We start from the raw sequence: 66,124 nt of genomic DNA, 5'->3' as shown, positions 1-66,124 counted from the left end.
CAGTCCTTCACGGCGTAGTGTGTTACCAATTGTTTTCTTGGTGACTATGGTCCCAGCTGCCTTGAGATCATTGACAAGATCCTCCCGTGTAGTTCTGGGCTGATTCCTCACCATTCTCATGATCATTGCAACTCCACGAGGTGAGATCTTGCATGGAGCCCCAGGCTGAGGGAGATTGACAGTTATTTTGTGTTTCTTCCATTTGCGAATAATCGCTTCAACTGTTGTCACCTTCTCACCAAGCTGCTTGGCGATGGTCTTGTAGCCCATTCCAGCCTTGTGTAGGTCTACAATCTTGTCCCTGACATCCTTGGAGAGCTCTTTGGTCTTGGCCATGGTGGAGAGTTTGGAATCTGATTGATTGATTGCTTCTGTGGACAGGTGTCTTTTATACAGGTAACAAACTGAGATTAGGAGCACTCCCTTTAAGAGTGTGCTCCTAATCTCAGCTCGTTACTTGTATAAAAGACACCTGGGAGCCAGAAATCGTTCTGATTGAGAGGGGGTCAAATACTTATTTCCCTCATTAAAATGCAAATCAATTTATAACATTTTTGACATGCGTTTTTCTGGATTTTTTTGTTGTTATTCTGTCTCTCACTGTTCAAATAAACCTACCATTAAAAGTATAGACTGATCATTTCTTTGTCAGTGGGCAAACGTACAAAATCAGCAGGGGATCAAATACTTTTTTCCCTCACTGTAAGTATTCACACCCCTTTGCTATGACACTCCAAATTGAACTCAGGTGCATCCAATTTCCTTGAATCATCCTTGAGATGTCACTACAACTTGATTGGAGTCCACCTGTAGCCAATTAAATTGCTTGGACATGATTTAGAAAGAAACACACCGCAGTTGACAGTGCAAGTCAGAGCAGAAACTATACCATGAAGTCCAAGGAACTGTCCGTAGATCTCCGAGATAGAATTATGATGAGGCATACAGTAACCCTTGACTTATTCCACATTTTGTTGTGTTACAGCCTGAATTCTAAATTGAATAAATAATTGTTTTTTTTCTCACCCATCTACACATAATACCGCATAATGACAAAGTGAAAACATGTTTTTAGACATTTTAGCAAGTTTATAGAAAATTAAATACAGACATATCTCATTTACATAAGTATTCACACCCCAGAGTCAATACTTTGTAGAAGCACCTTTGGCAGTGATTACAGCAGTGAGCCTTTCTGGGTAAGTCTCTAAGAGCTTTCCATACCTGGATTGCACAATATTTGCCCATTATTATTTTCAAAATTCTTCACGCTCTGTCAAATTGGTTGTTGATCATTGCTAGACAACCATTTTTAGGTCTTACCATAGATTTTCAAGTAGATTTAAATCAAAACTGTAACTCGGCCACTCAGGAACATTCACTGTCCTCTTGGTAAGCAACTCCAGTGTAGATTTGGCCATGTGTTTTAGATTATTGTCCTGCTGAAAGGTGAATTTATCTCCCAGTGTCTTGTGGAAAACAGACTGAACCAGGTTTTCCTCTAGGATTTTGCCTGTGCTTAGCTCCATTCCGTTGATTTTTTATCCTGAAAAACTCCCCAGTCCTTAACTATTACAAGCATACCCATAACATGATGCAGCCTCCACTATGCTTGAAAATCTGGAGAGTGGTGTTCAGTAATGTGTTGTATTGGATTTGCCCCAAACATAACACTTTGTATTCAGTACAAAAAGTTAATTGCTTTGCCATATTTTTTGCCGTATTACTTTAATGTCTTGTTGCAAACAGGATGCATGTCGTGGAATATTATTATTCTGTACAGGCTTCCTTTTTTTACTCTGTCAATTAGGTTTCAGATTGATCCAGTGAAACATTGCAATACTGGACTATTTTGTATCAAGTCTGCCCAAATGTGCCAAATTGGTCAATTGATACATTTTCAAGTACATAACTATAGAGAACATACAAAAATGATATGGTAATACAAAATGTAAGTTTACACACTTCCAGGAATGTCATACATGATGGATCATTAGCTTATACACTAACTGTCACACATCTAGATGGCCGGGCGGGGTGGGTGTGGAGCCAGAGACAGCAGGCGTTCAAACTGTAGAACCCAGTTCCTACATTTGAATATAAAAATTGATTTTATCAAACAAAGGTATGCTACATTTTATCTCTGGGTCCCTTAGGATGACAAATCAGAGCAAGATTACTGAATGTAAGTACATTATTTACCTTCAGAGGTGAATGTATCAAACCAGTTGCCATGATACGTTTTTTGTTGTTGTGCACGCTCCTAAAACAATACCATGGTATTGTTTCACTGTAATAGCTACTGTAAATTGGACAGTGCAGTTAGATTAACAAGAATTTAAGCTTTCTGCCCATATAAGACATGCCTATGTCCTTGAAAGTTTGCTGTTACTTACAACAGTCATGCTAATCACATTAGCGCACATTAGCTCAACCGTCCCGTACACGGGACACCGATCTCGTAGAGGTTAAACACTATTATTGCACACAGAGTGAATCCATGCAACTTATTATGTGACTTAAGCACATTTTTACTCCTGAATGTATTTAGGCTATCATACTTATTGACTCAAGACATTTCAGATTTTACTTTTGTATTAATTTGTAATAATTTCGATAAACATGAATCCATTTTGATATTATGGGGTATTGTGTGTAGGCCTAAAAAATCTACATTTAATCCATTTTAAATTCAGGCCGTAACACAACAAAATGTGGAAAAAGTAAAGGGGTGTGAATACTTCCTGACAGCACTATATATCTGGGGAAGGGTATACAATTATTTCTAGAGTGTTGAAAGTTTCCAAGAGCACAGTGGTCTCCATCATTGGGGAATTGAAAAAAAATATGGAACTACCCAGACTCTGCTTAGAGCTGGCCGTCCGACCAAACTGAGCAACCAGGCAAGAAGGACCTTGGCAGTGGCATGTATTCATGGATGCCAAGGGAAGCCAGGCTTCCCCAAAAACAAATCCTAGAAAAAAAAGAACATATACAATTATTTATCCTCTTTCGTCTCTCTGTGTTTCATAATTGTCCTTCAATTCACAAGAGACTGAATGTATCTCACCGGAGAAAGTATCAGAGCGAGCGAAACACCACCCCTCTGTCTCTGTATGTGTTGGCCATTTATCTGATGCTGTCTGGTCAAAAAGAGTATGACATTGTTGCCGCTTGTAGCATTGAATGCAAGGGAAGAAACCCAGCGAGCATTTGGCCTCCCTTGATAAAAAAGTATAAAATAATAGCCAATCAGCATTGAGCTAAATTGAGTGAGCTCAACTGTGAATGGTCCTGGGGCACCAAAAAAAAGTGTCAAGGGACGCCAGTTTGGATTTGGCTTCTCTCCATAGAAAAAGTGTCTGCTAGGCTGGCAGTTAAGCCTGACCTCTCGACTCGGGGGAAGTGGCAATCTTACTGGCTTTTTTCTCCTCTACAAGAATATGAAACTGTCACCTGGGCCAAGATAGTTCCTTTTCCAAAGATCCCTCTAAAGCTTTGTGGACTGAAATAATGGTGGTGAGATGATGGGAGATAACTTAAATTAAGATCCTTTAGTGAGATCTATATCATCTCTGTTCTGTTGGTGATGGGGTCAGTCCCATCAAGTACTTAGATGAGTTTCAGATAGGCCTAATAGAGGGTGGCTCTGGTATTTGTGGGAACAATAACTGTGGAGAGAAAAACCCATCCAAGTGAAGCATGTTCTGAGCTCTAGACAACACTGAGTGCAATTTCTACGTTATTGTGTTTTATATCATGAAAAGCCACTCCTTGCTTGAGGGATATCCCACACCTTATTATAAAATACAACAAGTGGATGAAAATATGCATTCATGGGACTACTCACCGTAATTTAGCACCATGTAGCCTAAGTAGCTTCAGAAAAACTATTAATTTGAAAGGAAAGGGAACATGCATTTTCTTCCCGTTAGTTATTATTATAGGTTTACAGTGTTATATAAGTACAAACATCATGATGGAAGCAGACACATTTGCATTGCTTGAGGTTTTGAAAGTGCTATGATTTTCAGAGGAAATAATCTCTAGAAGTGCTTTATTTAAACAGAATACAAATGTAAATGAGGTTTCAGTGCGGGTATTTGGGAAGGTTATATTCCCAATAAATGATTTCTCTTCACACACATGCCTTGAGTCAACAGTCAGGAGCTACACATAAGCTGGCAAACTAACCCATAACAATCAGATGCTTCTGATAGGCTATCAAACTAATTAAAATATAATTTCAGTTTAACTGCTGCTGCTCCGGAGTTCTTCTTGCATAATATTGGAGTTATATTGCTAGTTACAGAAGAAATGTGTATACGAAGGACTTTTATTCCTCCAAATCCCTATATATTTAAAAATTTCAAAGACAGAAACACCATCTTTCCCATTTAGCTTCTGATTCCATCATATCAATGTCTTTAAGACAGGAATCCATCTGCATAATGCCTCTTAATTTAAAGGGAAAAGTCCATTTATCAACATCAACTTACTTTTATTTATTAACTTTTGCCTGCTCATAGTTGTTTAAAATCACTAGAGGCCGATTCAGACTTAGGAAGTTACGCCTTTTCTATGCATTTCTCAGTATTTAGGTATTCAGATTTACCTTATTCAGTCGCGTTTACACGCTCGGCAGGTGTGGCTACCGTGCACTCTCTGAATACATTTAATTCACCTGCTGAAAACACGCACACTTGCTGGCCAACAGATTTTCTGGCTGAGTTTTCATTCGATATGGTTTTCAGTACATTTATCTTAAGCCATCTCTTTAAATATTTAGTACCTTTAATTAGAATTTTATCGACACACTCAATAGAATACACAGAGAGAATGGGTTCAGAATATATGGATCAATGAAAGAATGCCATCTATGCATCTTCGTCTCCGTTTCAGCTGGTAGATACACATAAAATATATTGATGATAAAAAAATAGTGGTTTGATTCATCCTGAAAGTTGTCAACTTCAAGTTCAATCCATGAAATATTGGAAGGTGGGAAAAAAAAGTGTACAATAGGGGTTGAACAACAGTCCTATAAATATACCCTAATTCTCACTAATCAAATCAAATCAAATCAAATCAAATCAAATCAAATTTTATTGGTCACATGCGCCGAATACAACAGGTGCAGACATTACAGTGAAATGCTTACTTACAGCCCTTAACCAACAGTGCATTTATTTTAAACAAAAAAGTAAGAATAAAACAACAACAAAAAAGTGTTGAGAAAAAAAGAGCAGAAGTAAAAAATAAAGTGACAGTAGGGAGGCTATATATACAATAGAATAAAGTGACAGTAGGGAGGCTATATATACAGGGGGGTACCGTTGCATAGTAAACGTGCGGGGGCACCGGCCAGTTGAGGCAGTTGAGGCAATATGTACATGTGGGTAGAGTTAAAGTGACTATGCATAAATACTTAACAGAGTAGCAGCAGCGTGAAAAGGATGGGGTGGGGGGGCAGTGCAAATAGTCCGGGTAGCCATGATTAGCTGTTCAGGAGTCTTATGGCTTGGGGGTAGAAGCTGTTGAGAAGTCTTTTGGACCTAGACTTGGCACTCCGGTATCGCTTGCCGTGCGGTAGCAGAGAGAACAGTCTATGACTAGGGTGACTGGAGTCTTTGACAATTTTGAGGGCCTTCCTCTGACACCGCCTGGTATAGAGGTCCTGGATGGCAGGGAGCTTTGCCCCAGTGATGTACTGGGCCGTACGCACTACCCTCTGTAGTGCCTTGCGGTCAGAGGCCAAGCAGTTGCCATACCAGGCGGTGATGCAACCAGTCAGGATGCTCTCGATGGTGCAGCTGTAGAATTTTTTGAGGATCTGAGGACCCATGCCAAATCTTTTTAGTCTCCTGAGGGGGAATAGGCTTTGTCGTGCCCTCTTCACGACTGTCTTGGTGTGTTTGGACCATGATAGTTCGTTGGTGATGTGGACACCAAGGAACTTGAAGCTCTCAACCTGTTCCACTACAGCCCCGTCGATGAGAATGGGGGCGTGCTCAGTCCTCTTTTTTTTCCTGTAGTCCACAATCATCTCCTTTGTCTTGGTCACGTTGAGGGAGAGGTTGTTGTCCTGGCACCACACGGCCAGATCTCTGACCTCCTCCCTATAGGCTGTCTCATCGTTGTCGGTGATCAGGCCTACCACTGTTGTGTCGTCGGCAAACTTAATGATGGTGTTGGAGTCGTGCCTGGCCATGCAGTCATGGGTGAACAGAGAGTACAGGAGGGGACTGAGCACGCACCCCTGAGGGGCCCCCGTGTTGAGGATCAGTGTGGCAGATGTGTTGTTACCTACCCTTACCACCTGGGGGCGGCCCGTCAGGAAGTCCAGGATCCAGTTGCAGAGGGAGGTGTTTAGTCCCAGGATCCTTAGCTTAGTGATGAGCTTTGAGGGCACTATGGTGTTGAATGCTGAGCTGTAGTCAATGAATAGCATTCTCACGTAGGTGTTCCTCTTGTCCAGGTGGGAAAGGGCAGTGTGGAGTGCGATAGAGATTGCATCATCTGTGGATCTGTTGGGGCGGTATGCAAATTGGAGTGGGTCTAGGGTTTCTGGGATTATGCTGTTGATGTGAGCCATGACCAGTCTTTCAAAGCACTTCATGGCTACAGACGTCAGTGCCACGGGTCGGTAGTCATTTAGGCAGGTTATCTTAGAGTTCTTGGGCACGGGGACTATGGTGGTCTGCTTGAAACATGTTGGTATTACAGACTCAGTCAGGGACATGTTGAAAATGTCAGTGAAGACACTTGCCAGTTGGTCAGCACATGCTCGGAGTACACGTCCTGGTAATCCGTCTGGCCCTGCGGCCTTGTGAATGTTGACCTGCTTAAAAGTCTTACTCACATCGGCTACGGAGAGCGTGATCACATAGTCGTCCGGAACAGCTGGTGCTCTCATGCATGCTTCAGTGTTGCTTGCCTCGAAGCGAGCATAGAAGTGGTTTAGCTCGTCTGGTAGGCTTGTGTCACTGGGCAGCTCGCGGCTGTGCTTCCCTTTGTAGTCTGTAATAGTTTTCAAGCCCTGCCACATCCGACGAGCGTCAGAGCCAGTGTAGTATGATTCAATCTTAGACCTGTATTGACTCTTTGCCTGTTTGATGGTTCGTCGGAGGTCATAGCGGGATTTCTTATAAGCGTCCGGGTTAGAGTCCCGTTCCTTGAAAGCGGCAGCTCTACCCTTTAGCTCAGTGCGGATGTTTCCTGTAATCCATGGCTTCTGGTTGGGGTATGTACGTACGGTCACTGTGGGGACGACATCATCGATGCACTTATTGATGAAGCCAGTGACTGATGTGGTGTACTCCTCAATGCTGTCTGAAGAATCCCTGAACATGTTCCAGTCTGTGCTAGCAAAACAGTCCTGTAGCTTAGCATCTGCGTCATCTGACCACTTTTTTATTAGCCGAGTCACTGGTGCTTCCTGCTTCAGTTTTTGCTTATAAGCAGGAATCAGGAGGATACTGTATAACAACTGTATAACATGGAACTGTATAACAACGCTCCAGTCGTCGTGAACCGTGCGCCAGGCTCCAGGTTTAACCTACTACTTGTGAAGAGTTCCATAATGATTCAAATAGGCTACATGTCACAAATTATTGCACAACGTTAGCCTATATTGATCCACTAATGCTAGCGGCCCTAACGAACAACTTCCACGGACATGACAGAGGAAAGAAAGATCAACGGAATGGAATGATGCTAAATGTATTTTATAGCTATTTACAGCCTACTTCCCTGTGGAAAAGGGGCCACAATTCATGTCATGTTGATATGGCTTTCAGTTTGCTTCCATATTGCTGCTTTCACATTCGTCTCCAGGGATCATAAGGAAAAATCATCTATGTGTATTTACAATCCCCTTCTCCAAAATGGATTACTCCTTTACCTAGCTCTTATTCATTTATAAATTACAGTGCACGGAAATGCTGTTATTTCTATTGGAAAAAATATATGCTTTTTCCATTTGGAACTGGTAGGTTCCCTAGACCTTATTCATGGTTTCCTCACACATAAAGGGGATGGAATTAAGTTGAGGTCAGAATAGACACACCTCCGCCATACCTTCATTTATTCGATCTGCTCCCGAAACGAATAGCAGGTGAATAACAAGCTATTCTCATGCTTAAATTCAAGGTCAGAATATGCATAGAGAAAAGTGCATAAAATGGGAATTATGTTCCATTTAGACATGCTTAAATCAGGTTGGAATCGGGCCCGATGCACACCAGATAATGTAATCAGTGTTTCCGGATGATAGACTATAAATCATAAAAACCTTTGTTTTCATTTGTTGACTTTGCAGTATTACTGGAGAAGATTAATTTAATTGTGGATTTTCTCTTTAAGTGTGATTCTGGCCAAAATGAGCTCAGAAGGACCAACAGCAAATTTCAAGTAGTACATGGCAGGGTCATTGTCCCCATGTACAATACATTTGATGATAAAATAACTAAAACTGTGAACTTAAGGTGTACTTTCTGTGACTCATGATTCACAGAGACTTTGACTGGCATCTGAACAACAGAAAAACAACAGATTTTGTACCATATTACAGAACCAAATAAAAATATAAATAAAAACAATTATAGAAACAAATAGGAATGAGTCAGGTTTTGGAGGGTGCCATTGTTTTTTCCCCATAGCGTTTCTGTTTTAATAGAATAACATTCAATTATTTAGAGAGAACAGGAAATGTATAAATATATATATTAACATAACTTTCCCAAGGAAAAATTAATTTGAAAGAAAAAAGTAGAAAATGTACACTACAGCCACCTACATCATTTTTAGGTTGCTCATATGAAAATCGAGCAACACTGCCACCTACTATCTGCGGATAATCAAATCCTACCTTCTGAATAAGATAATACTACTTGAAAACAATTAACTTATTCCTAAATAAAACAGAAACCTTCCAAGCAATGTTTGAGTGATAGGGCATATGCAGTAGCCTGTAGTGAGGCACAGTGTACATACTGGCATCACATATTCATCAGTGGGATAGGTAAATGGCAATAGACCATGAAACATACAATATAGATTTCATGGTCCCCTTTGTTCCTGCTAGACTACATGTTATGATGAATTATTAATATCACAGTGAGGAATGTGCTTAGTGTAGGAACCTTAGTTGGAATTGTAAGATAATTTACAAGGCAGGAAACAATTGAGATAAGTTATCTCTTCATGTGAGACACAGAGAGCTTGTTAAATCAAGCAGATAGGCTTTTCTGACATCCTTATAGGGACTCACTTTGACTTTTGTTCATTGTACTCTATTTCTTAGCTAAGCTTAGCAATAATAGAGACACAAAAAAGAGAAAGAGGCAAAGCATTGTGCACTATGGTCAATATCTCATTTTCCTTGTTGCGCCAAAGGAACATGCACAATGTTTTCCACAAAAAGTACTCCCAACACTCCACAGTCCTCAGCTTTCACAAATGGCAAGGTGTTGATTTGTATCTTTCTATTCCAAAAGGATTGTGTTAAGTTCAGTTTAGAGATAAGTCCACTGTTACGCGGACGGTGAGAACGTGAGAATCATCCATCCAATGACAAAGTAAAAGAGGAAGACGGGATACACCACCAAAGCTTTGCGATTGGGAGGCTGGCTATCTGCTAAGAAAGCTGTAGAAGCTGGGGGGAAAACATATACATACATACACTCATGAGTTATCAGTGACTTGTTTTATGATAAGATTAGACTTAAAATGTAGTACTAATGTTATGAGGAACATTATAAGTTGAATCTTTATGCAACAGCTCTACCTACTGGAAGTCAGTATGACTGCAAACAGTGAATGTGTTTGTAGAGGTGTGTTTGCACCAATAAACATAGCCAACCACATTTAAAAAGAAAATATAATTGTCTCCTTATGAAAAGGACGTTCCTTACCAAACGTGGACCAACTGAATGATGCTGTGACCACAATTAGTCGGACGATGAAGCTGACTGTCCCAGACCCACCCAGCAGCACTAGCCTACAGACAACCATTGCCACGGTCAGAGGCATAATGCAGTAGCCTAGCACACACAGGCTCTGGAAAAAAGATCTAGAGAGGGAGGGAAAACAGGCATTGTTAAACAAGGTTTCAATTAATTAATTAAAATTAACTTAAGGAACTAATCATATTACATTATTTGCAAATTTAAATGCCCTCATGTCAATATTTTTAATATTGAATCATTTCACTATAATGATTGGAAGCCAGCTAGAAAGTTGGGCAGTTGGAAATGACAGACACATACATGGTGCCTCCCAACAGCTTGGAGTTCAGTGTGATGATGACAGATCCAAACCAGATGATCACAAACACCTCCGCGAACTGGGGCCCTCCGTCATCCTTACTGTCAACTGAACCCCCCTGCAGCATCCTAAAAAACAGGAAGGAAACATTATCAATCCATAGCTCATCTTTCTCAAAGAGTGTTAGAAGTCATATTCTGGTACTACATTGAAACATGAATACTCACAGAGCCAGTGTCACGCAGAGCAATAATGGGCCCCACAAGTCCCCTGGAAAAGACGACGAAGTAAACACAATATTCCTTCTAGAACATCAAACACACTTAGCATCCTCACATTTCCCTAGGTAGTATTGGAGAAAGTTAAAATAATATTATTAAAACACCTGGCACATTTTGTTTGCCAGATTTTCCTAGGTACTATTACAAATGTAATTGTATATAATGTTTGTCATTTCATTATGCTGTTATCCTTGTACACGTTGGATAAATATATGACTAAGTTAGATACAGCTATGTCACATCACCTGTTCTTTGTGTTCGAATAGTATAAAAGATTAATTCATCTTTCAAAGTACACAGTACTCACAGTCTCTCAGTAGCGCTGAACTCTTCTTAGGATACATCACATGAACAAACTTTTTCCCCACTGCTTTCAGATCTCGCAACTAAATGAGACATGAGGGAGATTTTAGAAGAGGTTTTAAAATACTATGTATCAGGGAAGGGCCAAATTAAAGGTGTTGTTAAAGGCCCAATGCAGACGTTTTTATATCAATATCAAATCATTTCCAGGTGCAAATTACAGTGAGGGAAAAAGGTATTTGATCCCCTGCTGATTTTGTACATTTGCCCACTGACAAAGAAATGATCTGTCTATGATTTTAATGGTAGGTTTATTTGAACAGTGAGAGACAGAATAACAACAAATAAATCCAGAAAAACGCATGTAAAAAATGTTATAAATTGATTTGCATTTTATAAGTATTTGACCCCCTCTCAATCAGAAAGATTTCTGGCTCCCAGGTGTCTTTTATACAGGTAACGAGCAGAGATTAGGAGCACACTTAAAAGGGAGTGCTCCTAATCTCAGTTTGTTACCTGTATAAAAGACCTGCCCACAGAAGCAATCAATCAATCAGATTCCAAACTCTCCACCATGGCCAAGACCAAAGAGCTCTGCAAGGATGTCAGGGACAAGATTGTAGACCTACACAAGGTTGGAATGGGCTATAAGACCATCGTCAAGCAGCTTGGTGAGAAGGTGACAACAGTTGGTGCGATTATTCGCAAATGGAAGAAACACAAAATAACTGTCAATCTCCCTCGGCCTGGGGCTCCATGCAAGATCTCACCTCGTGGAGTTGCAATGATCATGAGAACGGTGAGGAATCAGCCCAGAACTACACGGGAGGATCTTGTCAATGATCTCAAGCCAGCTGGGACCATAGTCACCAAGACAACAATTGGTAACACACTACGCCGTGAAGGACTGAAATCCTGCAGCGCCCGCAAGGTCCCCCTGCTCAAGAAAGCACATATACAGGCCCGTCTGAAGTTTGCCAATGAACATCTGAATGATTCAGAGGAGAACTGGGTGAAAGTGTTGTGGTCAGATGAGACCAAAATGGAGCTCTTTGGCATCAACTCAACTCGCCGTGTTTGGAGGCGGAGGAATGCTGCCTATGACCCCAAGAACACCATCCCCACCGTCAAACATGGAGGTGGAAACATTATGCTAAGGGGGTGTTTTTCTGCTAAGGGGACAGGACAACTTCACTGCATCAAAGGGACGACGGACGGGGCCATGTACCGTCAAATCTTGGGTGAGAACCTCCCTCCCTCAGCCAGGGCATTGAAAATGGGTCGTGGATGGGTATTCCAGCATGACAATGACCCAAAACACAAGGCCAAGGCAACAAAGGAGTGGCTCAAGAAGAAGCACATTAAGGTCCTGGAGTGGCCTAGCCAGTCTCCAGACCTTAATCCCATAAATCTGTGGAGGGAGCTGAAGGTTTGAGTTGCCAAACGTCAGCCTCGAAACCTTAATGACTTGGAGAAGATCTGCAAAGAGGAGTGGGACAAAATCCCTCCTGAGATGTGTGCAAACCTGGTGGCCAACTTAAAGAAACGTCTGACCTCTGTGATTGCCAACAAGGGTTTTGCCACCAAGTACTAAGTCATGTTTTGCAGAGGGGTCAAATACTTATTTCCCTCATTAAAATGCAAATCAATTTATAACATTTTTGACATGCGTTTTTCTGGATTTTTTTTATTTTATTCTGTCTCTCTGTTCAAATAAACCTACCATTAAAATTATAGACTGATCATGTCTTTGTCAGTGGGCAAATGTACAAAATCAGCAGGGGATCAAATACTTTTCCCCCCTCACTAAGTACCTTACTGTAATAGATTTCCATTCAAATGGGCAAAAATAGCTTTTTAGCAAAAAACTATTTCTCAAGCAAGAATAGGACTGTCTGGGAGAGGTCTGAGTGGGAGGGGAAAACTGAAAACTATCCGTTATTGGCAGAGAAGTTTGGAACGCTCTTTGTTATTGGTCTATTATCCAACGGGTGGGTCTAATCCTGAATGCTGATTGGCTAAAAGTGCATTCCAGCCGGTGTCTATTCCACAAGTTACCACCGGCTAAATCTATGATGTTAAAATGCCTATTTACTCTGTTCCATCTGACTGCACAATCCACTGTCTCATCAGCCCAGCCGGGCACTTTATAAACTTGATCTCCACTATAAAAAGCATCTAGACATTATCTCACATTTCTTTTAGACTAACATTTAGTTTGCAAGAGCGTATATTTGTATAAACCTTGCATTCTGTCTCTCTGACATTTGCAACATTGTTTAAATATTCAAATTTGATCTCCAGCTGTCCCATAGTAATGAACGTGTCGGGAGTCGGGACGAGACAGGCGGCGTTTCTCAGCCAGTCAAAATCCTCATTTTTATGGATATATACAAAGAAATGTTAATTGAAAAAAGGTCAAGAAACGAAGTGCCGCTAGTTTGCAGTCTTTCCAGCTTCAGTTTGAAGTGATTGCATTAGCTGTGTTGTTGGCTAACTCCTCTGAACAACAATGTCCTGACGAGTGAGCACAATTTCTATGCCAGGCGAAATCACGCCTCATTAGCTCATTGTTATGGATGTGTCCAAATAAATGCCACTAGAAAACAGCTTAAACAAATGCGGCTACTTTGCTGTTATTCTGGCTGCACTTTTTGACGTGACTGTAAGTTAGCCGTAGTTGGCTAGCTAGTAAGCAAGGGATAAGAACGTTGCCAGCCAGTATGGCAATGGAACATTTAGAACGAACGACTGGGTCGCGTCCATTGATACAGAACAAAAAGACTGAACGCCTGGGTCGTGTCTCTGGCAACCGAACCGATAGAACGAACGACCAGCCATAAACTTAATCTCCACTGCAAAAAAGAGTCAAGACATTATTTCCCCATGCTTCTTGCCTAGCATTTGGTTTGGTATAACGGAGGTTAATATAAGCCTCTCTGTGTGCCCATCTGACCTGTGAAACATGTTGCAGTTTATTTTTGCAGTCTCCACCATGCCATGCAAATGACCGTGACGAGACTGGGAGCTTCTATGATACAAGATCATTAATTTATCAGGATCATTATAATGGATATATCCAAAGAAATGGCAATATAGAAACGAAGGTAAAACAAAAGAAAATGCACATAGCTTGCTGTCATTTCAGTTACTTGATGTGATTGTGTGTAGTTGGCTAGCTCGCTAGCTAGCTAGCTAGCTAGCTAGCAAGCAAAGGAGGAGTAACGTCGTTTGCCTAGCTATCCTTCATAACTAACGTTAATGTTATATTATTGACTTGACAATCTGCTGGTTTTTGCTTATTTATACATTATTTTATTAAGTTCTTGTTGCCTATTTATACATTATTTATTAAATCATTATTTATTGAAGTTCTTGTCTCTCGTCATCTTTGAAGCTCTGCTAGCTAGCTACATGCCAATGATTTGTTTAGCATAGAAACTTGGAATGAACAGAATGAACGACTGGGTCAAAACATCCCAAAATAATTCATGACCAGCCTGTTTGGTTAGCAACTTCAGAACTAACAACTGGTTTTTGCCCCGACTATATCGTCTGGTGGAAGGTTAAAATAAAACGAATTTACTCATTAAAATAACCTTAATGAAAACATGTCGTTAATCTTTTTAAAATGTTGGCAAACATTTTATAAAAGCAATAAGGACCTAAAAGGGATTTATCACACGATAATCCCCTGGTTCTCATGTTTTATTGCTTAATTAACCTATTTTCCGCATGGTGACGTCACCATGGAAAGCCAAAACTCCCGCCCATGCAAACCTGCTGATTAAAAAGGTCCTATGTAGATTGTATTTTCAACCAGCAACTATCAGGAAATAACACTGATCAAATTCTTTCACACTTTTACAGTGTTAGTTTCATCAGCTGTTGTACAATATGATATAAAACACAGAAGAATCACATTTTTTTATTGAAATAGGCCTTTAAAGATTCGAGTATGTGCACAAAAAGGGAAATCTTACTATGGTGTCTTTGACAGGTTCATCCAGTGTGGAGTATTCGTTGTCCTGACTCGGGGTTCCAACAGGGACATTGATCTCCCCCTCAACAGGGATGTCCCCTGAAATGGACACATCTGACAGACCTGCAAACTGGAGATAGAAACACAGGTACAAAGAAATTAGATATTTGGCTATCAATAATGACAACCGATGACTTTAAAGAACTAAACAATTCTCCCTCCAGGTTTTGGAAGCCATTGAGTACTTTTGTATGGACAGTGACTTTTCTGAACATACAACAATGTTAATACTGCAAGCTTTTTCCTTTCCATGGAGTGTTGGTCAACACCCACGTTGACATTCCCTCATCTGTATTTAATATTAACACCACGCTTACAATAACATTCATGTATACTATGCAAATGTTATATACACGATTAGTTACGTTATGTGCTTTCTTCTTACCATAGGTTTACTTGACTCAGCCACTTCTGCCATTTTCTCTGTCCACACGGATATGAAACGTCATCCAAATGTTTGACCAGGATGTCACGTGACTAATGCTGCGTTCATAACGAAGTGGGAAGGTGGTATTTACCAGTTGTGAAGTCGTAAATACCAGTTGGGAAGTTTCCACATGCTAACGTTTTAGCATTTGTGGCACAAATCCCATTCAAATCATGGGACCGATATTAGCATTTTTCGCACATCATGTCCAAATCTTCCGAAAGTATCTCAAATTGATTGTGAAGCTCAATAAAGTCATTCAAAAATCATGAAAAAACTATTATTGCACACAGAGTGAGTCCATGCAACTTATTATGTGACTTATTGACTCAAGACATTTCAGCTTTTCATTTTTTAGTCTGGTGTACTAACGAGTCAAACTTACTAATACAGAAAGACTGAGAGAAACTATGTATTATTGTTATGTGATTGCTGTATATAAAAGTACCATGTATGTGAAATGTATATGTAAAATGTATGTATATGTAGCAGAAAAGCTGTAAAAACCCCAAAAGATATGTGTCTTCCGAAGGTGGTGGATGGATAAAAAAAAAAAAAAAGCTGAGAGAAACTCCAGGCGCATAGGCATTGGCTTAATCGGCTTAATCTACCAACCAATCATCTCCCACAACAACTTCCCCCTAACCCTACCCGTACGCTAGCACACCACAAGCACAAATACTTTACTTAGTAAGGTCACTCCCATAGAATTCTATGGTCACTCCCACTAAGGCCACCTTTGAATCGTTGATGTACCAGGCTTACAGTATATGCACTGTTCACAATAGAGATTCTGTAAAAACACGCCACTTTGATACAGCTACAATTTTTTCATAGCAGGTTAGGAGAATTAATGTAGCAGGTTAGGAGAATTAGGTTAAGGTTAGAAAAAGGGTTAGGCTTAGTGAAAATGCTCTGGTAACCTGCTCTCCTATGAAAAGTTACTTGTATCGAAGTGCCGTGTTTTTAGTGAGTCCTGTGCGCAATAGCCTGTCCACAAGGTTAGTAGTAAATACCACCTTCCCACGTCGTTATGAACGCAGCATTAATAACCAAAGTTACAGGCTGGAGAGAAAAAAAGCAGACATAGTAGACACATTTTTATGTTTGCATGATCTCCAGAATTTCAAAGATTAGCACTTATTCAAAAGGAATATATTCCGGTTAGGATGCAATACTGGTATAAACAGTGACTGATGCAAATAATCACTGAGCTATATAATTGAGCAATAAGGCCAGAGGAGGTGTGATTTTTTGGCCAATATACCACGGTTAAGGGCTATTCTTATGCATGATGCAACACTGAGTTCCTGGATACAGCCCTTAGCCATGGTATATTATTGGAAATATACCATAAACCCCCAAAGGTGCCTTATTGCTATTATAAACTGTTTACTAACATAATTAGAACTGTAAACAAGTAATTTTACATCATACCCATGGTATATTGTCTGATATTATACCTTGGCTTTCAGCCAATCAGCATCCAGGACCTAAACTACCCGGTTCATTATGAGGGAATTTGCATATGTTATCGCGAGTGTAGTGAAATGCTTACGTTCCTATCTCCAACAGTGCAGTAACACCTAACAACACAATACACGCAAATACAAAAAATTTTAATAAAGGAATTTAGAAATATAGAAAAATTAGAAGGAGCAATGTCATAGTCCGGAGTATAAGTATATATGTATATGCTGGTGTGTATAGACATTATGGATTTTTTAAATAGAAAATGTGTGTACAGCAGCAGTCAATAATAATGCTACATTCATATCCAATTGGGAAGGTGGTAATTACTTGTTGTGAACTTGTAAATACCAGTTGGATGTATTTACTTTATTTGAACTCGTTGAGAAACGCTGATTGGCTAATGGCCAACAAGCTGCGTCAACCATACACTAAAGTTACAGCTATTATGCTTTTTAAAAAATGTCATGTTCAAAAACCATATTAATAGACTGTTTTGCTAGCACAGAATGGAATGTGTTCCGGGATTCTTCCAACGGCATTGAGGAGTACACCACATCAGTCACTGGCTGCATCAATAAGTGCATAGATGACGTCGTCCCCACAGTGACCGTACGTACATACCCCAACCACTACCTCCCTAGTGGCGCAGTGGTCTAAGGCACTGCATCGCAGTGCTAGCTGTGCCACTAGAGATCCTGGTTTGAATCAAGGCTCTGTCGTAGCCGGCCGCGACCAGGAGACCCATGGGGCGGCGCACAATTGGCCCAGTGTCGTCCAGGGTAGGGGAGGGAATGGCCGGCAGGGATGTTGATAGTTTGCAATGCCAGGGTTGTGGGTTCGATTCCCATGGGGGACCAGTATGAAAAATAAAAAAATTATGTATGCACTCACTAACTGTAAGTTGCTCTGGATAAGAGTGTCTGCTAAATGACTAAAATGTAATGGATACAGGCAACATCTGCACTGAGCTAAAGGGTAGAGCTGCTGCTTTCAAAGAGCCCGGACGCTTATAATAAATCCTGCTATGCCCTCCGACGAACCATCGAATAGGCAAAGCGACAATATAGGACTAAGATTGAATTATACTACACCGGCTCTGACGCTCATCGGCAGGGCTTGCAAACTATTACGCTGATCAACTGGCAAGGGTCTTCACTGACATTTTCAACTTGTCCCTGGCTGAGTCGGTAATACCAACATGTTTCAAGCAGACCACCATAGTCCCTGTGCCCAAGAACACTAAGGTAACCTGCCTAAATGACTACCGACCCGTAGCATTCACGTCTGTAGCCATGAAGTGCTTTGAAAGGCTGGTCATGGCTCACATAAACACCATTATTACAGAAACCCTAGACCCACTCCAATTTGCATACCGCCCCAACAGATCCACAGATATTGCACTCCACACTGCCTTTTCCCACCTGGACAAAAGGAACACCTACGTGAGAATGCTATTAATTGACTACAGCTAAGCATTCAACACCTTAGTGCCCTCAAAGCTCATCACTAAGCTAAGGACCCTGGGACTAAACACCTCCCTCTGCAACTGGATCCTGGACTTCCTGACCGGCCTCCCCCAGGTGGTAAGGGTAGGTAACAACACATCTGCCACGCTGATCCTCAACACTGGGGCCCCTCAGGGGTGCGTGCTCAGTCCCCTCCTGTACTCCCTGTTCACCCATGACTGCATTGCCAAGCACGACTCCAACACCATCATTAAGTTTGCCGACGACATAACAGTGGTAGGCCTGATCGCCGACAACGATGAGACAGCCTATAGGGAGGAGGTCAGAGACCTGGCCGTGTGGTGCCAGGATAACAACCTCTACCTCAACGTGATCAAGACAAAGGAGAGGATTGTGGACTACAGGAAAAGGAGGACCGAGCACGCCCCCATTCTCATCAACGGGGCTGTAGTGGAGCAGGTTGAGAGCTTCAAGTTCCTTGGTGTCCACATCACCAGATAATTATCATGGTCCAAACACACCAAGACAGTCATGAAGAGGGCACGACAAAGCCTATTCCCCCTCAGGAGACTGAAAAGATTTGGGATGGGTCCTCAGATCCTCAAAAGGTTCTACAGCTGCACCATCGAGAGCATCCTGACTGGTTGCATCACCGCCTGGTATGGCAACTGCTCGGCCTCCGACCGCAAGGCACTACAGAGGGTAGTGTGTACAGCCCAGTACATCACTGGGCCAAGCTTCCGGCCCTCCAGGACCTCTATACCAGGCCATGTCAGAGGAAGGCCCTAAAAATTACCAAAGACTCCAGCCACCCTAGTCATAGACCGTTCTCTCTGCTACTGCACGGTAAGCGGTACCAGAGAGCCAAGTCTAGGTCCAAAAGGCTTCTTAACAGCTTTTACCCCCAAGCTTGAACAGCTAATCAAATGACTATTTGACTATGCATAGTCACTTTACTTCTACCTCCATGTACATATTACCTCAATTACCTGGACTAACCTGTGCCCCCGCACATTGACTCTGTACCGGTACCCCCTGTATATAGCCTCGCTACTGTTATTTTATTGTTGCTCTTTTTTTTACTTCAGTTTATTTTAGTAAATACTTTCTTAACACTTATTTTTCTTAAAACTGCATTGTTGGTTAAGGGCTTGTAAGTAAGCATTTCACTGTAAGGTCTACACCTGTTGTCTTCGGCGCATGTGACAAATAACATGTTATTTTATTTGAATTAGATTGTGTTTTATAAATCATGTTTTGTTGTTGCATTTAACTGTTGAAAATGTTGTTATAGAGATCATTTCCTTATTAGGCGATGTCAGAGGTCAGCATGTGAGAGAAGTTGGAGCTCAGGGATGAAAGAGGAGTTTCTAATTACCAGTTGGAAGAGCGTTCAAGTGGATTTTTCCAAGTCATATATTTTTACCACTTACATGCTGACCACACCGCTCGCGTTACGTGTGCGAGCGTTGCAAAATAAATTGACACATACATGTTGTTCAGTCATTGCATCCAAACTGCTCGCGCGCATCAACGAGCGTCTGCTTAGCCAGGCACTAAAATAGAACTTGGTTCTATTTGTGATGCTTGATGCGCTGCAAGTCCCGCCTCTCCCATCTCCTCATTGGTTTTTAGGAGCATATACCCACGCTGGTGATTGAAAGATTAACTGAGGCCCACACTCCAGTCCAGTTGGTGGTAAAGTCCAAAGTCCAAAGAAGAAGAAGAAGAAGAAGAAGAAGACCGAAGGAGGAGAGATTACTAGAAACTAACTCTGTTTACCCTTTTATCTGTGGAATAATTGTCGGAGTAGAGGACCTTGTGCATTTCAGGTAAATAACAACCCAATGTTTATATCCCAGGACAAATTAGCTATCAACAGCAAGCTAACTAGCTAAATTGCCATGAATGTTTAATACTTTTCGAACTGTCCCCAAATTAATATAGTTGTTTCAGAGTTTGTTTTGATATTTCAACCTGCCTGTCCTGATCGCGTCTGGTGTGGATGGACAAAATATACATGCGCGCGACCGGTCTAGTCAGCATGTTATGAACACAGCATACTAGCAAATTATGGGAAGTTTGACTATGCATTGCCCTGTTGAAGAGCATGGGCGTTGGGCATTATTATCGTTGAAGTGGTTCAGAGAACAAAAAAGTATATTGTCTTGACTTGTCAAGTTGACACGAAGTAAGCACAAATTAAGAGACAAAAGCAGTCAAATATGACAATGTATTAACAATTCTAAAATTTTATATAATCAAAATCGTGCATCTGGAAAATATTTTTTCTGTAGCTGTCCCTTTAAGAATTATACTATGGGTGTGAAAGGAGGATGTGCTTGGTGAACCCGCTTTTCGCAAGTCACTCTTTTAGCCCCCGCAAAAAGGAAAAAGTATCCAAAGGGAAGATACATTTATGATATGTAAAAAAAGGAACCAGATATACTCGAAGATACATTGTAACAAGAATCACCCAACATTGTTTACCTGATGAATGAATGCATCAAGAATCTCTCTTCAAGAATTACTGCGTTTCACGGGTCCGGTTCGACTGCATTAATTTTTACTGGAGCGGGCTAACCAAATCTCAACGTGGAAAATGGATCAACAATGTTCTGCAATATGATTCTTTAATTCGAAGACTTCTCATTCCAACATCTAGGCTGCTGCACAGCATTAAAAAAATTAGTAATGGGGCATCCTCCCCTTGAGTTCAGCGACTGCTATGGGGACAGTCCGGATTTTAGAGAAAGACTAAAATGCTATGAATTAGAATTGGAAAGAACAAGCAAATTTCTCAAAGATGTAATCAAAGATGGCAACAGTGTAATCAATGCAATCAAGGGTAAGCTTCTTCTCTCTTTTTCTTCCCTTTTAAATGTTTTACTTTCTAGGCTGTTTGTGGGCTCACGAGACATAGCCTACCCACTGTTTGTAGGAGAGGAACCTCATTGCTGGGCAATTGTTTCCAAAAACAAAGCCTGCCTGATGCTTTCACTTGACCACTAGATACTCTGATTAGATATGGTGAGGCAGAGCCTGACAGATGGAAAGAATCTACTCTTCAGCCAATGGAATGATGCACACTGAGCAGTGGTGTGAAAAGGGGAGAGGGCTGGCCCTCTCCAAATTAAACACATCTGACCCCCTTGCATCTGTTGTCCTGATGGATTCCTGTAAAAAAATACATGAGTGTGAACGGATCCATAAACATTCAATGGAAAAACATTTTCAATGCATTGTATGTGCCAAATAGTGACTGCACTGGTATTGATTATGGTTCATCATTTGGCAAGCAGCTGAATAACAAGCACACAATTTCAACCAATTTATCAGCCTAACGTTGTACTTTTCTTGATAAGAAATGAGTGGATCACAGTGGGCTGTGAGAGCAAACTATTAATTATGTAACCGACTTAACATGTCAAAAACATGACTTGATAGACAGATGACCTGATAGACAGACAACCTACAGCTACATTGTAAATTAACTCTGATGAACTCCGGTATGTATGACTCATCCCATGCTGACTTCCGCATGTGACACCAGCACCTTCTATACTATGCTTCATAAAGTCAGTCCAAATCCACAGAGCAATGATGGTGGATAGCCTATGGAGTCAAGATCAGGCATCCAGGAACCATTTAGAGGCTTTCCTATGTAGGTAGGCATAAATGTTTCAATCATAGAAAAATATGATCTTATGTTTGCAGCACAGTCTATAACCACACCCAAACCACGTGCTAAGCAAGCATAAGTAAACAATGGAAGGCCTCAGTGATTCCTTATTATACACAACATGAACCTGTAGCATACAATATAACCATGTTTTTGTCATTGTTGTCGTGCTGTGCGTTATTACCATGCCATGGTCCTGTCTCTTTTCCTTCCTGTTTTCTTCTCCACCAAAACCAATGCCATATGATATTATACTCTACATATAAAGAGAGAATGCTGCCTTTGCAGATCATAAGGACCAGTGTGTTTACCCTTGTGTTTACAGAATCTTGGTTGATGCCTTTTGCACTGTTGGAGTTGATCTTACTTAGGCTACTGAAAGCTAACCTCAGTATTTCACCAAAGTACCACTGTGCTAATCCCAAACGTCAGCTCTTGGACGTTCTCCATGAGTACCACTGCCTCTGTTGGTATAGGACCAAATGACTGGAACAGTATTTGCATTGTTTGACCCACAGAGATTCCATTCCGTAGCCCAATTCACCAATGTCAAGCTTTTTATCTCGAAAACAGAAACTGCCATTGTAAAGAGAGATGAAGTGCTGAGTAGAGGATATGTCACTTATTCAGTCTTGGTGATAACTGGAGGTCACTTGAAGAGTGTTCGTTGTCAACAGGTATAAAGGATTGGGCTGAAATAAGACCCCCCCCCCCCCAATTATATACTGTGTTATCATAAGTCATCGGCCTAACAACACCCATCTGGGTGCAAACACAAGTCCATAGTGATTCCTCCAGGATTTCTTTTAGCAGCAGTTGTAAAGTTAGCTTGGGGGGGGGGGGTCTACACATTTGCCATGGGGCGGAGAGACATTTTTACAATTTTCAAAGCTCATTTCCTGCAATTCCACACATTTTGCCATGGCTTATGCTGTGTTCTTATTCTATCTGAGTGACTCAAACATTATAGCAAAATCAGTGGGGGCCCCATGCCATGCCATATTTTAGATTCTTCCTGACTGTCTAGTTAGTTCTCAAATATATATATTTTTTCATACTTTATATCTGGTTTTAGTAATTGAAGTTTACACTGAAAACGTTTTACCATCCCGAAAAGTATTTTCTACCCCCCAAAAAAATATGATAATATTTTTTTGAAGTGGCGTTAACGATGTAGCAGCAGCTACTGTAGGTACCGTTAGCTAGCGCTAGTTGGCTGTACCTGAGCCAAAACTCCGGTATTTTTCATCCTATAGCTTGTTCTCTATTTTTTTTGTTTTCAAATAGTGAGCCAAAACGTTTTCAGCACTTTTATTTACCTGTCTGATCAAAACTTGTTTTCTCATGCTCTCTCTTGTCTCTCTGACGCAGACATATGCTGAGCAATAAATCAAATCAAATCAAATGTTATTTGTCACATACACGTGTTTAACAGATGTTATTGCGGGTGTAGCGAAATGCTTGTGCTTCTAGCTCCGTGCAGTAATATTTCACAACATATACCCAATACACACATCTAAGTAAGGAATGGAATTAAGAAAATATACATATATGGACGAGCGATGTCAGAGCGGCATGGACTAAGATACAGTAGAATATTATAGATCCAGTGCCTTGCAAAAGTATTCATCCCCCTTGGCGTTTTTCCCTATTTTGTAGCATTACAACCTGTAATTTAAATGGATTTTTATTTGGATTTCATGTAATGGACATATACCAAATAGTCCAAATTGGTGAAGTGAAATAAAAAAAAATACTTTTTTTAAAAAATTCTAAAAAATAAATAACGGAAAAGTAGTGCGTGCATATGTATTTACCGCCTTTGCTATGAAGCCCCTAAATAAGATCTGGGGCAACCAATTACCTTCAGAAGTCACATAAGTAGTTAAATAAAGTCCACCTGTGTGCAATCTAAGTGTCACATGATCTCAGTATATATACACCTGTTCTGAAATGCCCCAGAGTCTGCAACACCACTAAGCAAGGGTCACCACCAAGCAAGTGGCACCATGAAGACCAAGGAGCTCTCCAAACAGGTCAGGGGCAAAGTTGTGGGGAAGTACAGATCAGGGTTGGGTTATAAAAAAATATCAGAAACTTTGAACATCCCACGGAGCACCATTAAATCCATTATTAAAATAATTGAAAGAATATGGCACCACAACAAACCTGCCAAGAGAGGGCCGCCCACCAAAACTCACGGACAAGGCAAGGAGGGCATTAATCAGAGAGGCTACAAAGATAACCCGGAAGGAGCTGCAAAGCTCCACAGCAGAGATTGTAGTATCTGTCCATAGGACCACTTCAAGCCGTACACGCCACAGAGCTGGGCTTTACGGATGAGTGGCCAGAAAAAAGCCATTGCTTAAAGAAAAAAACAACACAGGTTTGGTGTTCGCCAAAAGGCATGTGGGAGACTCCCCAAACATATGGAAGAAGGTACTCTGGTCAGATGAGATTAAAATTGAGCTTTTTGGCCATCAAGGAAAACGCTATGTCTGGCACAAACCCAACACCTCTCATCACCCCGAGAACACCATCCCCACAGTGAAGCATGGTGGTGGCAGCATCATGCTGTGGGGATGTTTTTCATCGGCATGGACTGGGAAATGATGGATGGCACTAAATACAGGAACATTCTTGAGGGAAACCTGTTTCAGTCTTCCAGAGATTTGAGACTGGGACGGAGGTTCACCTTCCAGTAGGACAATGACCATAAGCATACTGCTAAAGCAACACTTGAGTGGTTTAAGGGGAAACATTTAAATGTCTTGGAATGGCCTAGTCAAAACCCAGATCTCAATCCAATTGAGAATATGTGTTATGACTTAAAAATTGCTGTACACCAGCGGGGGGGGGGGAACAGTTATGCACACTCAAGTCTCTGTTTTTTTGTCTTATTTGAAAAATATATTTTGCATCTTTAAAGTGGTAGGCATTCAGACCCTTTGCTATGAGACTCAAAATTGAGCTCAGGTCCATCCTGTTTCCATTGATCATCCTTGAGATGTTTCTACAACTTCATTGGAGTCCACCTGTGGTAAATTCAATTGATTGGACATGATTTGGAAAGGCACACACCTGTCTATATAAGGTCCTACAGTTGACAGTTAATGTCAGAGGAAAAACCAGGCCATTAGGTCGAAGGAATTGTCCATAGAGCTCCGAGACAGGATTGTGTCGAGGCACAGATCTGGGGTAGGGTACCAAAAAATATCTGCAGCATTGAAGGTCCCCAAGAACACAGTGGCCTCCATCATTCTTAAATGGAAGTTTATAACCTCCAAGGCTCTTCCTAGAGCTGGCCGCCTGGCCAAACTGAGCAATCGAGGGAGAAGGGCCTTGGTCAGAGAGGTGACCAAGAACCCGACTTCACTCTGACAGAGCTCTAGAGTTCCTCTGTGGAGATGGGAGAACCTTCCAGAAGGACAACAATCTCTGCAGCACTCCACCAATCAGGCCTTTATGGTAGAGTGGCCAGACGGAAGCCACTCTTCAGTAAAAGGCACATGACAGCCCGCTTGGAGTTTGCCAAAAGACTCTCAGACCATGTGAAACAAGATTCTCTGGTCTGATGAAACCAAGATTGAACTCTTTGGCCTGAATGCCAAGCGTCACGTGTGGAGGAAACCTGGCACCATCCCTGCGGTGAAGCATGGGGGTGGCAGCATCATGCTGTGGGGATGTTTTTCAGCGGCAGGGACTGGGAGACTAGTCAGGATCGAGGGAAAGATGAACGGAGCAAAGTACAGAGAGATCCTTGATGAAAACCTGCTCCAGAGCGCCAAAACAACGTAGGAGTGGCTTCGGGACAAGTCTTTGAATGTCCTTGAGTGGCCCAGCCAGAGCCCGGACTTGAACCTGATCAAACATCTCTGGAGAGACCTGAAAATAGCTGTGCAGCGACGCTCCCCATCCAACCTGACAGAGCTTGAGAGGATCTACAGAGAAGAATGTGAGGAACTCCCCAAATACAGGTGTGCCAAGCTTGTAGCGTCACTCCCAAGAAGACTCGAGGCTGAAATCGCTGCCAAAGGTGCTTCATCAAACTACTGAGGAAAGGGTCTGAATACTTATGTAAATGTGATATTTCAGTTTAGTAATTTTATTTTGTAGCAAAATTTTCTGAAAACCTGGTTTTGCTTTGTCATTATGGGGTATTGTGTATAGATTGATGGAATAAAACAATTTAATCAATTTTAGTATAAGGCAGTAACGTAACAAAATGTGGAAAATGTCAAAGGGTCTGAATACTTTCTGAATGCACTGTAGATGTCCTGGATGGCAGGGAGCTCGTCCCCAGTGATGTACTGGGCTGTCCGCACCACCCTCTGTAGCGCCATGCTATCGAGGGCGGTGCTATTGCCATACCAGGCAATGCTGCAGCTAGTTAAGATGCTCTATGGTACAGCTGTAGAACTCTTTGACGATTTGAGGGCCCATGCCAAACTATTTCAACCTGAGGGGGAAGAAACGCTGTCGCGCCTTCTTCAGGTCCGTGCACGTGTGGACTGTGCGTGTGTGTGTTTGGACCATTTTAAGTCTTTAGTGATTTGGACACAGAGGAACTTGAAGACCTGCTCCACTGCAGCCCTGTGTAACAGTATTGCTTCCGTCCCTCTCCTCGCCCCAACCTGGACTTGAACCAGGAACCCTCTGCACATGTCGACAACAGTCACCCTCAAAGCATCGTTACCTATCGCTCCACAAAAGCTGCAGTCCTTGCAGAGCAAGGGAAACAATTACTTCAAGGTCTCAGAGCGAGTGACTTCACCGATTCAAATGCTGCTAGTGCGCACCGCTAACTAGCCATCCATTTCATACCGGTTTCACTAGTCTGTCTGATATCTTGGGCCTCCTCATTGGCACACCCCTGAGGTGAAAATAATTTGACACACCTCTTCTAATGTAATGTAAGAAAATATATCTGGCATCAGAACAGGAGACTGCAATGAAGCAGTGTAGCAATGTTCCTAACTCTGGGTCCAGCTGAGTAGGCTGAACCTAGAGCTGAGTTTGCCCTCAGCTCTTGTACTGTTTTATCTCGTTGATCTATGCCCCAACCTGAAGAACCATTCTAACCATTAGCATGTCCATGTCTTACTTGTCTGTATATTATACAACGGGTGGGTCTAATCTTGAAGGCTGAGTGGTTAAAACCGCATTCCAGCCGGTGTCTATTCCACAAGTAAATCTATGACATTAAAATGCCTATTTACTCTGTTCCATCTGACTGCGCAATCCACTGTCTCATCAGCCCAGCCAAGCAATTTATAAACTTGATCTCCACTATAAAAAGCATCTAGACATTATCTCACATTTCTTTTAGACTAACATTTTTGTTTTCAACAGCTGAGATTTGTATAAACCTTGCTGTCTGTCTCTCTGACATTTGCAACATTGTTTCAATATTCAAATTCAATCTCAAGCTGTTCCATAGTAATGAATGTGTCGTGAGTTGGGACAAGACACAGGCAGGCAGCGTTTCTCAGCCAGTCGAAATCATTAATCAGCTGGCATCATTTTTATGGATATATAAAAAGAAATGTAAGTTGGAAAAAAGGTCAAACTAAATGAAGTGGAGCTAGTTTGCAGTTTTTCCAGCTTCAGTTTGAAGTGATTGTGTTAGCTGTGTTGTTGGCTAGCTCCTCTGAACAACAGTGCCCTGACAAGTGAGCAAATGTTCTATGCCAGGTGAAATCACTTCTCATTAGCTCATTGTTATTGATGTATCCAAATAAATGTCACTAGAAAACAGTTTAAACAAATGCAAATACAGCTACTTTGCTGTTATTCTGGCTGCACTTTTTGACATGGCTGTATGTTAGCTGTAGTTGGCTAGCTAGCAAGCAAGGGATAAGAACGTTGCCAGCCAGTATGGCAATGAAACTGTCACGGATTCAGCCGAGGCTGCCCCTCCTCCTTGCTCGGGCAGGCTTCGGCGTTCGTCGTCACCGGAGTACTAGCTGCTACCGATCCATGTATCTATGTTCGACTTGTTTTGTCTTTATTATGTACACCTGTTTCCCATTATGTAGTGATGTCTTCCCTATTTAACCCTCTGTCTCACACTGTGTGTTGTGTGTGTTTGTTCATGTTTCGGCTGTCGTTAGTGTGCGGGTTTGTTCCCTCCCTGCGTGGAGGTTGTTGTTCTTTCTTTTACCTTCGAGTAAAGTACGCCTTCTGATTAGCTCTGTGTCCTGCGCCTGACTTCGCCTACCGCATTACACTGACACCCTGACAGGAACATTTAGAACGAACGACTGGGTCGCGTCCATAGATACAGAACAAAAAGACTGAACGACTGGGTTGCGTCTCTGGCAACCGAACCGATAGAACGAACGACCAGCCGGCTTGGGTAGCAACCCTAGATTTGTTTCGGGACTATATCCTGTGGAAGGATGAAATAGTATGAATAAATTCATCAAAATAAAGTTTTTAATGAAAATATGTCAGTCATTATTTGAATATGTTGGTAACCTGTTGTATAAAAGTCATAATGCCCTCGAAGCCGGTGTTGAGGATATATTGGCACGGTTTGCCGGCCCTCGAGTTCTTCTCGTGCCTAACAACACCCGTGCCAATATATCCTCCAAACACCAGCTTCTCTGACATTATCACTTAATTAATTCTAAATCTTACAGTAATGACTGTCTTCACTCATTAGAGCGCTTGAAAGAGGACTGTAACGTAGGGTTGGGGGGTATCCAGATTTTCGGACCGTTTCTGTACCATACGGTATTACCGAATGTGCACACGAGCGCTATAAAAAATAAACAATTTAGGCAACAGGACTCTTGATCCAGGAGGGGATTGAATGTCTCTGCTTTAACTAAGAAGCTTGATCTTGACACCTAGCCAATTAGCTACCATTTAGCAAATCGAATGCACAGCTGGTGCCCTGAGCTGGATATAATTTATTTGACACATCTTAGATTTCTTTAGTTATACTTAACTTGTAGTTATAAACAGGTATACGGTATAAACGGTATATCGCCCAAGCCTACTGTAACATAACATACAAGTATCACAAAATAAATAATTGTGACTCTGGATGACATAGGGATACAGTGAGGGAAAAAAGTATTTGATCCCCTGCTGATTTTGTACGTTTGCCCACTGACAAAGAAATGATCAGTCTATAATTTTAATAGTAGGTTTATTTGAACAGTGAGAGACAGAATAACAACAAAAAAATCCAGAAAAACACATGTCAAAAATGTTATAAATTGATTTGCATTTTAATACATTTTTATCAGAAAGATATCTGGCTCCCAGGTGTCTTTTATACAGGTAACGAGCTGAGATTAGAGCACACTCTTAAAGGGAGTGCTCCTAATCTCAGCTTGTTACCTGTATAAAAGACACCTTTCCACAGAAGCAATCAATCAGATTCCAAACTCTCTACCATGGCCAAGACCAAAGAGACCAAGACCAAAGAGCTTTCCAAGGATTTCAGGGACAAGATTGTAGACCTACACAAGGCTGGAATGGGCTACAAGACCATCGCCAAGCAGCTTGGTGAGAAGGTGAGAACAGTTGGTGCGATTTATTCGCAAATGGAAGAAACACAAATGAAATGTCAATCTCCCTCGGCCTGGGGCTCCATGCAAGATCTCACTTCGTGGAGTTGCAATGATCATGAGAACGGTGAGGAATCAGCCCAGAACTACACAGAAGGATCTTGTCAATGATCTCAAGGCAGCTGGGACCATAGTCACCAAGAAAACAATTGGTAACACACTACGCCGTGAAGGACTGAAATCCTGCAGCGCCCGCAAGGTCCCCCTGCTCAAGAAAGCAGATATACAGGCCCGTCTGAAGTTTGCCAATGAACATCTGAATGATTCAGAGGAGAACTGGGTGAAAGTGTTGTGGTCAGATGAGACCAAAATCAAGCTCTTTGGCATCAACTCAACTCGCCGTATTTGGAGGAGGAGGAATGCTGCCTATGACCCAAGAACACCATTCTCACCGTCAAACATGGAGGTGGAAACATTATGCGTTGGGGGTGTTTTTCTGCTAAGGGGACAGGACAACTTCACCGCATCAAAGGGACAATGGACGGGGCCATGTACCGTCAAATCTTGGGCAAGAACCTCCTTCCCTCAGCCAGGGCATTGAAAATGGGTCGTGGATGTGTATTCCAGCATGACAATGACCCAAAACACACGGCCAAGGCCACAAAGGAGTGGCTCAAGAAGAAGCACATTAAGGTCCTGGAGTGGCCTAGCCAGTCTCCAGACCTTAATCCCACAGAAAATCTGTGGAGGGAGCTGAAGGTTCGAGTTACCAAACGTCAGGCTCGAAACCTTAATGACTTGGAGAAGATCTGCAAAGAGGAGTGGGACAAAATCCCTCCTGAGATATGTGCAAACCTGGTGGCCAACTACAAGAAACGTCTGACCTCTGTGATTGCCAACAAGGGTTTTGCCACATAGTACTAAGTCATGTTTTGCAGAGGGGTTAAATACTTATTTCCCTCATTAAAATGCAAATCAATTTATAACATTTTTGACATGCATTTCTCTGTTTTTTTTGTTGTTATTCTGTCTCTCACTGTTCAAATACACCTACCATTAAAATTATAGACTGATCATGTCTTTGTCAGTGGGCAAACATACAAAATCAGCAGGGGATCAAATACTTTTTTCCCTCACTGTATTTGTTTCCAACATTAGGGCTGTTTTCCTAAAGAAGTTAAATCCACTTCTTTGTTTCCTTGCCACGTTACTAACGAGTATCGCGATACTGGTATCGTCCCGGCCCTACCAAATACTGTGCTCATTTATATATGGCTGAACTGTTATAATAATACCAGTGCTATCACATTTAAGCCCAATATTTGGCAATCACCAAAATAACAATCACAGTTTAATTTATAAAGTCCTAATACATCCACTATATATTTGTTACCAAATTATGTAGATTGGGTTGATAATATGCAATGTATGTGTTTTTATTAAGGTTATTCTGTGGCAGTTCAGAAGTTCTCCCAGACACTCAACCTGTTCCAGTTCGACTTCATTGGTGATTCCCTGACAGATGACGAGATGAATATTGGTAAGTTCATATAGGGATATGATGTCACACAAACACTTACCCCATTGGTCAGACTAAGAGCCATATGGGATAATGTCTTAGTGTGGGGTGGAAAGCATGCAATACATTACCTTGTATGCAGTAAAAATCACATTATTGTGGGAGCACCTCCTCGAAGAGTATGAATTAGGTTGTTTGAGATGGTGTGAATCCGAAGCAACCTGCCTACACATTGTTTGAAGGACAATAGACCAACATACAGTGAGGGAAAAAAGTATTTCATCCCCTGCTGATTTTGTACGTTTGCCCACTGACAAAGAAATGATCAGTCTATAATTTTAGCGGTAGGTTTATTTGAACAGTGAGAGACAGAATAACAACAAAAAAATCCAGAAAAACTCATGTCAAAAATGTTATAAATTGATTTGCATTTTAATGAGGGAAATAAATATTTGACCCCCTCTCAATCAGAAAATTTCTGGTTCCCAGGTGTCTTTTATACAGGTAACGAGCTGAGATTAGGAGCACACTCTTAAAGGGAGTGCTCCTAATCTCAGCTTGTTACCTCTATAAAAGACACCTGTCCACAGAAGCAATCAATCAATCAGATTCCAAACTCTCCACCATGGCCAAGACCAAAGAGCTCTCCAAGGATGTCAGGGACAAGATTGTAGACCTACACAAGGCTGGAATGGGCTACAAGACCATCGCCAAACAGCTTGGTGAGAAGGTGACAACAGTTGGTGCGATTATTCGCAAATGGAAGAAACACAAAATAACTGTCAATCTCCCTCGGCCTGTGGCTCCATGCAAGATCTCACCTCGTGGAGTTGCAATGATCATGAGAACGGTGAGGAATCAGCCCAGAACTATACGGGAGGATCTTGTCAATGATCTCAAGGCAGCTGGGACCATAGTCACCAAGAAAACAATTGGTAAACACACTACGCCGTGAAGGACTGAAATCCTGCAGCGCCCGCAAGGTCCCCCTGCTCAAGAAAGCACATATACAGTGGGGGAAAAAAAGTATTTAGTCAGCCACCAATTGTGCAAGTTCTCCCACTTAAAAAGATGAGAGAGGCCTGTAATTTTCATCATAGGTACACGTCAACTATGACAGACAAAATGAGAAAAGAAAATCCAGAAAATCACATTGTAGGATTTTTAATGAATTTATTTGCAAATTATGGTGGAAAATAAGTATTTGGTCAATAACAAAAGTTTCTCAATACTTTGTTATATACCCTTTGTTGGCAATGACACAGGTCAAATGTTTTCTGTAAGTCTTCACAAGGTTTTCACACACTGTTGCTGGTATTTTGGCCCATTCCTCCATGCAGATCTCCTCTAGAGCAGTGATGTTTTGGGGCTGTCGCTGGGCAACACGGACTTTCAACTCCCTCCAAAGATTTTCTATGGGGTTGAGATCTGGAGACTGGCTAGGCAACTCCAGGACCTTGAAATGCTTCTTACGAAGCCACTCCTTCGTTGCCCGGGCGGTGTGTTTGGGATCATTGTCATGCTGAAAGACCCAGCCATGTTTCATCTTCAATGCCCTTGCTGATGGAAGGAGGTTTTCACTCAAAATCTCACGATTCATTCTTTCCTTTACACGGATCAGTCGTCCTGGTCCATTTGCAGAAAAACAGCCCCAAAGCATGATGTTTCCACCCCCATGCTTCACAGTAGGTATGGTGTTCTTTGGATGCAACTCAGCATTCTTTGTCCTCCAAACACGACGAGTTGAGTTTTTACCAAGAAGTTCTATTTTGGTTTCATCTGACCATATGACATTCTCCCAATCCTCTTCTGGATCATCCAAATGCACTCTAGCAAACTTCAGACGGGCCTGGACATGTACTGGCTTAAGCAGGGGGACACGTCTGCACTGCAGGATTTGAGTCCCTGGCGGCGTAGTGTGTTACTGATGGTAGGCTTTGTTACTTTGGTCCCAGCTCTCTGCAGGTCATTCACTAGGTCCCCCCATGTGGTTCTGGGATTTTTGCTCACCTTTCTTGTGATCATTTTGACCCCACGGGGTGAGATCTTGCGTGGAGCCCCAGATCGAGGGAGATTATCAGTGGTCTTGTATGTCTTCCATTTCCTAATAATTGCTCCCACAGTTGATTTCTTCAAACCAAGCTGCTTACCTATTACAGATTCAGTCTTCCCAGCCTGGTGCAGGTCTACAATTTTGTTTCTGGTGTCCTTTGACAGCTCTTTGGTCTTGGCCATAGTGGAGTTTGGAGTGTGACTGTTTGAGGTTGTGGACAGGTGTCTTTTATATTGATAACAAGTTCAAACAGGTGCCATTAATACAGGTAACGAGTGGAGGACAGAGGAACCTCTTAAAGAAGTTGTTACAGGTCTGTGAGAGCCAGAAATCATGCTTGTTTGTAGGTGACCAAATACTTATTTTCCACCAAAATTTGCAAATAAATTCATAAAAAATCCTACAATGTGATTTTCTGGATTTTTTTTCTCAATTTGTCTGTCATAGTCGATGTGTACCTATGATGAAAATTACAGGCCTCTCTCAGCTTTTTAAGTGGGAGAACTTGCACAATTGGTGGCTGACTAAATACTTTTTTCCCCCACTGTACATGCCTGTCTGAAGTTTGCCAATGAACATCTGAATGATTCAGAGGAGAACTGGGTGAAAGTGTTGTGGTCAGATGAGACCAAAATGGAGCTCTTTGGCATCAACTCAACTCACCGTGTTTGGAGGAGGAGGAGGAATGCTGCCTATGACCCCAAGAACACCATCCCCACCGTGAAACATGGAGGTGGAAACATTATGCTTTGGGGGTGTTTTTCTGCTAAGGGGACAGGACAACTTCACTGCATCAAAGGGACGATGGATGGGGCCATGTACCGTCAAATCTTGGGTGAGAACCTCCTTCCCTCAGCCAGGGCATTGAAAATGGGTTGTGGATGGGGTATTCCAGCATGACAATGACCCAAAACACATGGCCAAGGCAACAAAGGAGTGGCTCAAGAAGAAGCACATTAAGGTCCTGGAGTGGCCTAGCCAGTCTCCAGACCTTAATCCCATAGAACATTTGTAGAGGGAGCAGAATGTTCGAGTTGCCAAACGTCAGCCTCAAAACCTTAATGACTTGGAGAAGATCTGCAAAGAGGAGTGGGACAAAATCCCTCCTGATATAATGTGTGCAAACCTGGTGTTCAACTACAAGAAACGTCTGACCTCTGTGATTGCCAACAAGGGTTTTGCCAGCAAGTACTAAGTAATGTTTTGCAGAGGGGTCAAATACTTATTTCCCTCATTAAATGCAAATCAATTTATAACATTTCTGACATGTTTTTCTTGATTTTGTTGTTGTTATTCTGTCTCTCACTGTTCAAATAAACCTACCATTAAAATTATAGACTGATCATTTCTTTGTCAGTGGGCAAATGTACAAAATCAGCAGGGGATCAAATACTTTTTTCCCTCACTGTAGTTGCTGTAGGTCAAAGCTGTGTGCTGGAAAACCTTGGTGGGTGAAGTAGGCCGTGTGATGCTCACATTTCCTTTCTTTTTCGACTTCAGACCTGCCTAGTTCTCACTTAAAATATAGTTTTGGAGTTTAATCCGTATATGGCTCTAGTCAGCCTTATTACTTTACCCCTAGCATTGAGTCTGTGTGGCAACAGATGTATTGATGTTTCAGTGTAATTGATTTCATGGAATACGGATGTGAAACATTTTCATGTTGTGGCACACAATCTAATGCTATCCTGTATTGATTTCACATCCTCCCCTGTACAGTGCTATGAGCTTGTCATCTTCTAAGGACTTCATTTTTACCCCATTATCTCACTAAACATGGATAAATCAAGAACTCTCCCAAAGCCCTATGTAACATAATATCTTTATTTTTGTCCACAGCGGAATCTTTCCAGGAGTTTGCTGGTCTCCTACAGGAAGTGGAGGATGACCGGATGATGCTGGTGGGTTATCAGCAGCACTTTTCAATACAACCAGAGGTGGAAATAAGAGAAACTGGAACTGGCTTCCTGGGCCCAGTTTTTCAAAAGATACCTGACCGGATTCCGGCAATCTGTTAGGATTAAATGTTAGAATTGGGTTTTTCAAAACTGAAAAATGAGTTTCTGATCCTCCATATAGGGATAAGGTTTTGGTAATCCAATCTGACCTTTTTCATAACTCAAAGGTAGTGATTTGGATTGTTTTGATGTCGAAAATAAGGGTTATCTTGATCCCACTGGAAGGGTGGATTTAAAAAGTTGAAAGGCACTACAACCAAGAAATGTCAATGTAACTAAAGGTTTAAATAATTTTCTTACATCTGAAAACCAAAGGTTCATTATGTTAAATTGACCACAGTATAGGAATGTGTGCAGTTGTTATATTGAGAAGTGTCAAATAAATGCATCTACTTACTTATAAGTGATATGCAGGCAGGCTCTATTTTCAATCTGGGTACCTTTTATTCATGTAGTTTACTCATATCTGTTTCCCTATGACCGTGTAGAAGTAGTACCACAACCTGTCCACTATGGCAAGGTGTAGGACTGTTCAAAGTGATGAAAATCTGGATTCTGTGATCTTGATATTGTGATTTCTGGATCAGAATGATCCTGTCCGATTTATAAAAAAATAACAGTCAGATCGATCTGATCCTGGATTGCAAAAAATAAGATTACAGAACCCGGATCATTCTGATCCAGATTAAAAAGTAGTGAAAGTCTAGGCCCTGGAGTGAACTCTGGGCTTTGTGCTATAGAAATAATTATGTCATGACACTGCATTATCAGTGTGCAGTGAAAAGCGGCAGATCCTGTTAGACTGGGCTTTCAGGAAGCTTTTAGGATGTTTTTAAACACAGCTTCTCTCTGATTACAGCTGATGCTCTTTTTGAGGGGAAGAAGAGCAACACCTGCTGGAGTGCAAGATAACTCACTGTTTATTTGTTTTATTTCTAGGCTTATAGTTTCTTGTTTCCCCTTTTCACACATTCTTATCATAACTTTGTAATGTAATGCATGATTTTTTTTGCCAAATGGTGAAATAAAATTGTATTTGTCACTTGCGCTCAATACAACGGGTGTAGACTTTACCGTGAAATGCTTGCTTACGAGCCCTTCCCAGCGATGCAGAGTTAAAAAATCAATATAAAAGAAAAATAGGAGTAAAATACACAAGAATGGAGCTATACCGAGAGTACCAGATCAATGTGCAGGGGTACGAGGTATTTGAGGAAGATATGTACATGAAGGCGGGGTAAAGTGACATCAGGATAGATAATAATAAGAGTAAAATAAAGAACAGGGTACCAGCAGCATATGATGAGTGTAAAACTGTGTATGTGTGTTGCCGTTGTGTGTGTGTGTATGTGAATGTGTGTGGGTTTTGTGTGCGAGTCAGTGTAGTATGTGAGGTGAGTGTGTGTGCATTCGGAAAGAATTAAGATCCCCTTCCCTTTCTCCACATTTTGTTACATTACAGCCTTATAATAAAATTGATTACATTTCGTTTTTTCCTCATCAATCTACACACAATACCCCATAATGACAAAGTGAAAACAGGTTTAGACATTTTTGCAAATGTATTAGAAATAAAAACAGATACCTTATTTACAAACAGTTGCATCCTGTTTCCATTGATCATCCTTGAGATGTTTCTACAACTTGATTGGAGTCCACCTGTGTTAAATTCAATTGATTGGGCATGATTTGGAAAGGCACACACCTGTCTATATAAGGTCCCACAGTTGACAGTGCATGTCAGAGCAAAAACCAAGCCATGTGGTCGAAGTAATTGTCCGTAGAGCTCCGAGACAGGAATGTGTCGAGGCACAGATCTGGGGAAGGGTACCAAAAAATGTCTGCAGCATTGAATGTCCCCAAGAACACAGTTGCCTCCATCATTCTTAAATGGAAGAAGTTTAGAACCACCATGACTCTTCCTAGAGCTGGCTGCCCGGCCAAACTGAGCAAACGGGGGCGAAGGGCCTTGGTCAGGGAGGTGACCAAGAAACCGATTGTCACTCTGACAGAGCTCTAGAGTTCCTCTGTGGAGATGGGAGAACCTTCCAGAAGGACAACCATCTCTGCAGCACTCCACCAATCAGGCTTTTATGATAGAGTGGCCAGACGGAAGCCACTCCTCAGTAAAAAGCATGACAGGTGCATTTTGGCAAACTCCAAGAGGGCTAACAAGATTCTCTGGTCTGATGAAATTAAGATTGAACTCTTTGGCCTGAATGCCAAGCGTCACATCGGGAGGAAACCTGGCACCATCCCTACGGTGAAGCATGGTGGTGGCAGCATCATACCGTGGGGATGTTTTTCAGTGGCAGGGACTGGGAGACTAGTCAGGATTAAGGGAAACATGAACAGAGCAAAGTACAGAGATCCTTGACGAAAACCTGCTCTAGAGCGTTCAGGACCTCAGACTGGGGCGAAGGTTCACCTTCCAACAGGACAATGACCCTAAGCACACAGCCAAGAAAATGCAATAGTGGCTTCAGGACAAGTCTCTGAATGTCCTTCAGTTGTCCAGCCAGAGCCCGGACTTCAACCCAATAGAACATTTTACATTTTTAATTTTAGTCATTTAGCAGACGCTCTTATCCAGAGCGACTTACAGTTAGTGAGTGCATACATTTTCATACTGGCCCCCCGTGGGAAATGAACCCACAACCCTGGCGTTGCAAGCACCATGCTCTACCAACTGAGCTACAGTCTCTGGAGAGACCTGAAAATAGCTGTGCAGCGACGCTCCCCATCCAACCTGACAGAGCTTGAGAGGATCTGCAGAGAAGAATGGGAGAAACTCCCCAAATACAGGTGTGCCAAGCTTGTAGCGTCATACCCAAGAAGACTCAAGGCTGTAATCGCTGCCAAAGGTGCTTCAACAAAGTACTGAGTAAAAGCTGTGAATACTTATGTAAATGTTATTTTTCTGTTTATTTTCAATACATTTGCTAAAATTCCTAAAAACCTGTTTTTGCTTTGTTCATTATGGTGTGTTGTGTGTAGATTGAGGGGAAAAAACTATTTAATCAATTTTAGAATAAGGCTGTAACGTAACAAAATGTAGAAAAAGTCAAGGGGTCTGAATACTTTCCGAATGCACATAGTCTTGTTAGTGTCCGTAGTCAGAGAAAGATATGGTCAGTGCAGATAGTCTCTGTAACCATTTAGTTAACTATTTATCAGTCTTGTCACTATTTAGCAGTCTTCTGGCTTGGGTGTAGAAGCTGTTTCTGGGATTGTTGGTCCGAGAGCTGATGCTCCGGTACCGTTTGCTGGATGGTAGCAGAGTGAACAGTCTATGGCTTGAGAGGCTGGTTTCTTTGTACATTTTTCGGGCCTTCCTAATATAATAATAATAATATGCCATTTAGCAGACGCTTTTATCCAAAGCGACTTACAGTCATGTGTGCATACATTTTTACATATGGGTGGTCCCGGGGATCGAACCCACTACCATGGCGTTACAAGCGCCATACTCTACCAATTGAGCTACAGAGGACCACATTCCTCTGTAGTGTGTTGCGGTCGAGAGCTGTGCATTTGCCATACCAAGTGATAATGCAGCCAGTCAAGATTCTCTCGATGTTGCAGCTGTAGAACATTTTGGGCCCATCCCAAATCTTTTCAGCCAGAACATACAGTGCTCTCCGTAATTATTGGGACAGTGAAGCATTTTGTATTATTTTGGCTCTGTACTCCAGCACTTTTGTATTTGAATGACTATGAGGTTATAGTGCAGACCTGCCAGCTTTTAATTGTAGGGTTATTTTCATCCATATTGGGTGAACCGTTTAGAAATTACAGCACTTTTTGTACATAGTCCCCCATTTTAGGGGAACAAAAGTATTGGGACAAATTCACTTATGTGTGTTAAAGTATTAAACATTTTTAGTATTTGGTTCCATATTCCTAGCACTCAATGATTACATCAAGCTTGTGACTACAAATTTGTTGGATGCGTTTGCTGTTTGTTTTGGTTGTATTTCAGATTATTTTGTGACCAATATAAATGAATGGAAATAATGTATTGTGTTATTTTGGATTCAATGTTTTTTATTTTTAGTCATTTAGCAGATGCTCTTATCCAGAGCGACATACATTTAGTGAGTACATACATCTTTAATACTGGCCCCCCGTGGGAAACGAACCCACAACCCTGGCGTTGCAGGCGCCATGCTCTACCAACTGAGCTACAGGATGTTATTGTAAATAAGAATATATGTTTCTAAATACTTCTACATTAATTTGCATGCTACCATGATTACGGATAGTCCTGAATGTATCGTGAATAATGATGAGTGAGAAAGTTAGACGCACATATATCATACCCCTCCAAAAAATGCTAACCTCCCATGTTATTGTAATGGTGAGAGGTTAGCATGTCTTGGGGGTATGATATTTGTGCGTCTAACTTTTTAATTAATCTTTATTCACTATTTATTCAGGACTATGCATAATCATGATAGCATCCACATTAATGTAGAAGTGTTTTATTGACAATAAAAGTGACTCCAAAATGACACTACATTATTTACCGTTAATTTCTACTGGGAACAAGATAATCTGAAACACAACCAAAACAAATAGCAAATGCATCCAACAAGTTTGTAGAGTCACAAGCTTGGTGTAATCATTGCATGCTAGGAATATGGGACCAAATACTAAACTTTTGACTACTTTAATACACATATAAATGAATTTGTCCCAATACTTTTGGTGCCCTAAAATGGGAGGACAATGTACAAAAAGTGCTGTAATTCCGAAACGGTTCAGCCGTTGTTTGATTTCAAATACACATTTTTGGAGTATAGAGCCAAAAGAGGAAAAAAATGCTTAATTCTCACAATGATTAAGGAGGGCACTGTAAATATCTGTCATTCACTGTTTTATGTTTTTTTCCTGGTTCAGGTTCAGAATGCTTGTGATCTGCTTATCAAGCCACTGGAGAAGTTTCGCAAGGAGCAAATAGGAGTGACAAAAGTGAGTTCATATAGAGCTTTTTATTAATTTATTTAGGGTGATGGATACTTCAGTATGTACATTTTACAATTATAGGTTGTTGGATTAGATTGTTGATTATACTCACTTTCTATTAAACGTTAATGTGCTGAAGCAGCACTCTTTCATTATAACAAGTGTGTGCACTTGATGGGAGAAAAGAGGATCTGTGTTTTGGCAGTGCATATAAACCACACTCGTGTTGCTGAGATGACACTGGCCCCCTTCTCCATCTCCTCCAGATTTGCTTGCTGTGAAAATTCAGCGGGATGCTCACCATGACACCAGCCTTCTTATTCAGCGAGGCATTCAGTCAAACTCCATTTTTAAAATCTTTATTATACCTACCCAGTGCCCCCATAAACTGCCCCAGTTGATCAACTGTAAACTTTTTTACAGTTGCAAAGACTATTCAAATGTACTAGTTCTATGCTTGCTCATACTGCAATGCAGGTTGATTGAATTGAACCTTTAGATTGTGACTAAATAAGTCAGTAGATGGGGTGTAGTAACACCACTAGTGTTGGACTACATGTAGAAACAGTGGAAAGTTCAGTGGAAAATGTATAATCGCTAAGCCAGGGATAAATAAATCAACTGAGTTTTTGAAAGCTGCCTATGGAAAACTGGAGCTGGCTAGTGGTTCTGGACTGGATATCAATTTTTCACATACCCTTGGTCTGTTGACCTACTTTTGACTACAATTGATTTGAGATCTATCTAGCACGTACTGTATTAGGCTCAGTGTTTGTAGGTAATACATGGAATTTGCTTTCAAAAAGTGTTAGCTTCCCTTTCTCCAACTCAACCTTTGTGTCTATGTCCCCTTTGCCAAGGCAGCTATGTTCTAGTCCAAAATGGGTTGTGGACTGGAGTGCTTTGGCATCCATAATCAACTACAGATGACCTCAGCTGAGACACTATCTTAAACAAATGCTATGCCTTCCAAACGTGTTGGCAGGACTATGTACACCAGGGTTCCCCAACTCTGTCCTGGGGGACCTCCAGACAGTCCACAGTTTTGTTATAGCCCTGCACTAACACCTGATTCAACTAATCAACTAATAACCAAGCCCTTGTTGAATCACATGTGTAAGGGCTCAGTGCAAGGCTAGAACAAAAATGTGGACTGTTTTGTGGTCCCCCAGGAGGGGATTGGGAAACACTGATCTCAACAGATCAAGGCCAGTTATGGCTGTGTGGAGCAACATGTGCATGTATAAACTGTTACGATTATGACATTAAGATCTTGCTATTATTCTTCTTGACTCATGATGAAGTCTCACACTGAAAGAAACATTTTAAATGTTTTGTTGAATTATGGTGTAATTAATTTACTAAACTTCTGTCTTTTAGGAAAGAAGGAAGAAGTTTGAGAAAGAGAGCGAAAAATATTACTCTCAGTTAGATAAACATCTGAATTTGTCTGCTAAGAAGAAGGAAACTCAGCTGCAGGAGGTTGGTGGAAATCCCTCACAACAGATGCTTCCTGTAAAGAGTTCAATGGAACTCTGAAGGGATTTGAAGTTTTGTTGTTTGTAAAATGTATTTATTATATTATAATTCTCCCTAATTGGATAACTCAACTGGCTCAAGCTCAACGGCTTAAAGATTAGCTAATAACAACAAATATGAAGACTAATCGGAAATAAGCTGCTTTTGTAATCACCATTTGATTCCTCCACAGGCTGACGAGCTGTTGGACAAAGAGAGGCTGAACTTCTATGAGTCGTCAGTGGAGTATGTGTACCAGATCCAGCAGGTGCAGGACAGAAAGAAGTTTGATGTGGTGGAGCCTGTAAGTGCTTTCTTCCTCTCCGTCTCCCACACTTCCTGTTTACACCTCCCTGTGTTGCTGCATGGATATCCATACACACACAAGCCTAAAGATGCGGCCTGTGTAACCTATTATATGATACGGCCACAGTGGATTAATAGCCCACATCCTGCACTAACTATAATTACCTCTGAACACCACTGCACATTAAGGAAGGCTAGCCTGGCACTAGGAAACAATTACTCACAATCGCATTGATTTCTCATTGAAACCAATGGCTAGAGTAGAAATAGGTTAGTGTTAGAGTACTGTATAGTATGAGTGAGTGTGGAGAACAGTCTTTGAACAGCTATGAGAGTAGAAATCTGGTACCCAAGGCTAGTAATGAGGTGAACTCTTACACTTCACTTCATTTAAGTATTATGAAATACATTTGCCCATTAGAAGAATATAGTGACAGGACCATTTCTGAATGATTATCAATATACTAATAATTACTTGTATGTTGCATTGTTTTCAATGGACAGGTGCTGGCATTTCTTCACAGTATCCTAACACTCAACAACCTGACGGTGGAGATGACTCAGGACTTCATGCCCTATAAGCAGGAGCTGCAGCTTAGCTTGCAGAATGTGAGTAGCTACCGATGATAATGACAACATTAATATAATGAGACTCAATGATGATGCCTAATAATGGTGGCGATAGATGGTAATGGTGGTGATGGGTCTGGTTAGGACTTCAGGAAGCGGTAATAGGGCTTTCTTATAACCATCCAACATGGACTGTTTTGCTGTGATCTGCAGACGCGGAACCACTTTGAGAGCACTCGTGAGGAGATGGAGGAGCTGATGAAGAGAATGAAGCATCCAACCCAGATCGGCAAAATGCACGGCCAGCCAACCATTGAGGGCTACCTGTACTCTCAGGAGAAGTGTAAGAATGCATGTTACAGTTTGTTTGTAAACCTGCTGTGTCGTCCCATGAAATGAGTGCCTTTTGCGTCCATTGATATTTTAAGTAGAAATTGAGCACCAATATTGCATTTTAAAAGCCTGTTATATTAAATTAAGTCCCCTTTAATATAGACCACATGGAAAATTCCATCAGTCAGATTTGCTATATTAATAAAGACATTTCCCTCCATCAACCCTATGTCACTTCTAGAAAGATCTTAACTCACTTAATCCCTACATTACAGCTTTCACCATCATTGTAAAGCCCTAGCTATTTTGTTGCTTTGACAAAGTCATTTCTGAATATTATTATTTATTTCAGGTGATTTAGTGATTCATTTATGTCTGTCCCTCATTTTAAGGTCAACCCTGTTACTTGAACTGAACTCTCATTTTAATAAGGTGAAACTATTCCTTTAAAAAAAGAACCCCAAAAAAGATACATTGAACATTTAATAGTCAAATCATAGAGTAAAAGCAGGTGAGCTAGTTATACACTTTTTGGCCATTTTCTGGTGTTTTGTGGTGGAAAACTGAGCAAGTCGAGCATAACACGTCAACCCTGTTACCCATAGATAGACAGGCTAGAAATGGTTTAACGATTTCATTTTTAGTTATTCTTTTGCATTCAATTGCCACTTGTTGTTGCACACAACAAGCTTCCATTCCCCCTGTCACAGGGACATTTATGGCTGATTTAAGAAGAAATCATCAACCCTGTTACTTTATTTGGCTCTATATAGGCACTTACTATAGTAGTATTATATCTTGAGATTGGAAAATGTGTTTTTTTAAGAGGTTTAACATGCGCTCATTATGACAGAATTTTTAAAATTTCAACCAAGTTACACTTCTCAAAAGGCACCGAATTGGTGGAACGAACGTACTATATTCCTCTCAACGTGTATTGGATAAGCCCTGACATGATATCCTATCACCCTGCTCTCCCAGGGGCCTTGGGTGTGTCATGGGTGAAGTACTACTGCAAGTATCACAAAGACAGCAAGCTGTTTGTCATGGTCCCTGCTGAACCAAAACCTGCAACCAAACAGGTAGGTCATAAAATTAGTCATATAATCTTTATTAGACACTTTAACAACTATTTGTCGCATCTCTGATATTTTGTTTAAGTCAATGGAATTATTCAAATGCTCATGCGCTCATATATTTTGTTTTTATTTAACTTTCTCCAAAGCTGTAATGTAGAGATTATCTCTCTAGGCCTCTCTCCCCATCATTTTACCCACACACTGTCATGCTTTCTTCCAGGGCCCCACAGAGCTGAAGCTTAAATCCTGCTTCCGCCGAAAGACAGAGTCCATAGACAAGCGCTTCTGCTTTGATATTGAAACTTACGAGAGGTTAGTACAAACACGCCACTTTGAGACTTCGAGATGAGGTAGACTTCGTATAAGATCATACTGTACATGCCTTGTGGTATAAACAAGTTTGAGCAGTGAGGTGAACAGGTGGTCTACAAGGACGCTGAGTGTGTGTGTGTACAGAGTGGATTCTAGCCCAAACAATCAGTTGGCAGCAGGCTCCTCTACTTCCTGCTGGAAGCAGATGGCAAACTCTGTGATTTCAGGGGAAGGGAACACCATGAACTCATATTTATACATGCAAGGCATTCTGTACAATATTTACAGCAGAGGGACGCAAGCCATACACTGACATTTCATATCAGACAGAGGGACCACAATGGAAATAAGTCCCAGACTTTGTGTGTTATCCTCAATGGTTTTACTAATGTGCAAATATGGCTTTTTCAAGTTTTATGTGTGCTTTTTGTTGTTGTTGTAATGGTCAAATGAATAAACTAAACAAAAAGAAGGGAGCTCAGACACCAGCCAATACAAAAATATAGTCAAACAAATGCAATATTGTCTATGCCCTAACTGTGACACTTGTTCTGATCACCATAGAAACATACCTGTCACACTCCAGGCTGTTTCGGAGGCCAACAGGAAGTTGTGGATGGAGGCCATGGATGGAAAAGAGCCTGTGAGTTCCTTTACTGGTGTACTTTAAAGGCATTGTGTTTTATAGTCCTAATCTTGCTGTTTTACTTTGGTTTTGTTAAACAATATGATAATAAAGTGGCATCTCTTTATAATGATATCATATATTGAGGGTTATTTTTTAGGATGGCCACAGAAAGCTCCACAGATATTACAGTTTTTTGGTGTCTTACATTGTCCTTTCATTCCAGATTTATCATTCCCCAATTCACAAGCAAGCTGAAAGTATGTACCATTACCAGTGTTCATTTTTGTTGTTTTTTACTGCAGTATAATTAAACCGTATTAATCTCACTGACCATCCATACAGACACATTTGTTTGTCGTTCCACTGCTTGTGAAATCTGTTATATGTTACTTGTCTTCCACAGTGGAATTGAATGAAGTTGGATTCAAGTTTGTAAGAAAATGCATCAACTTCGTTGAAACTAAAGGTAAAGTAACCAGAAAGTTCTAGTCCATACCATGTGTTTTGTCTTTGTATGCCGCCTATCGGATTTCATGCCGGTTTTGTCATAGTCTAGTCAGTTTTCCATATTGCCCGTTAGAGGGCAGAGATGAGTTGTGTTTGGAATGAGAGACTCTAAAGCCTCACTGCTATCCTAAATTAACTTTCTCACCAGAGGCCAGCAGTAAATAAAAACACAACGGCTGCAATATGACATCCAGCCAGGAAAGTATAACTTTGCCATTTAACTCACCACAATAAATGTCCTTATAGTAGAGCACTTCAGTACATACTAAATGAGCAGTTTTACTTTGTTTACAGCAATATAACTAATAATAACGCACCAGTACTATACAGTGGGGAGAACAAGTATTTGATACACTGCCGATTTTTCAGGTTTTCCTACTTACAAAGCATGTAGAGGTCTGTAATTTTTATCATAGGTACACTTCAACTGTGAAAAACAAAAATCCAGAAAATCACATTGTATGATTTTTAAGTAATTCATTTGCATTTTATTGCATGACGTAAGTATTTGATACATCAGAAAAGCAGAACTTAATATTTGGTACAGAAACCTTTATTTGCAATTACAGAGATCATACGTTTCCTGTAGGTCTTGACCAGGTTTGCACACACTGCAGCAGGGATTTTGGCCCACTCCTCCATACAGACCTTCTCCAGATCCTTCAAGTTTCGGGGCTGTCGCTGGGCAATACAGACTTTCAGCTCCCTCCAAAGATTTTCTATTGGGTTTAGGTCTGGAGACTGGCTAGGCCACTCCAGGACCTTGAGATGCTTCTTACGGAGCCACTCCTTAGTTGCCCTGGCTGTGTGTTTCGGGTCGTTGTCATGCTGGAAGACCCAGCCACGACCCATCTTCAATGCTCTTACTGAGGGAAGGAGGTTGTTGGCCAAGATCTCGCGATACATGGCCCCATCCATCCTCCCCTCAATACGGTGCAGTCGTCCTGTCCCCTTTGCAGAAAAGCATCCCCAAAGAATGATGTTTCCACCTCCACGCTTTATGGTTGGGATGGTGTTCTTGGGGTTGTACTCATCCTTCTTCTTCCTCCAAACACGGCGAGTGGAGTTTAGACCAAAAAGCTCTATTTTTGTCTCATCAGACCACATGACCTTCTCCCATTCCTCCTCTGGATCATCCAGATGGTCATTGGCAAACTTCAGACAGGCCTGGACATGCGCTGGCTTGAGCAGGGGGACCTTGCGTGCGCTGCAGGATTTTAATCCATGACGGCGTAGTGTGTTACTAATGGTTTTCTTTGAGACTGTGGTCCCAGCTCTCTTCAGGTCATTGACCAGGTCCTGCCGTGTAGTTCTGGGCTGATCCCTCACCTTCCTCATGATCATTGATGCCCCACGAGGTGAGATCTTGCATGGAGCCCCAGACCGAGGGTGATTGACCGTCATCTTGAACTTCTTCCATTTTCTAATAATTGCGCCAACAGTTGTTGCCTTCTCACCAAGCTGCTTGCCTATTGTCCTGTAGCCCATCCCAGCCTTGTGCAGGTCTACAATTGTATCCCTGATGTCCTTACACAGCTCTCTGGTGTTGGCCATTGTGGAGAGGTTGGAGTCTGTTTGATTGAGTGTGTGGACAGGTGTCTTTTATACAGGTAACGAGTTCAAACAGGTGCAGTTAATACAGGTAATGAGTGGAGAACAGGAGGGCTTCTTAAAGAAAAACTAACAGGTCTGTGAGAGCCGGAATTCTTACTGGTTGGTAGGTGATCAAATACTTATGTCATGCAATAAAATGCAAATGAATTACTTAAAAATCATACAATGTGATTTTCTGGATTTTTGTTTTAGATTCCGTCTCTCACAGTTGAAGTGAACCTATGATAAAAATTACAGACCTCTACATGCTTTGTAAGTAGGAAAACCTGCAAAATCGGCAGTGTATCAAATACTTGTTCTCCCCACTGTACATAGCTTATTAAGAATCATGCCACGAAGTAGGCAACAAAGCTATTACTCCAGAGAGAGTATATTACCATGTGGCATCAGAAGACTGTTAAATGTGTGGGCACATTCAACAGCTCTTATTTCTCAAGCAGCTCAAATTCTTTAGATTCCATGGGCCTTCTCACTTCAGCCCTCCCTAATTCACTCTTCCAATTTATTTACGAGTTTGATGAATCTGTATAGTCCTTTATGGTTTAGTTGGTTGAGCATGGTGCTTGCAAAGCCAGGATTGTGGGTTCGATTCTCGGGGCCAACCATGCTTCAAATGTATGCATGCATGACTATGTCTCTTTGGATAAAAGCATCTGCTAAATGGCATACATTACACATTATACATACACTACCGGTCATAAGTTTTAGAACACCTACTCATTCAAGGGTTTTTCTTAATTTTTACTATGTTCTACATTGTAGAATAATAGTGAAGACATCAAAACTATGAAATAACACATATGGAATCATGTAGTAACCAAAAAAGTGTTAAACAAATCAAAATATATTTTATATTTGAGATTCTTCAAATAGCCACCCTTTGCCTTGACAGCTTTGCACACTCTTGGAATAATCTCAACCAGCAAAATTAGGTAGTCACCTGGAATGCATTTCAATTAACAGGTACCTTCTTAAAAGTTAATTTGTGGAATTTCTTTCCTTCTTAATGCGTTTTAGCCAATCAGTTGTGTTGTGACAAGGTAGGGGGGTATACAGAAGATAGCCCTATTTGGTAAAAGACCAAGTCCATATTATGGCAAGAACAGCTCAAATAAGCAAAGAGAAACGACAGTCCATCATTACTTTAAGACATGAAGGTCAGTCAATACAGAAAATGTCAAGAACTTTCAAAGTTTCTTGAAGTGTAGTCGCAAAAACCATCAAGCGCTATGATGAAACTGGCTCTCATGAGGACCGCCACAGGAATGGAAGACCCAGAGTTACCTCTGCTGCAGAGGATAAGTTCATTAGAGTTACCAGCCTTAGAAATTGCAGCCCAAATAAATGCTTCACAGAGTTCAAGTAACAGACAAATCTCAACATCAACTGTTCAGAAGTGACTGTGTGAATCAAGCCTTCATGGTTGAATTGCTGCAAAGAAACCACTACTAAAGGACACCAATAAGAAGAAGAGACTTGCTTGAGCCAAGAAACACGAGCAATGGACATTGGACAGGTGGAAATGTGTCCTTTGGTCTGGAGTCCAAATTGGAGATTTTTCGTTCCAACCGACCTGTCTTTGTGAGACGTGGTGTGGGTGAACAGATGATCTCCGCATGTGTATTTCCCACCGTAAAGCATGGAGGAGGAGGTGTTATGGTGTGGGGGTGCTTTGCTGGTGACACTGTCTGTGATTTATTTAGAATTCAAGGCATACTTAACCAGCATAGCTACCACAGCATTCTGCAGCAATACGCTATCCCATCTGGTTTTGGCTTAGTGGGACTATCATTTGTTTTTCAACAGGACAATGACCCAACACACCTCCAGGCTGTGTAAGGGCTATTTTACCAAGAAGGAGAGTGATGGAATGCTGCATCAGATGACCTGGCCTCCACAATCCCTCCGACTTCAACCAAATTGAGACGGTTTGGGATGAGTCGGACTGCAGAGTGAAGGAAAAGCAGCCAACAAGTGCTCAGCATATGTGGGAACTCCTTCAAGACTGTTGGAAACGCATTCCAGGTGAAGCTGGTTGAGAGAATGCCAAGAGTGTGCAAAGCTGTCATCAAGGCAAAGGGTGGCTACTTTGAAGAATCTCAAATATAAAATATATTTTAATTTGTTTAACACTTTTTTTGGTTACTACATGATTCCATATGTGTTATTTAATAGTTTTGATGTCTTCACTATTATTCTACAATGTAGAATAATAGTAAAAATAAAGAAAAACCCTTGAATGAGTAGGTGTTCTAAAACTTCTGACCGGTAGTGTACATGAAATACTCGTATGTTTCACAACCAGTAAGATATGCAGGCCTCGTATGATAACATAAACTCCAGCCGTTCACTGGAGCAGTAAAGCAAATCATTCATTTGGAAGAGGCTGGGAAGTAGGCTAGTGTTGTCAAGGCGTTGTCTGCTACGTCCCTATTTTCATTCCAGTTGATACAGGCCTGTGCTGAGGAACAGCCTGTACATTTCCACTGCTCTGAATTTCTCTGGAGGTAACTCCCCTTTTATTGCCTTTTACCTAAACCCCACCCACCCACTCTCTCCTTCTCCTCTCTTTTACAGGACTCACACAAGAAGGAGTATACAGAACTGTTGGCAGTAACATCCAAGTGCAGAAGCTTTTAAATGCTTTCTTTGGTGAGGAAATGACCATGTCAACATCTGCTCTCTCTCTCTATTGAGTTGGGATTGAAGAATGCACAAAACAGAGGGGCTGTTTGTAGCACAATACAGAGATTAAACTGTTACATTTCCCTGTTTCACTAGCACACACAGCTTGCCTGACGACTCAAACTGAATCCTTCCACTGCTTTATGTTCGCTACATACTTTATTCTGAGACCGGCATCATTTAAGTCATTTGTGGTGATGTCAAAATGAGGGGTGTTGTGCAAAATAAAAACCTCAGCGATTGGATCATTTCTAACCAATCAGAGTATCAAAGCCAATGACACATTTTTTAAACGCTGCTTTACCCATGTGTGTTCTGACTCTGGCCCAACCCAGTGTTTTTTCTGGGACCAATCAGAACGGTTAGAATGTGTTTGCGTTCTAGAAGTCGTCAGGAAGGTACACAGATCCAGACTCACTGCGGAGAACAAAGTAACGTCCGAGGGTGTGGCGTAGCATTTGGGCAGAGCAAGGAGTTTGGGTAGCCAGGCAAACACACAGCAGGTTTTGAAGCAATATTAAAAAAGCACCAAATACATATTTATGGACTAGTTTATAAGTGATTCCCTTGCCCCTAAGGCAGATGACTGTGACAGGATATAACATTTATTTATTCCAATATTAAACTAATGTCCCTATATGCTATTGCAAAGGCTTAATTTATCATAATTTTGTATTGATATCATAATCTTGTATCCAGCCCTCCATAATGGTTTTATTGTTGTGGAAACAGTGCAAAAGAGACTGGCATTTTATATTTACTTGCCTTTTAAGATAAATAAAATAATCTGAGACAAACTCAGAAAGTAAATGAATACTTTAATTCACCAATACAGTCACAGATATTTAACTTGCCAGTGACCTTGAGCAAAAAAAGTAACACTCTAATCAGAACGTGTTTCCAAGGTTGTTTTCAAGGGCTCGTGCAAAAAAAAGGTTTACCATTTCTGCCTAAAATGTATTGTAATATTTTATTAAACTTTTTTCTCCATTAAAAAAAATAAATGTAAAAGAAAAAGTCTACATAGGCAAAAACAATAAACAACTTAATATTTACATACATTTCCACAAACATTAATGACATCACACTTGCTCAGACCCACATGTTCCTTCCGTATCCACACCCAATGTTGTTTCTAATACTTGTAAGACTCCTCCCCATATGACTTCAAATTGTGTTATGTTGTTTCTGTCTGTAGCCAGATTCTTTTCAAGATTTAAATAATAAAGCAATTGATTCTTCCATTCTCTTAACGTTGGAGTATCATTTGACTTCGAGTATTTAAGTAATCGCTTCTTCAATATACAGTGGGGGAAAAAAGTATTTAGTCAGCCACCAATTGTGCAAGTTCTCCCACTTAAAAAGATGAGAGAGGCCTGTAATTTTCATCATAGGTACACGTCAACTATGACAGACAAATTGAGAATTTTTTTTCCAGAAAATCACATTGTAGGATTTTTTATGAATTTATTTGCAAATTATGGTGGAAAATAAGTATTTGGTCACCTACAAACAAGCAAGATTTCTGGCTCTCACAGACCTGTAACTTCTTCTTTAAGAGGCTCCTCTGTCCTCCACTCGTTACCTGTATTAATGGCACCTGTTTGAACTTGTTATCGGTATAAAAGACACCTGTCCAGAACCTCAAACAGTCACACTCCAAACTCCACTATGGCCAAGACCAAAGAGCTGTCAAAGGACACCAGAAACAAAATTGTAGACCTGCACCAGGCTGGGAAGACTGAATCTGCAATAGGTAAGCAGCTTGGTTTGAAGAAATCAACTGTGGGAGCAATTATTAGGAAATGGAAGACATACAAGACCACTGATAATCTCCCTCGATCTGGGGCTCCACGCAAGATCTACCCCGTGGGGTCAAAATGATCACAAGAACGGTGAGCAAAAATCCCAGAACCACACGGGGGGACCTAGTGAATGACCTGCAGAGAGATGGGACCAAAGTAACAAAGCCTACCATCAGTAACACACTACGCCGCCAGGGACTCAAATCCTGCAGTGCCAGACGTGTCCCCCTGCTTAAGCCAGTACATGTTCAGGACCGTCTGAAGTTTGCTAGAGTGCATTTGGATGATCCAGAAGAGGATTGGGAGAATGTCATATGGTCAGATGAAACCAAAATATAACTTTTTGGTAACAACTCAACTTGTCGTGTTTGGAGGACAAAGAATGCTGAGTTGCATCATACCTACTGTGAAGCATGGGTGTGGAAACATCATGCTTTGGGGCTGTTTTTCTGCAAAGGGACCAGGACGACTGATCCGTGTAAAGGAAAGAATGAATGGGGCCATGTATCGTGAGATTTTGAGTGAAAACCTCCTTCCATCAGCAAGGGCATTGAAGATGAAACGTAACTGGGTCTTTCAGCATGACAATGATCCCAAACACAACGCCCGTGCAACGAAGGAGTGGCTTCGTAAGAAGCATTTCAAGGTCCTGGAGTGGCCTAGCCAGTCTCCAGATCTCAACCCCATAGAAAATCTTTGGAGGGAGTTGAAAGTCTGTGTTGCCCAGCGACAGCCCCAAAACATCACTGCTCTAGAGGAGATCTGCATGGAGGAATGGGCCAAAATACCAGCAACAGTGTGTGAAAACCTTGTGAAGACTTACAGAAAACATTTGACCTGTGTCATTGCCAACAAAGGGTATATAACAAAGTATTGAGAAACTTTTGTTATTGACCAAATACTTATTTTCCACCATAATTTGCAAATAAATTCATTAAAAATCCTACAATGTGATTTTCTGGATTTTTTTTTCTCATTTTGTCTGTCATAGTTGACGTGTACCTAGAATGAAAATGACAGGCCTCTCTCATCTTTTTAAGTGGGAGAACTTGCACAATTGGTGGCTGACTAAATACTTTTTTTCCCCACTGTAGGTGACGAAAATATATTTAAAAAATTATAATATTGTCCAAACCCATTGGGTATCTCACCGCACCCCCATATGCCATCTCTTGAAATATGCAGATAGACGGATTAAAAGTAAACTTGCATTGTAAAACTTCTGTCAGCCACCTTTCTAACTTTGTCCATAACTTTTGGACTTTATAGCACTCCCAGAAGGCATGAATTATTGAGCCAGTGTTAGTGTTACACTTAAGACATGATTGCCGTTGTGATGTAGAATTTGTGAATTTTGTCTCTTGTATAATACATTCTATATATTAGTTTATACTGGATTAAGCGTACATTTTCGTTAACTGTAAAATTTCATTCGTTATGTTCCAACACGCCCTCCATCTTGTGCCAATATCAGTTATTTTTAAGTCTTGGTTCCAATATAAAAAAATAAAAATCTAAGAGATTATCAGTTGGATAGGCGCTCTGCAAGATTTTGTATATTTTACCTGTCATATGAGTATATTTTTCTGACTCAAATAGGATTCCCTCAACATTTCTCTGATGTCCAAACGTTTAAGTTGCATATGTTTTGAAAATGTCTACATTGGTCAGTCCAAAATTGCTTTTGAATTCTGTCCTGTATTTCCTATTACCACGTCAGTTAAGGTTTCTATGGCTTTGGTTTTCCATGTGACCCATTTATCTGTGAATTCTGAAAAGCTATCCAAGGATTGTTCCATATGGGTGTGTTTTTAGGGAGTGATATTGTTTCTTGTAGAATCTGTTTCATTTTCTTCAATGTTATAGTGTTCTTAACTATGAAGTTGTTAATGTTCTTGGCTCCATCCTTTGAAAACAAACACGTGAAAATAGTCTGGGGATGACCATGCGCATCTTCAATATGTAACCATTGTTCCTCTTTAGTGCACTTAACAATATGTTGCAAGTAAAAGCCTTGGGTGACGAGTTGATACAATTCCAAATCTGGAAGGTTAAAACCATCCTCCAATTTAAGGACATGTAAAACGTTCCTAATTATTCTGAGTTTTATTTGCCCATATGAAGTCTGTTATGGCTGAGTATACTTTTTCAAAGAATGTCTTTGGTGGGGTAATTGGTATTACAGAGAGTAAATATACAAACTTTGGGAGCCATGCCATTCTAAATAGGTTTATTCTACCTGTTAGATTTATGGGGAGAGTATTCAATTGAATTAGATCTGGGATAAAGTTATCTTTATATATTTGTTGTTTGTTGTCACTTAAGTATCCTAAGTATTTAATATTTTTTTGCTGCAGTTATTTTTTATTTTTTTCCTATTGCCATTATTTCCATTTTTTTCCATGTTAATTTTATATCCTGAGATTTGATAGTATTCTGAAAATATTTTTAACAAGGGGGGCATAGATTTTTTTTTAAATGTCATTTAGCAGACGCTCTTATCCAGAGCGACTTACAGTTAGTGAGTGCATACAAATGTCCATATTAGTCAAGTATATCAGGAGATCGTCTGCAAATTTAGTTTAGTTTATATTCATGTTTACCTATATTTGATACCTGTTACGTTTGGGTCCTGTCTAATTATTTCTGCAAGTGGTTCAATTGCCAGTGCAAACAGGAGGGGGGAGAGAGGACATCCCTGTCTCGTACCACTTTCTAAAGTAATTTCATCACATAATGTATTATTTGTGTATGTTTTTGCTTTAGGATATTTATATACTGTTTGTATGCAATGTATTATTTCAGCTGGAAAGTTTAAGGCTTCCAAAGTTTTGAATAGAAATAGCCACTCAAGACAGTCAAAAGCATTTTCGGCATCAACAGCCATTATTGATAAATCTAGTTTTTTAGCGTATTGTATTATACTGAAACATGTTTTTGTTTGTAAGTGTCTATTTTAAATAAACCCTGTTGGATTAATATGTTTCAAGTCTGGTAATACTTTTGCCATTCTGTTGCTTATGAGTTTTGTTGCTATATTGTCACAATGTATTACATTAATGGGTCTGTAATCTGCAGGGGACTCTCCAGATTTTCCTGGTTTTAGAATAACTGAAATAACTATTTGATACATGGAACTCGGAAGCACTGAATTGAGTGACGTGTGTTGTCATTTGAGTAAATAGGGGCACAACTTTGTCCCAGAATATCAAATACAATTATATGGGAAAGATGTCCCTGGTGCTTTTCTCTGAGCTAATGTTTTAACAGTGTCTAATATTTCTTCTTGGGTGATTTTCCATTTTTAGTTATTATTTTTCTATCTGCTGATGGTTGTTTCAAGGTTATTGAGTCTAAAAAGGCTGTAGGATTTGTCCAACTGTTATATAGTTCAGATTTGTAGAGATTTTCATAGAAGCTTTTAAAATTGTTATTAATAGTGTTGTTTCTAATAAAAAAAAATGTATCCTTATCTTTTCAAATTATAACTGGTTTGCTGTTTTGTGAGGGCTGCGAGGTGTTTACCAGGTTTATTTGCCATTAAATAGTATGCTTTATTTGAGTTTAACCTGTAATTGTTGTCTCTCTTCAAAATTGTATTTTCTTGTTTGTTTTTAATCGGTTTCCTCCTCTCCCTGTAGACCAGAAATGCCCAGGGGATGTGGATTTTCACAGCAGTGACTGGGACATTAAAACCATCACAAGTGCCATGAAGTTTTATCTCAGGTGTGTTCCCGTCCTTTTAAATCACGTGTCAAACTCATTCCACGGAGGGCCGAGTGTCTGTGGGCTCTTCCTTTATACTTGATTGATGAGTTAAGGTCACTAATTAGTAACAAACTCCCCTCACCTGGTTGTCTAGGTCTTAATTGAAAGGAAAAACCAAAAACCTGCAGACGCTAGGCCCACCATGGAATGAGTTTGACACCCCTGTCTTAAATCATCCAGCAGGTGACATACAAGAGCCAGTTGCTGTGGAACAACATGTTCTATAGAATTATGTTACACCAAGCTTTCTGATACCCATTAGCACTCAGCTTCTAAATCAGATACATTTTAAAGAGACATAAATAGCACTCTGGCATTTCCAGACTGTATATTCTTTATATATTTTATAAGTAAATATAATTCCATGTTTGAAATAAGTTATGTGCTGTGATTAGAGATACTGCATATTAAAGTTGTGATCATCTATGCTGGCTAAGGATGAGAGGTTTCTCTGCTCCATGAGCCTAGTATAATTGTTTGCTGCTTAAAGTACTCAGTGACAAGGCCTCTTGTCTTCAAGGCCAGGTTTTTATCCTGCCCAATACCCCTCATGATGATTTACTCACAGGTGGTCTCTCCACACTTTGAGGAGGCCAGGCAGCTGCCTGAAGGCTTACTGAAGGCCTTTGGTCACTCATGCCTTAACACTGCACTGTTAAATCTAATTTCAGACTAGGAAGGAACATTTTGATAAGGAGACCTTTGGCAGTGGACTCTTAAATTCATTCAGAATGAGTAGCACTTGTTGATGCTGAAAGTGCATGAGCAACAAATGAGTAGCAGTTATTTAAAAGGCAGTGTTAGGGTATGATGTGAGTGTTGGAGTATTTGTACTGTACTTATTTACTTGATTGCGTGTGTTCATCCACAGGAGTCTAACAGAGCCTCTGATGACCTACGGTCTCAACAGGGACCTCATCTTAGCAGCAAGTAAGATGTGTTTTCACACTTACTGACATAAAAACAACAATGACTTGGAGAAACAATTACACAGACCGACTTCAAGATCAGATAACATTTTATTTGCACATGGCTTACACATTTTAAAAAGAAAAACTGCACCAGTCCACTAAACTGATGGATTTCTGTTATCATAATATGGACAGTAGTAGATCAGATTTATAGATCTTTAGGATAGTCTCATGGCACATAACATTTACATTTCCTTCTCATGTGAGGGCAAGTTTTTGTAGGACACCTTTTTGGGTGACAATACTGTACATTTGAATCGTACAAGTCCCGTGTGGCTCAGTTAGTAGAGCATTGCGCTTGCAATGCCAGGGTTGTGGGTTTGATTACCACGGGGGACCAGTATGAAAAAAATACAAAAATGTATGTACTCACTACTGTCACTCTGGATAAGAGTGTCTGCTAAATGACTTGAATGTAAAATATCATTTAAAAGGTTGGCTTTGGGAGCTGAGCAACAGGTGGTTTACTTCCACATCTTGTCGTATGTCTTCCAAGTGCTCTTTCGACAGTTAATTCATTGTGCATTTGTTCTCCATCAGAGTGAGCTCACTCGAGTTCAACAGGCTGGGTTACGGCTATAAAATTGAATAAAAAAAACATACTCTCTGTTCGTACTGTAAACTAAACTCAAATCCCCATAAAAAAGGTTCTCTATAAAAAAAATAAGAAAATACACACACACACCATCTGTGTGTTCCCTGTGACAAAAAGCAATAACAAAGAAAAAGGACATAATAGCATCAGGCATTTTCTTTTATTAGATCTTTCCAGTCAATTAGAAGTTCCTACCTCTGGATATCTTATTCAGGTCTCCTGCGGGAGATCCTAGTCCCCTGCCTCATAACGTACTTTTGTTTTGTTCCTCCACAGACTGGATCCACAGTATCATATTGTGTTTGAACATGCCATAATTAAATGGTAAAACCATTGTAATGACATATTATACACCAGCTCTAATCCTCATAACTGAGATAAGCTCCCATGCCCCAGGAGCCCTATTGTTTAACTGTATGAGGTTCACATTACACCACAATGCAGCAGCAGGTGTGGAACTGGACGCCTGAAATGTTTTGACTGGGATGAGGATTTGCTGATGAACTTTCTCATGCACAATGGCTATGCATATACAATTAACACCCTATATATATATATATATATATATATATATATATATATATATATATATATATATATATATATATATATATATATATATATATATATATATATATATATATATTGATTGTGTTAATTACCAATGAATATGTTCACATTGAGACCTATTATGTTTAGATCAATCTCAATTATGGACAATATATCAGTTATTGCTCATGTAAAAAAATATGTATCTTGTTTCTTAGAATCGGATAGTCTAGATGATCGACTGGGTGCAATCCACTCCCTGACATACAAACTCCCAGAGAAGAATCGAGAAATGCTAAGCCTACTGATCCAACACCTGGTCAAGTAAGAGCTAACCTGATATGATGTGCCACTGTTGTGCTGCAGTCTCTGTGCCTTGCATCCTAACTGATGCAGTTATACAAGCTATGCTTATTTAGGCCTTTTATTGTGGTGTACTTGCATTTCTGTGGTGTTGTGTTGCATATGCGTCAGTGAAGGGATTAAGTGGCATCTGTTCAGATGGGTACATAATCTGACTATTCCCTATGCATCTATGCATAGTGTAAAAGTAATGCAAATTTAAACAGGAAAATACCTGTCCAATCCTCCTAAAATAATAATTGTATTTCATCAATATCGTGTTAATGCATTTATAATAGTTGTGCAATTATAAATTGACATTAACTGGCATTAACTTGTTCCCTATTTGAGAGGTGTTTGTTCCTATTGGACATTAACAAACCCGTCTGGATTCCTGTCGGCAGTGTCTGCAGCAACAGTGGGGACAACCTGATGACTCCCTCCAACATGGGCGTGATCTTTGGCCCCACCCTGATGAGGGCAGAGGAAGAGACTGTGGCAGCCATGTTGGATATAAAGTTCCAGAACATTGTTGTTGAGATTCTCATCGAGGACTACACCAAGGTGAATTTGAAAGATTTCATTACCTTTCCTCCATTGGAAAGAGCTCAAGAGCCATGTGATTGTTATTTAATGCACTGTGGCATCATAAACATTCAAGTATGCCATGGTACACTACATTCTAGATACTATTAAATAAATATTCTCAAGTTAAATGTCTATATAATGTAAGTCCTTTTGGACGTGCTGGGGTGATTACAGATCTTCTGCAGTGCGCCAGAGGAGAGTTCCACAGCCCCACCCATGCCTCCTCCAAGGATTACCCCAAGGAAACGGCAACCAATCACCATCTCCAAGCGCACGCCCCGCGTCTACCCAGCAGTTAATTATGGCCAGCTCCAGAACACTGAGAGTAATTATCAGCCTCTGGTTTAATCATCATCCTCATTATCACCACCACCATCACCATTATTATCATTACCATCCCTTGTCCTGTGAATGCAAATAATTATATTAGGATTATTACAGTGTACACTTGGTATGTGTAAGGTGATTTATACAGTAGGTGGCTGATGTTTATTCTGGACACTGTATTACTGAGAGTGTGTGAATCTTAAGTACTCGTTGTGAATTGCTAAAATAGAATAGTGCATGTGCCTTTACTTTTACTATTCTTTCTAAATGTTTGATCTTTATGTTAATTGCATGCCCTTCTTCGATGGGACAATTTATCGAGCCATTTTGTTGAATTGGAAACAATAAGCGTTACATTTTTTGCATAGTGGCCAATGCCATATCCAGATGTTGGCTTACTACGACCTCCTCCTGAGCCAAGTTTAACCATTCATTGTTTTTGTTAACTGCACTTAAAGAGAGGCAGTGGGAGATCTTGCTTAGGCCGTGCTCACTAAATGCAAGTTATTGCTTCAGGCTAAATCATGTAATTTTTACCTCTTGTAACTTTGGGTTAAATGTCTGTGTGTGAGTCAGTCCTTTCATTTACTGTGGTATGGAAAGATGTGGAACACTTGCAGCGTGTCCTCCCCTCATTGTGTGGTATTTTATTTATCGCTCTTCTCTGAGTTCCTCCTTGGAGTTACCAAATAACCAGTTCCGATTTGCTTGACAACTAACTACCACCTGTCTAAATCCCTCGCAGCGTTTGAATAGTGCATGTACCACTGGAAACCTGGCCAACAGCATGACTCCAGATGAAACAGAGTGCAACACAGTCATCTGTTTACTTTTTAATCTCCTAGATGAATAGATCATTGTTATACACAATCCTCTTTCCTATTAACATTATATTTTTCTCCAGCTCACAGACTATTAATCCACACATTTATTTAACTATAAAGGCTTTGTGCTTTCTGCCATTATTAAATGCATCCGCCCAAATGCCAACATTAGACTTGATTTTATAATACTCCAGGAACCCCAGGAAGAGAAGCAGATGCTTCTACAAAAGCTAATGGGGATCCAAATAAACAAATACAAACAAATAAAGAATGAATTAAAATAATATTGTTTAATGGTTCATTTATTTTGTATTGGTTTTAATTATTCATTTTCTAATATGTAAAATATGCTTCGGTCACTCATACTACATGTATAGACAACATTCTGTAAGTAGAAGTATACTACACATGATAGGTAGGAGCTCAGGAGAAGTAATGATATCAAGTTCAAAATCAGTTAAAACAGCAACCTCTGCATTACGACTATGTGGGGAATTATCTACATATTCTTTAACCATTAAACCCAACCACAAGAACGTAATCCAGGGATATGCATGGACTGAATGTGTTGTACTCTATTTGTATGTTGATTGAAAATGTTCCTGTGTTTGTGTCTCATAGATGGGAAGAATGGCAGTAGGCAGAATGGCAGCAGACCAGAGGGGGTGGATGCTGGCAGGGACACCCCAACAAGCCCCACACCTCTCCAGAGGACCAAACCCATCACTGCCCCTCCACGGCTCCCTAGAGACCCTCCTCAGAGGCAGGCCCTCCTGCCCAAGCCATCCATCCGCCAGGACAGACACTCAGACTCTGACGTCGCCAAACTGGTTGCTAAGCTACCGGATGGAGGTCAGAGGCCAGATACAGCAGCAACAGCCAATGGAGAGACGGGAGTCACTGTGAACCGAGCACAGTCCTTCCAAGGCAGAAGACCACCTCCTCGAAATGTTGCGGTCATCAGAGAAGGTATCAGAACAATCTGTAGCCTACACAAACACACTATGAATTCTAGACTGCATTTTATACGCAGCTTAACAACAGTGCAGCAGTACAGTACCTAGCTGGTCTGTGGTACTGATACCATATCATGTTCAATTAGAAAAGAAGGTAGAAAGTGTATTTTCATTCATTGTGTTAGCTCTTGGTTGTGTTAGCTTTTGTTACAACAGTTTCCCTAAGGTTTTCCTTCCTTGTATTGCAGCAGAAAGTGACGGCGTGATCAAAACGAGGTCTCCGGCTGAGAAGCCTGCCATCTGCAGACCTCCAACCAGACCCCCTGACCCCCCTAGCCGATACCCTGCACCCCACAAGAGCCCCACTGCAGCCCCCAGCGAGGAAACCCCGGCGTCGTAGTGAGTAGAACTCAGCCAGACCCAGACATTCCATCCAGACTGATTAAAATCTTAATCAAGAGAACAATCACAAAATGCTGTGTTAGCCATGAGTTTCCTTTTGGTCTTCCTCCAGTCCTTGTAAGTCTCTTGTTAAATGTACTGTTTTGAACCCTCCACACCATACTAATTCCATTGGCTGCACTTGTTGCCCACATTGTCTAACTGTCTGGTTTACTAATCTCCAATAATTTGTTGTTCTGTTTTGGAGTTGAGTTGGAAAGCATTATATAGTCAGAGTGTGCATGAAGTCTTAGTCAGTTTATTTGCTTAGGTCAAAGAATTTACTCTTTCACTAGTCTGTTCAGATATTCCCCACTGTGATTTCAGTGTCGGTGTCAATCTATCACATTTGTAGCAACAAAATAACCTACAATTAGCGACTCACCAATGACCCTTCTTGTACTCTGTTCATGCCTGCTCCTGTTGTTTTACAAGGGGTATGCAGTGCGATGCCATAATACACTGAATATACAAAACATTAAGAACACCTGCTCTTTCCATGACATAGACTAACCAGGTGAATCCAGGTGAAAGCTATGATCCCTTTTTGATGTCACTTGTTAAATCCACTTCAATCAGTGTAGATGAAGGGAAGGAGACTGGTTAAATAAGGATTTATAAGCCTTGAGACATGGATTGTGTATTGCCATTCAGAGGGTGAATTGGCAAGACAAAATATTTAAGTGCCTTTGAACGGGGTATGGTAGTAGGTGCCAGGCGCACCGGTTTGTGTCAAGAACTGCAACGCTGCTGGGTTTTTTACGCTCAACAGTTTCCCATGTGTATCAAGAATGGTCCACCACAAAGGACATCCAGCCAACTTGGCACAACTGTGGGAAGCATTGGAGTCAACATGGTCCAGCATCCCTGTGGAACACTTTCAACACATTGTAGAGTCCATGCCCCAACGAATTGAGGCTATTCTGAGGGCAAAATGGGGGGTGCAACTCAATATTAGTAAGGTGTTCCCAATATTTGGTATACTCAGTGTATATTTAGGGTGATATTTTCTGCCCACTAAACACTGCTAAAATGCACAAATGAAAAAGTGTTACCCATAATACTTGCTCTCTGATGCATCTCAAAGCTATATTTTACAATATTAAGAACTTTATTTTTTATAGCGCTTTTCAATACAAGTAACAAAGTGCTTCACGTCATAAAATAATAAAATAAAAGTACAAAGACAGGAGGAAGGAGAATGAAAAAAGATAGCTAATTAAAATGAGATAATGGCAATAATGTATGTGAGTCTCAAGTAAACAGTGTGCACAACAGATGTAGGTAATGAGATCACAAGCTGCACTGTTCCAAACTCCTTTTGTATTAGGTGCCCTCCAGTCTATTTGAAAAACTACTGTTTTGTTTTGTAACATAATAAGTCACATGCCATTTTCACATTGTTAGGGCTGTTTAGTGGGCAGAAAATGTTGCCCATAATGTTTGTCATTGTACTCCAAAAGAGTGTTTGGTGTGCTGTAAAGCCCAACATGTCTTAGCGATCATCAGGGATTAATCTGTCTTTCTCTTTCTCCAGCGTTGCTTCCAAAGCTAAGTTTTTTGAGAATGCTTCAAGGCAATTTGGAAGGTAGGTTCAAAACGAAACTCTATCTCTACACGCCCCTTTGCCCCATGAAATCCTTATATAGAGGAAATCAGCGAGAATGCATGTTAGATGACAAGATGGCAGTGTATACAGCCAGGGTTGGCAAGGCCTCAACATGCTGCAAAGCCAAGTTGTTTAAACATAATGCTTCCCTGTGATGGCTGAGAAATAAATCGATGAGTTCACTTTAATGTTGAACTATTGAAAGTATCCTGCCCTTAAAAATGTAAGTAGTCCCTGTCACTGATCTCAAGTTGTTTGATGATTTATAACTGAAGAGGAGTTTAGAGGTTGTCTTGAATATTGAAACCAATCTTGATCATCAGACTATGTCCATGCTTATATGACTGAAGTGATAAGCTTGTGATAACTGCCACAGACCTACATGGTTTCCCACTAACAAGCTTTAAATCAAATAAAACAAATGTTCAAATAAAATGTGATTGGTCACATACACATATTTAGCAGATGTTATTGCTATAATAACAACAAGGGATTGAGCTGATGTTACATTCAGTGATGTTGTGGTTTCCTGGTGTCAGGTGTAACCTGGTTACTCTATGAGTAAAACCTTGAAAGAACCACCTTGAGTTTCAGACTAAATAAAGATCAGGCAAGAGACCTGCCTGGCTGTTGTTTTGTCCCAAATTAAGCATAGAGGCCAACCTCAAATGTCAAATTATCAGTAGCCTCATTGACCGTTTGGTTCAAATCCAGTAAATCATTGTATGCTGTTATATACTATAAGGATAAACTTCCATCAATTATATGAGCATTTAATAATAAAATAATTGTATACACAAGCCAGGCAGGTAAAGCCCATACAGAATAATAAAAAAGATTTCAAGCTAGCAGGTTAATGTAGACAATAGTTTTGCTTGCGAACTGTAACTGTTGGAGAATTTCTAATGTATATTTAAAATGGTCTTTGCATCTGACATTGTTGCATATTTCATGTTTAATGTGTTGTTCTGCTTTCCTCATGTAGCTCATCGGTCTCACCTCCAGCTTCTACTTTGCTCAATGTGAAAGAGGAGGTATGATGTCCTGTGATTTCTTTCTCTCCCCCACCCCCTCCATTTTGGGAACAGGCAGACAGAGGGAGAGTAATGGTTTGAGTGAGATACTGCAGAGGTGATTTAGAGGTAGTTGAGATAATAGCTCAGCTTCATACGTATACCTTAAACTGTATTTCAGACGCATGTTATGGTTTGAAATAGGCCTTGCTCAGCTTTTACGAACTTATTTGTCCCATAAAATAAACGCCAGGGTCGTCTCAACATTTGTTTTTAAATAGATTTTGCGGAAACTATTTTTCTTTTCCATTAGAATTTAAGTTAATTAGTCTGTTACCATGGCCTCTACTCCTGTCACTGACCGGTGGAACTGCAGTGAGTATGTGGACACATACTGTCCTGTTGTGGAACAGAGGAGTGCTCTCAGACTGACAGCACTTTTGTCCTGTCAGTGGATATCCTCCTGCTTGTTGCTATAAGGGACCCAATTAACATGTTGTTTAACTTGTGATAAAGGAGTGCAGGTCTAGATAGGATGCCTTTATATGTCTCCGTCTGATCCGCATCTTGGAGCTTTTGGCATCTGGATCGATCTTTTATATTATATGGGATCAACTCTATATAATTTGTTGTTAACTAAATTAATCCTGGTCCAAGTGGCTAGTTCCAGTTACTAGGTATTTGACACACAATATTATGACACGTTTCACATGAAATTTCTAACTGCTCAACAACAAAAAAAAGCTACAGTAGCTACCTGATACCATTTGGAATTTACATATGCTATAATGTAGTGCCCTACTGTACCAGGTTGAAATGAAAGCACCCCAAGTGGCTCAGCTGTAGCACAATATTGTTAACTGGTGTCTTAAATCAAAACTGAGAACAAAAGGTGCAGGTTCTAAGAAAGTCTGAGTTGAGTTATATGTATTACTGTTGGGAGTCTACTCCTTCTGTTAATGATGCACTTTGATGAATGAAAACAGACCATGGAAATTCTGATGTGCTGAATACCGTAATTCATTTGATTAAGCTTGAAGTCCTACTATACCAACCATGATAGCAATGATAAGTAACAAATAATTATCCACTCTGTCACACTACAGAATGCTGTCTCTTTGTTAGATGTAGTTAGATGTATTTCACCATTCCCATGTTCTTAAGAACCCTTAAAGCTGGAATACGTAGCGGTGAAACTGCCACGTCCATTTGCGATATTACAACAACAAAGATGTTACTTCATCGTTTTTTTTTTTTTGGGGGGGGGGGGGGGGGGGGACATCACTGCACATCCTTGCACGTGTGATATGTATGTAATACAATAATTGTTTTACCACAATGCTAGATGCTCCCCTGTCCTCAACAAAACAAGTAACAAATGCGCCTGGGGCGACCAGTGGCGCTGTTTCACCTAATATGGATCTCAGCTTTAAGAACTCTTAGCTAAATTATTTTAGATTGTGGAATCCAAATAACCACTGGTTTATTTGAATGAGCAGCAGTTTTTTCCATTGTTTTTTTGTTGAAACCGTTTGTTGGCATCTCTCTATTTTCATTTGGGTACTGTCAATCATAAAACACTCCAAAATGAATGTTTATTTTGGTCCTACTTTGTATGTAGTGTCACTAAGGCCATCATTTACATGGTAATTACATTGGAAGGTACTGTACAGTGTACCTAGTGTGGGTACACATTGCTACATAGTACCAGCAACTGTTATATCTGTTTGTGGCTTGCACCGTTTCAAAAACTTGCAGATTGACTCACAATGGAGATTACAGTGTAATTTTAAGAAAGCATTATATTGTGTAGGGAGGTTTATTCAAAGGTAATATGTATAGCATGAATAGCATTTTATTTTGTTGTCTTCAATGATTTCTGTCTCAGAATATTTTGTGAATGATTGACAGTGCAGTTAAGATCTCGTCATTAGAGTTCCCAGAGGTTTTTGGCTCATCTTAAAATGCAGTCTGTACTCCCATTTGATTTCTGTGAACATTAGGACGATGAAACATTCTTGTCTTGCGTATCTCTTACCTGCTTGATCCTGTCTGTCAACAAAATATTTAACAGCAACAACAGCTGTATTAATGTGTTTTTGTATATTAATTGTATGATTCTATGAAACCAATATGCTCTTCAATGTCCTGTCTTTTTAAACAAATTGTCAGCTTTTCTTTTTCTTTATCCCTTGTATACATTCTGTAAGTGTTGTACAGATTTCTCAAGAAACATACCCCATGTATCAGCATGATTAAGGAAAACATTTTGAAAAATAAAGTTACAAAATTCAACTTTCCACTCTGTCTCAAAAACAATGAAAAGTGTGATCAGAATTGTTAATAAGTTGAGCATAAGGGAACTAGCGTGGTCATATCCACATCACTATAACGCAAAAACAACTATAACTAAAATGCAGGGCAAGATAATACTGTATAAAGTTACTCCCAAATTTCCTTTGAGTGTTTTTTCTAAGAGGGATTTTCATTGTCAGAATTTGAGAAAAGGGAGACTTTGATGAACAGTGGCAATGATACATACAGCAGTACAGCTTGGTACTGTAGCCTGCATAAAACCAATGTCTTAGATATTGCACTGAAAATGAAATATACAGTGCATTCGGAAAGTATTCAGACCCCTTGACCTTTTCCACATTTTGTTATTCTAAAATTGATTAAATAAAAAAAATTCCCTCATCAACTTACACACAATACCCCATAATGACAAAGCGAAAACAGGTTGTTAGAAAAACAGAAATACTTTATTTACATAAGTATTCAAACCCTTTGCTATGAGACTGGAAATTGAGCTCAGGTGCATCC

The 66,124-nt window shown here is 40.5% G+C and overlaps 2 protein-coding genes across 2 annotated transcripts; one reads left to right on the top strand and one right to left on the bottom strand.

The window, feature by feature from the left end:
* Positions 1-8,632: 8,632 nt before the first annotated feature.
* Positions 8,633-15,367, bottom strand: yipf6 (Yip1 domain family, member 6). The gene is made up of 7 exons (XM_084169714.1): positions 15,278-15,367; positions 14,834-14,962; positions 10,855-10,933; positions 10,494-10,536; positions 10,269-10,394; positions 9,915-10,072; positions 8,633-9,655 (listed from the first exon to the last, which is right to left on the bottom strand). Exons 1-7 carry the CDS (start codon positions 15,308-15,310, stop codon positions 9,534-9,536), a joined length of 690 nt encoding a protein of 229 aa, XP_084025840.1. The 5' UTR covers positions 15,311-15,367; the 3' UTR covers positions 8,633-9,533.
* A 5,212-nt stretch (positions 15,368-20,579) lies between these two features.
* On the top strand, positions 20,580-65,602 carry ophn1 (oligophrenin 1). Its single transcript, XM_084170803.1, has 23 exons — positions 20,580-21,106; positions 30,908-31,003; positions 34,875-34,936; positions 39,896-39,967; positions 41,342-41,443; positions 41,673-41,783; positions 42,290-42,394; positions 42,569-42,698; positions 43,670-43,770; positions 43,988-44,079; positions 44,644-44,722; positions 44,931-44,964; positions 45,111-45,173; positions 49,406-49,480; positions 54,960-55,044; positions 55,958-56,016; positions 57,420-57,525; positions 57,948-58,107; positions 58,306-58,456; positions 59,904-60,251; positions 60,487-60,637; positions 62,217-62,267; positions 63,274-65,602. The coding sequence occupies exons 1-23, from the start codon at positions 20,953-20,955 to the stop codon at positions 63,326-63,328; spliced, it is 2,442 nt and encodes an 813-aa protein (XP_084026929.1). The 5' UTR covers positions 20,580-20,952; the 3' UTR covers positions 63,329-65,602.
* Positions 65,603-66,124: the final 522 nt, after the last annotated feature.

The sequence above is a fragment of the Coregonus lavaretus genome (genome assembly GCF_964263955.1).
Source record: "Coregonus lavaretus genome assembly, chromosome: 10".
NCBI lineage: Eukaryota > Metazoa > Chordata > Actinopteri > Salmoniformes > Salmonidae > Coregonus > Coregonus lavaretus.
Note: the sequence above shows the minus strand (reverse complement) of the source record. Positions and strands in the feature narration are given on the sequence as shown.

Bases quoted from the DNA above. Each gene is read 5' to 3' on its own strand.
- yipf6 (XM_084169714.1), bottom strand. From the start codon at position 15,310: ATGGCAGAAGTGGCTGAGTCAAGTAAACCTATG. The intron at 10,934-14,833 runs GTAAGATTTCCC...TGTCTCATTTAG, and splicing joins AACCTGTCAAAGACACCATA to TTGCGAGATCTGAAAGCAGT. The intron at 9,656-9,914 runs GTAAGGAACGTC...TTTTCCCCCCAG, and splicing joins ATTCAGTTGGTCCACGTTTG to CTTCTACAGCTTTCTTAGCA.
- ophn1 (XM_084170803.1), top strand. From the start codon at position 20,953: ATGGGGCATCCTCCCCTTGAGTTCAGCGACTGCTATGGGGACAGTCCG. The intron at 39,968-41,341 runs GTGAGTTCATAT...TCTGTCTTTTAG, and splicing joins AGCAAATAGGAGTGACAAAA to GAAAGAAGGAAGAAGTTTGA. The intron at 44,723-44,930 runs GTGAGTTCCTTT...CTTTCATTCCAG, and splicing joins CCATGGATGGAAAAGAGCCT to ATTTATCATTCCCCAATTCA.